Here is a 72,089-nt window from a genome sequence, read left to right as displayed (position 1 = left end):
GGTAAATGAGCCCTTTCTGTGAGGCCAGGGCACAGCCTTTACAAATGCAGGTGTGCCCCACCTCTCGTTCTCTCAGCCCAGGAAGACCATGCAATATGTAGATACATCTCTGTGACACCTCCACCCTCTCTGTGTACAGGCTGTCTGAAAAGTATGCACAAAGCCCGCTGTCACCCTGTCCAGTCATGGATTGGAGTCTAGCTGCAAAACAGCAGAGTCATAAGCACAGAGAAATGCTTTTCTATAATGATAATAAAAAATTCCACCTACACCAGTAAGCAGCATTTCTTACTACCATTACAACCATACCAAACATGCCTAAACTACCCCTCATAAATCAGACAATTACCCTGATTCACAGAGCTTGACATTTCCAAAGCAATCCTATGATCAAGGCAGCACTCACAGCAGGAAGAAACCAAGTAGGATGTTTGCCACTACCAGGACAGGCCACACAACCAGGCACATCTCCTGCTTTCTACATACATATCATCTTGCCCATAGGGCTAGCTAGGACCTACCTTAGGGTGATTTACATGCAGTAAAAGGCGAATTCTGGGTCTGGCAAGTAAATTTAGATGCTAGATCCCTGTGACAGTAAACTTGGCACGAAGGCCCTGCTCTAGGAGGTTTGAAAGGCTACTTCTGAGGGTAGCGCAAGCAGCGCTGCAGGCCTAATAATAGCATTTAATTTATTCGCCCAGGGAATAGGGATACCACTGTACAAGGGACTTACAGGTAAATTAAGGCCCGTATTTATACTTTTTTTAGCACCGCATTTGCGCCGCTTTTTGACGCAAAACGGCGCAAACCTACAAAATACAATGGAATTTTGCAAGTTTGCGCCGTTTTTGCGTCAAAAAACGACGCAAATGCGGCGCAAAAAAAGTATAAATACGGGCCTAAATGTGCCAATTCGGTGTAAGCCAATCATACCAACTTTAGTAGGGAAAGCACCTGCACTTTAGCACTGATCAGCAGTGCTAAAGTGCTCAGAGTCCTAGAACCAACATCAAGAGGTCAGAAAAAATAGGAGGAAGGAGGCAAAAAGTTTGGGGATGACCCTGCAAAAAGGACCAGGTCCAATAAGCCTCAACATTTTTTACACGAATCCTGCAAAGCTCTGAACTAGCATCTTAGATATGGCACATGCATGGTGGCGTAAGGGGGTTCCGCTCGGGGGCACAAGAAAAGTGGCACTGCACTAGGTGCAGCACCACTTTTCTCAAATCAGGCCCCTGGTTTACTCACGCCACAAAAAGATGTTGGAGTGCATAGTTTCTCATTTGAGCCAAATGATTTGGGGGGTTGGGAACTGAGTGCCTCTATCCAGATGGAGTGATAATTGGTCCTATTTCCACATGCAAGTATTTCGGTGTTTGACAAGTTTATCTTAAGATGGGTGATTTGCATCTAGTGCTTAATAGCTCTACAATGAGAGCTGTAGCTCACAAGTCATGTGTCTCATGTGTCTCATGTAAGATTCAAGGAGGCAATGAGGTCTAGGGGAAGATTTAGCTATACATCAAAGAACATTGGGACAATAGCGAAACCTTCTAAGACACCGGCACTTGAGGACAGGTGTAAGAAAATGTGTTGCTAGATGAGGGGGATAAAACCATACTCAAGCAGGCAGAAACCACTTTCCTTGTCAGGGTGAAGTGACAAACTCTAAATTAATCTCTGCTCAACCCCCTCCAAGCTTGGCACACATCAGTAGGATTAATTTAGAGGCAATGTATAAAGAACATGCACACCACGTCAAACAGTAACACAGTGAAAAACCCATCACAAAACTATCCCACACCAGTTTAGAAAAAGAGCCATTTTAAATAAATGAAACAAGATCAAAGTGACAAAAATCCAATAAGTTGAACTGGAGATATGCAGGTTTAAGGTTTTCAATAAAAATAGGGCCAAAAAGATCAACAAGCCAAATGTGGATATCTGGTCGTGCCAGACCGGACAAGGTCACAAGTTCAGGCTGACAGTTATGGAGCATTGGCCAGCTGCAGGGGCCCAGATAGGCCTGCTGAGCAAAAGTACCTTAGGACCTGGTTCAGAGCATTGTGAGGTCCTGCAGCGAGGATGCAACACACAGCCGTGGCGATAGATCGGTTCCATGGAGCTGTGGAGCTGTGATGAGAGGTCATCGTCGAGGATTCCATTGATGAGGGCTTGTGATGAGAAGTCTGGCATCTGGGATGCCTTGCACAGTCGAGGCAATGCATCAGTTCTGAAGAGCTGTGAGGTTTTGATGCAAGAACCTGCAAAGCTGATGAGTCTGCCATCGATGAGGGATTTGAATTGCGAGGGCCTGCGTTGAGTAAGCTTTGAACAGATTGAGGTTCCAATGGAGGCTGCAGTATCAATGTGGAATCCTTGCGTCAGGAGAACCCTCTCATCAGAGGTGATGCACCGGTTCTGCTTGAAATTGCGCTGCACAGCAGAGATGAGTTGGTTCTGCTGGAGCCACAGATGGGGTGGCAGAGCACCTTCAGGCCCACTTCTATGGGTCCAGGACTGGGGTAGCACCACTTCGCAGGGTAGGACCTACAGATAACAGAGTCCAGGTGTTGAGTTCAAGGTTGTTGGAACCTTCTATCCCTGAGGCTCTAGTTAAGAGGGTTGCCAGCTAGCCCCTGGAGTCACTTTGGGGTCTTGGATTCAACAGATGCAGGTCCAGTCCTTCTCACCCAGGCAAGAAGACAGTGGCAGCAACTCAGCACAGCAGGGCAGCAGTCCTACAGAGCAGCAGTCCAGCAGAGTGGTAGTCCTTCCAGCAGCACATCCGTCCTTCTTCCTGGCAGAGTATTCATGGGTCCAGAAATGTACTGAAGAGGTGGTGTCTGAGGTCCAATATTTATACTTCATATCCTTCCTCTGGAAGGTGGGAGAAGCTTCTTGAAATTCTCTTTGAAGTCCATAGGCATCCTTCCCTGGCTCCATAATAACTACAGGAGGCATTCAGCCCTTTGTGTGGAGGGAGTGCCCACCTATTCAAGTGTAAGTAGGGTTGTGTCCATCTCTGCCCTCCCATCCTGCCAGTGATGGCCCATACAGGCACAGCTAAGTTCTCTATTGTGTGTGGCTGCCGAGGTGTAATACACACATCTCATTTGTCAGCTACACCCAGCTATATGACCCAAAGACAGTCTACAGTTACTAAATGGGTAAGGCAGGAAAATGTCAACTTTCTAAAAGTGGCACTTTCAAAATTGTAATTTAAAATCTGACTTCACCATAAGAGGGATTTTTCATTACAATTACAAAGACAATACACATTAATTGGTCACCTGCTCTCATTTGAAAATTGTTGTAATAAGGTAACTCCCATATTATCCTAATGGGGAGGTAGGTCTTGCAGTAGTGAAAAATGAATTCAAGAGTTTCACTACCAGGACATGTAAAACTAAAAAGCACATGTTCCAATACACTGCATCCTGCCCTCTGGCCAGTCCAGGCTCTACTCTTGGGGTTCCTTAAATGTATTAAAAAGGAAGGTTTGAGCCTTGTAAAAGGTTTATTTTGCCAGGTTGAAATGGCAATTTAAACCTGCACAGACAGGCTGCAGTGGCAGGCTTGAGACATGTTTAAAGGGCTATTTAAGTGGGAGGGAAATCAGTGCTACAGGCCAACTAGTAGAATTTCACTTAAAGGCCCGGGCTATGACTACTACTTTACTAGGGACTTACATTTTACTTAAATATGGCAACTGCGGATAACCCAATGTTTCCCTGTTTTAAGGAGTGAGTGCATGAGCTGGTTAGAAGTGGTAAAGTGTGCAAAGGCCTAAGGTCAGCAAGGTATTCGGCTGTCAAACCTTTCTACTGGCATGACGTTAATCAATGCACCACTATCTATGATGATCGTTCACATTCAACTTGATCTTGGGACAGTGTCCAAATAAATTTTGTCGCTCTGTTTGGTGAGGTTTCTTTGAAGTGTGATCTTCCTAACAGGTAGCCAAACCCACATTTGCATGCCACCTTTTAGTAGATGTTGGAAATTGCCCTTTCTGCAGGGTCATCCCCAGACTTTTTTTGTTCCTCCTCTTTTTCAGACCGTGTTTTTGTTGGCTTTAGGACTCTGGGAACTTTACCACTGCTATCCAGTGCTAAGGTGCATGTGCTCTGTGTCTAAGACATGGTAACATTGGCTTTTCCATGATTGGCATATTTGATTCATTGATAAGTCTCCCGTAAAGTGCATTAGGTGTGCCCAGGGCCTATAAATCAAATGCTGCCAGTGGACCTGCAGCACTGATTGTGCCACCCACTACCATAGCCTTTTGAACATGTCTCAGGCCTGCCACTGCAGAGCCCATGTGAGCAGTTTAAACTGCCATTTCGACCTGGCAAGTGTACCCATTTGCTAGGCTTAAGCCTTCCTTTTTATTATATGTAAGTCACCACTAAGGTAGGACCTGGTTAGCCCCAAGGGTAGGGCGCAATGTATTTAATAAATCGAACATGAAGTGTTAAGTTTAATATGTCTAGGTAGTGAAAAACTTCTAAATTTGTTTTTCACTATTGCAAAGACTATCTCTCCCATAGGCTAACATTGGGGTTACGTTGGAACATCTTCTAAGTGTAATTTCGAATTAGGAAAATATAGAAAAATGGAGTTTGGTGTCTCTAGACTCACAATTTGAAAACACATCTTTTTATAAAGTTGCTTTTTAAATTGCAGTTCTGAAAATTCCACTTTTAAAAAGATGGCATTTTCTTACTTTAACCATTCTGTGCATTAGCCCGTCTCTTGATAAACATCAGGATCTGGTTTCAGATGATAGCTACATTTGTGCATTCTCTCTCTCCAGACAGCCACAAACAGGAATGGCTGGATGTGACAGGAAGTACATCTGCATACTGACAGTCGTCCTGGGCAGGGAGAGGCAGTTTACACTTACATTGGGATAGGCTGTGTCCAACCCTCACACAAAGGCCTGGTTAGCTGCTACTGGTAGTCTGGCGCCAGAGCTGGGTTAAAAGGGAACCTTGTGGCCTTCAGAGAATTATTTTGAGGTGTTTGTCTTTTTGGTCTTGTTTGACTCAGATAATTATTGGCTATTTTTTAAACTAGCGTGAAGCCTTTTTGTGGTGTTTTCACTGTATTACTGGGTGTGTGCTCAGATACTTTAAACATTGCTTCATTAGTTTAGCCTGACTGCTCTGTACCAAGCTACCAGAGGGTGAGCACAGGTAAACTTTTAGTGTGTTTATTTCTTACTCTCACTAGGATTGTGGTCTCTACTTGAACAGAGTGCAAACCACCGCCAACTATTGGCCCAATTTCTAACAGTAGGCATTATCAGTGCATATTAATCTTCTTTGGTGGCACTCAATAGTGGCGTTGACCAACATTATGCACAGTGAGCTTAACACAATTGATTTTGCCTGGTTTATACTTGTAGCAGCTGATGTTGCTTTTTGGCTTTAGGGGCGTGGTGCGAGTGTTTCTGAACAATCGCATAGCTATTTTCTCTTGCGGTTGTAACGCACTTGAGTTTTCTTTGGCTCATCACACTGATAGGAAATGGTTCTCTTTTCCACAACCTTTGCAAACTTTTCCTCCAGCTGAACATTTACCTTCACGGGAAAACGAAAACCCACATCAGAAGCATATTTTTGTTTTCTTCGATGACGTTCACATATGTGCATCTTCTTTATTCTTGTGCCTGCTCTTCACAGTAAATGCTGATTTATGGAGTGCCGTTCCTGCTTCCGGGTCACTAGCATGTCGATCAGCTCATTCTTCTGCTCTCGCAGTCATCAGCATTTTCTCTAAACTGTATGTTTCTCTTAGCATGTGCCTCCTAAACCAATCTGAAATCCAGCCATCAATGATTCTGAGGCACATGGCTTATTTGTCAGTGAAGTTGCAGAACTTGCTAACTTTAATGAGGACATCAAGTCTTTCAGTAAAGTCATCCATTGTTTCATCAAGCTGTCATTGTGCTTGGTTTAAGATATACCTTTCATAGTCCACATTCAGCATTGGATTGGACTTGGCCTCTAACACTTCTTTTACCTTTTGGTACAATTTTGCATCAGTGTGAGATTTTCTTTAGCACTTTTTCACTCCATCACCTGCACAGTTTTTTAATTTTTAACTATCTTCTTGTCATCTTCTTCCTCTGGTGCATCTATAAAGTCATTAACCCCTTCGCTGCCAGGCCTTTTCCCCCTCCTGTGCCAGGCCTTTTTTTTGGCTATTTGGGGCAGTTCGCGCTTAGGCCCTCATAACTTTTTGACCACATAAGCTAGCCAACCCAAATTTGCGTCCTTTTTTTCCAACATCCTAGGGATTCTAGAGGTACCCAGACTTTGTGGGTTCCCCTGAAGGAGGCCAAGAAATTAGCCAAAATACAGTGAACATTTCGTTTTGTTTTTTTAAATGGGAAAAAGTGGCTGCAGAAGAAGGCTTGTGGTTTTTTCCCTGAAAATGGCATCAACAAAGGGTTTGCGGTGCTAAAATCACCAGCTTCCCACCTTTCAGGAACAGGCAGACTTGAATCAGAAAACCCAACTTTTCAACACAAATTTGGCATTTTACTGGGACATACCCCATTTTTACAATTTTTTGTGCTTTCAGCCTCCTTCCAGTCAGTGACAGAAATGGGCATGAAACCAATGCTGGATCCCAGAAACCTAAACATTTCTGAAAAGTAGACAAAATTCTGAATTCAGGAAGGGGTAATTTGTGTAGATCCTACAAGGGTTTACTACAGATAATAACAACTGAAAAAGCAAAATATTGAAATTGAGGTGAAAAAAACATAAATTTTTCTCTACGTTTTACTCTGTAACTTTTTCATGCAATGTCAGATTTTCGAAAGCAATATATCGTTATGTCTGCTGTACTCCTCTGGTAGCGGGCATATATAGGGCTTGTAGGTTCATCAAGAACCCTAGGTACCCAGAGCCAATAAATAAGCTGCACCCTGCAGTGCGTTTTCATTCTATACCGGGTATACAGAAATTCATTTGCTGAAATATAAAGAGTAAAAAATAGCTATCAAGAAAACCTTTGTATTTCCAAAATGGGCACAAGATAAGGTGTTGAGGAGCAGTGGTTATTTGCACATCTCTGAATTCCGGGGTGACCATACTAGCATGTGAATTACAAGGCATTTCTCAAATAGATGTCTTTTTTACACACTCTCTTATAATTGGAAGGAAAAAATGTAGAGAAAGACAAGAGGCAATAACACTTGTTTGGCTAATCTATGTTCCCCCAAGTCTCCCGATAAAAATGATACCTCACTAGTGTGGGTAGGCCTAGCGCCCGCGACAGGAAACGCCCCAAAACGCAATGTGGACACATCACATTTTTTTAAAGAAAACAGAGGTGTTTTTTGCAAAGTGCCTACCTGTAGATTTTGGCCTCTAGCTCAGCCGGCACCTAGGGAAACCTACCAAACCTGTGCATTTTTGAAAACTAGACACCTATGGGAATCCAAGATGGGGTGACTTGTGGGGCTCTGACCAGGTTCTGTTACCCAGAATCCTTTGCAAACCTCAAAATGTGGCTAAAGAAACACGTTTTCCTCACATTTTGGTGACAGAAAGTTCTGGAATCAGAGAGGAGCCACAAATTTCCTTCCACCCAGCGTTCCCCCAAGTTTCCCGATAAAAATGATAACTCACTTGTGTGGGTAGGACTAGCGGCCGCGACAGGGAATGCCCCAAAACGCAACGTGGACACATCACATTTTTTTAAAGAAAACAGAGGTGTTTTTTGCAAAGTGCCTACCTGTAGATTTTGGCCTCTAGCTCAGCCGCCACCTAGGGAAACCTACCAAACCTGTGCATTTTTGGAAACTAGAGACCTAGGGGAATCCAAGATGGGGTGACTTGTGGGGCTCTGACCAGGTTCTGTTACCCAGAATCCTTTACAAACCTCAACATTTGGTTAAAAAACACGTTTTCCTCACATTTTGGTGACAGAAAGTTCTGGAATCAGAGGGGAGCCACTAATTTCCTTCCACCCAGCGTTCCCCCAAGTCTCCCGATAAAGATGATACCTCACTTGTGTGGGTAGGCCTAGCGCTCGCGACAGGAAATGCCCCAAAACGCAACGTGGACACATCACATTTTTTTAAAGAAAACTGAGGTGTTTTTTTAAAATGCCTACCTGTAGATATTGGCCTCTAGCTCAGCCGCCACCTAGGGAAACCTACCAAAACTGTGCATTTTTGAAAACTAGAGACCTAGGGGAATCCAAGATGGGGTGACTTGTGGGGCTCTGACCAGGTTCTGTTACCCAGTAGCCTTTGCAAACCTAAAAATTTGGCTAAAAAAACACATTTTCCTCACATTTTGGTGACAGAAAGTTCTGGAATCAGAGGGGAGCCACTAATTTACTTCCACCCAGCATTCCCCCATGTCTCCCGATAAAGATGATACCTCACTTGTGTGGGTAGGCCTAGCGCTCGCGACAGGAAATGCCCCAAAACGCAACGTGGACACATCACATTTTTTTTACGAAAACTGAGGTGTTTTTTGCAAAGTGCCTACCTGTCGATATTGGCCTCTAGCTCAGCCGCCACCTAGGGAAACCTACCAAAACTGTGCATTTTTGAAAACTAGAGACGTAGGGGAATCCAAGATGGGGTGACTTTTGGGGCTCTGACCAGGTTCTGTTACCCAGAATCCTTTGCAAACCTCAAACTTTGGCTAAAAAAACACATTTTCCTCACATTTTGGTGACAGAAAGTTCCAGAATCAGAGAGGAGCCACAAATTTCCTTCCACCCAGCGTTCCCCCAAGTCTCCCGATAAAGATGGTACCTCACTTGTGTGGGTAGGCCTAGCGCCTGCGACAGGAAATGCCCCAAAACGCAACGTGGACCCATCACATTTTTTTTAAGAAAACTGAGGTGTTTTTTGCAAAGTGCCTACCTGTAGATTTTGGCCTCTAGCTCAGCCGTCACCTAGGGAAACCTGCAAAACCTGTCTATTTTTTAAAACTAGAGACCTTGGGGAATCCAAGATGGGGTGACTTGTGGGGCTCTGACCAGGTTCTGTTATCCAGAATCCTTTGCAAACCTCAAAATTTGGCTAAAAAATCACGTTTTCCTCACATTTTGGTGACAGAAAGTTCTGGAATCAGAGGGGAGCCACTAATTTCCTTCCACCCAGCGTTCCCCCAAGTCTCCCGATAAAGATGATACCTCACTTGTGTGGGTAGGCCTAGCGCTCGCGACAGGAAATGCCCCAAAACGCAACGTGGACACATCACATTTTTTTAAAGAAAACTGAGGTGTTTTTTTAAAATGCCTACCTGTAGATATTGGCCTCTAGCTCAGCCGCCACCTAGGGAAACCTACCAAAACTGTGCATTTTTGAAAACTAGAGACCTAGGGGAATCCAAGATGGGGTGACTTGTGGGGCTCTGACCAGGTTCTGTTACCCAGTAGCCTTTGCAAACCTAAAAATTTGGCTAAAAAAACACATTTTCCTCACATTTTGGTGACAGAAAGTTCTGGAATCAGAGGGGAGCCACTAATTTCCTTCCACCCAGCGTTCCCCCATGTCTCCCGATAAAGATGATACCTCACTTGTGTGGGTAGGCCTAGCGCTCGCGACAGGAAATGCCCCAAAACGCAACGTGGACACATCACATTTTTTTTATGAAAACTGAGGTGTTTTTTGCAAAGTGCCTACCTGTCGATATTGGCCTCTAGCTCAGCCCCCACCTAGGGAAACCTACCAAAACTGTGCATTTTTGAAAACTAGAGACGTAGGGGAATCCAAGATGGGGTGACTTTTGGGGCTCTGACCAGGTTCTGTTACCCAGAATCCTTTGCAAACCTCAAACTTTGGCTAAAAAAACACGTTTTCCTCACATTTTGGTGACAGAAAGTTCCAGAATCAGAGAGGAGCCACAAATTTCCTTCCACCCAGCGTTCCCCCAAGTCTCCCGATAAAAGTGATACCTCACTTGTGTGGGTAGGCCTAGCGCCCGCAACAGGAAATGCCCCAAAACGCAACGTGGACACATCAAATTTTTTGAAAGAAAACAGAGGTGTTTTTTGCACAGTGCCTACCTGTAGATTTTGGCCTCTAGCTCAGCCGCCACCTAGGGAAACCTACCAAAACTGTGCATTTTTGAAAACTAGAGACCTAGGGGAATCCAAGATGGGGTGACTTGTGGGGCTCTGACCAGGTTCTGTTACCCAGTAGCCTTTGCAAACCTAAAAATTTGGCTAAAAAAACAAATTTTCCTCACATTTTGGTGACAGAAAGTTCTGGAATCAGAGGGGAGCCACTAATTTCCTTCCACCCAGCATTCCCCCATGTCTCCCGATAAAGATGATACCTCACTTGTGTGGGTAGGCCTAGCGCTCGCGACAGGAAATGCCCCAAAACGCAACGTGGACACATCACATTTTTTTTACGAAAACTGAGGTGTTTTTTGCAAAGTGCCTACCTGTCGATATTGGCCTCTAGCTCAGCCGCCACCTAGGGAAACCTACCAAAACTGTGCATTTTTGAAAACTAGAGACGTAGGGGAATCCAAGATGGGGTGACTTTTGGGGCTCTGACCAGGTTCTGTTACCCAGAATCCTTTGCAAACCTCAAACTTTGGCTAAAAAAACACGTTTTCCTCACATTTTGGTGACAGAAAGTTCCAGAATCAGAGAGGAGCCACAAATTTCCTTCCACCCAGCGTTCCCCCAAGTCTCCCGATAAAGATGGTACCTCACTTGTGTGGGTAGGCCTAGCGCCTGCGACAGGAAATGCCCCAAAACGCAACGTGGACCCATCACATTTTTTTAAAGAAAACTGAGGTGTTTTTTGCAAAGTGCCTACCTGTAGATTTTGGCCTCTAGCTCAGCCGTCATCTAGGGAAACCTGCAAAGCCTGTCTATTTTTTAAAACTAGAGACCTTGGGGAATCCAAGATGGGGTGACTTGTGGGGCTCTGACCAGGTTCTGTTATCCAGAATCCTTTGCAAACCTCAAAATTTGGCTAAAAAATCACGTTTTCCTCACATTTTGGTGACAGAAAGTTCTGGAATCAGAGGGGAGCCACTAATTTCCTTCCACCCAGCGTTCCCCCAAGTCTCCCGATAAAGATGATACCTCACTTGTGTGGGTAGGCCTAGCGCTCGCGACAGGAAATGCCCCAAAACGCAACGTGGACACATCACATTTTTTTAAAGAAAACTGAGGTGTTTTTTTAAAATGCCTACCTGTAGATATTGGCCTCTAGCTCAGCCGCCACCTAGGGAAACCTACCAAAACTGTGCATTTTTGAAAACTAGAGACCTAGGGGAATCCAAGATGGGGTATCTTGTGGGGCTCTGACCAGGTTCTGTTACCCAGTAGCCTTTGCAAACCTAAAAATTTGGCTAAAAAAACACATTTTCCTCACATTTTGGTGACAGAAAGTTCTGGAATCAGAGGGGAGCCACTAATTTCCTTCCACCCAGCGTTCCCCCATGTCTCCCGATAAAGATGATACCTCACTTGTGTGGGTAGGCCTAGCGCTCGCGACAGGAAATGCCCCAAAACGCAACGTGGACACATCACATTTTTTTTATGAAAACTGAGGTGTTTTTTGCAAAGTGCCTACCTGTCGATATTGGCCTCTAGCTCAGCCGCCACCTAGGGAAACCTACCAAAACTGTGCATTTTTTAAAACTAGAGACGTAGGGGAATCCAAGATGGGGTGACTTTTGGGGCTCTGACCAGGTTCTGTTACCCAGAATCCTTTGCAAACCTCAAACTTTGGCTAAAAAAACACGTTTTCCTCACATTTTGGTGACAGAAAGTTCCAGAATCAGAGAGGAGGCACAAATTTCCTTCCACCCAGCGTTCCCCCAAGTCTCCCGATAAAGATGGTACCTCACTTGTGTGGGTAGGCCTAGCGCCTGCGACAGGAAATGCCCCAAAACGCAACGTGGACCCATCACATTTTTTTAAAGAAAACTGAGGTGTTTTTTGCATAGTGCCTACCTGTAGATTTTGGCCTCTAGCTCAGCCGTCACCTAGGGAAACCTGCAAAACCTGTCTATTTTTTAAAACTAGAGACCTTGGGGAATCCAAGATGGGGTGACTTGTGGGGCTCTGACCAGGTTCTGTTATCTAGAATCCTTTGCAAACCTCAAAATTTGGCTAAAAAATCACGTTTTCCTCACATTTTGGTGACAGAAAGTTCTGGAATCAGAGGGGAGCCACTAATTTCCTTCCACCCAGCGTTCCCCCAAGTCTCCCGATAAAGATGATACCTCACTTGTGTGGGTAGGCCTAGCGCTCGCGACAGGAAATGCCCCAAAACGCAACGTGGACACATCACATTTTTTTAAAGAAAACTGATGTGTTTTTTTAAAATGCCTACCTGTAGATATTGGCCTCTAGCTCAGCCGCCACCTAGGGAAACCTACCAAAACTGTGCATTTTTGAAAACTAGAGACCTAGGGGAATCCAAGATGGGGTGACTTGTGGGGCTCTGACCAGGTTCTGTTACCCAGTAGCCTTTGCAAACCTAAAAATTTGGCTAAAAAAACACATTTTCCTCACATTTTGGTGACAGAAAGTTCTGGAATCAGAGGGGAGCCACTAATTTCCTTCCACCCAGCGTTCCCCCATGTCTCCCGATAAAGATGATACCTCACTTGTGTGGGTAGGCCTAGCGCTCGCGACAGGAAATGCCCCAAAACGCAACGTGGACACATCACATTTTTTTTATGAAAACTGAGGTGTTTTTTGCAAAGTGCCTACCTGTCGATATTGGCCTCTAGCTCAGCCGCCACCTAGGGAAACCTACCAAAACTGTGCATTTTTGAAAACTAGAGACGTAGGGGAATCCAAGATGGGGTGACTTTTGGGACTCTGACCAGGTTCTGTTACCCAGAATCCTTTGCAAACCTCAAACTTTGGCTAAAAAAACACGTTTTCCTCACATTTTGGTGACAGAAAGTTCCAGAATCAGAGAGGAGCCACAAATTTCCTTCCACCCAGCGTTCCCCCAAGTCTCCCGATAAAAGTGACACCTCACTTGTGTGGGTAGGCCTAGCGCCCGCAACAGGAAATGCCCCAAAACGCAACGTGGACACATCAAATTTTTTGAAAGAAAACAGAGGTGTTTTTTGCACAGTGCCTACCTGTAGATTTTGGCCTCTAGCTCAGCCGGCACCTAGGGAAACCTACCAAACCTGTGCATTTTTTAAAACTAGAGACGTAGGGGAATCCAAGATGGGGTGACTTGTGGGGCTCTGACCAGGTTCTGTTACCCAGAATCCTTTGCAAACCTCAAACTTTGGCTAAAAAAACACGTTTTCCTCACATTTTGGTGACAGAAAGTTCCAGAATCAGAGAGGAGCCACAAATTTCCTTCCACCCAGCGTTCCCCCAAGTCTCCCGAGAAAGATGATACCTCACTTGTGTGGGGAGGCCTAGCGCTCGTGACAGGAAATGCCCCAAAACGCAACGTGGACACATCACATTTTTTTAAAGAAAACTGAGGTGTTTTTTTAAAATGCCTACCTGTAGATATTGGCCTCTAGCTCAGCCGCCACCTAGGGAAACCTACCAAAACTGTGCATTTTTGAAAACTAGAGACCTAGGGGAATCCATGATAGGGTGACTTGTGGGGCTCTGACCAGGTTCTGTTACCCAGTAGCCTTTGCAAACGTAAAAATTTGGCTAAAAAAACACATTTTCCTCACATTTTGGTGACAGAAAGTTCTGGAATCAGAGGGGAGCCACTAATTTCCTTCCACCCAGCGTTCCCCCATGTCTCCCGATAAAGATGATACCTCACTTGTGTGGGTAGGCCTAGCGCTCGCGACAGGAAATGCCCCAAAACGCAACGTGGACACATCACATTTTTTTTACGAAAACTGAGGTGTTTTTTGCAAAGTGCCTACCTGTCGATATTGGCCTCTGGCTCAGCCGCCACCTAGGGAAACCTACCAAAACTGTGCATTTTTGAAAACTAGAGACGTAGGGGAATCCAAGATGGGGTGACTTGTGGGGCTCTGACCAGGTTCTGTTACCCAGAATCCTTTGCAAACCTCAAACTTTGGCTAAAAAAACACGTTTTCCTCACATTTTGGTGACAGAAAGTTCCAGAATCAGAGAGGAGCCACAAATTTCCTTCCACCCAGCGTTCCCCCAAGTCTCCCGATAAAGATGGTACCTCACTTGTGTGGGTAGGCCTAGCGCCTGCGACAGGAAATGCCCCAAAACGTAACGTGGACCCATCACATTTTTTTAAAGAAAACTGAGGTGTTTTTTGCAAAGTGCCTACCTGTAGATTTTGGCCTCTAGCTCAGCCGTCACCTAGGGAAACCTGCAAAACCTGTCTATTTTTTAAAACTAGAGACCTTGGGGAATCCAAGATGGGGTGACTTGTGGGGCTCTGACCAGGTTCTGTTATCCAGAATCCTTTGCAAACCTCAAAATTTGGCTAAAAAATCACGTTTTCCTCACATTTAGGTGACAGAAAGTTCTGGAATCAGAGAGGAGCCACAAATTTCCTTCCACCCAGCGTTCCCCCAAGTCTCCCGATAAAAGTGATACCTCACTTGTGTGGGTAGGCCTAGCGCCCGCAACAGGAAATGCCCCAAAACGCAACGTGGACACATCAAATTTTTTGAAAGAAAACAGAGGTGTTTTTTGCACAGTGCCTACCTGTAGATTTTGGCCTCTAGCTCAGCCGGCACCTAGGGAAACCTACCAAACCTGTGCATTTTTGAAAACTAGAGACGTAGGGGAATCCAAGATGGGGTGACTTGTGGGGCTCTGACCAGGTTCTGTTACCCAGAATCCTTTGCAAACCTCAAACTTTGGCTAAAAAAACACGTTTTCCTCACATTTTGGTGACAGAAAGTTCCAGAATCAGAGAGGAGCCTCAAATTTCCTTCTACCCAGCGTTCCCCCAAGTCTCCCGAGAAAGATGATACCTCACTTGTGTGGGGAGGCCTAGCGCTCGTGACAGGAAATGCCCCAAAACGCAACGTGGACACATCACATTTTTTGAAAGAAAACTGTGGTGTTTTTTGCAAAGTGCCTACCTGTAGATTTTGGCCTCTAGCTCAGCCGGCACCTAGGGAAACCTGCAAAACCTGTGCATTTTTTAAAACTAGAGACGTAGGGGAATCCAAGATTGGGAGACTTGTGGGGCTCTGACCAGGTTCTGTTACCCAGAATCCTCTGCAAACCTAAAAATTTGGCTAAAAAAACACGTTTTCCTCCCATTTTGGTGACAGAAAGTTCTGGAATCAGAGAGGAGCCACAAATTTCCTTCCACCCAGCGTTCCCCCAAGTCTCCCGATAAAAATGATACCTCACTTGTGTGGGTAGGCCTAGCGCCCGCGACAGGAAATGCCCCAAAACGCAACGTGGACACATCACATTTTTTTAAAGAAAACAGAGGTGTTTTTTGCAAAGTGCCTACCTGTAGATTTTGGCCTCTAGCTCAGCCGGCACCTAGGGAAACCTGCAAAACCTGTGCATTTTTTTAAACTAGAAACTTAGGGGAATCCAAGATGGGGTGACTTGTGGGGCTCTGACCAGGTTCTGTTACCCAGAATCCTTTGCAAACCTCATAATTTGGCTAAAAAAACACGTTTTCCTCACATTTTGGTGACAGAAAGTTCTGGAATCAGTGGGGAGCAACAAATTCCTTCCACCCAGCGTTCCCCCAAGTCTACCGGTAAAAATTATACCTCACTTGTGTGGGTAGGCCTAGTGCACGCGACAGGAAATGCCCCAAAAACACAAAGTGGACACATCACATTTTCTCAAAGAAAACAGAGGTGTTTATTGCAAAGTGCCTACCTGTGGATTTTGGCCTCTAGCTCAGCCGCCACCTAGGGAAACCTACCAAACCTGTGCATTTTTGAAAACTAGAGACCTAGGGGAATCCAAGATGGGGTGACTTGTGGGGCTCGGACCAGGTTCTGTTACCCAGAATCCTTTGCAGACCTCAAAATTTGGCTAAATAACACATTTTCCTCACATTTTGGTGACAGAAAGTTCCGGAATCAGAGAGGAGCCACAAATTTCCTTCCACTCACCGTTCCCCCAAGTCTCCCGATAAAAATGATACCTCACTTGTGTGGGTAGGCCTAGCGCCCGCGACAGGAAATGCCCCAAAACGCAACCTGGACACATCACATTTTTTGAAAGAAAACAGAGGTGTTTTTTGCACAGTGCCTACCTGTAGTTTTTGGCCTCTAGCTCAGCCGGCACCTATGGAAACCTACCAAACCTGTGCATTTTTGAAAACTAGAGACCTAGGGGAATCCAAGATGGGGTGACTTGTGGGGCTCTGACAAGGTTCTGTTACCCAGAATCCTTTGCAAACCTCATAATTTGGCTACAAAAACACGTTTTCCTCACATTTTGGTGACAGAAAGTTCTGGAATCAGAGAGGAGCCACAAATTTCCTTCCACCCCGCGTTCCCCCAAGTCTCCCGATAAAAATTATACCTCACTTGTGTGGGTGGGCCAGGTGCCTGCAACAGAATAAGGCCAAAAACTTGTAGAGATAGAGGTTATAGCACAGCGAGTTGATAAGGACATATTCTTCTTTTATACATCTTTAGGCTGACTCTGCTTTCGGGACCCACACAAGTGAGGTGTCATTTTACTTGGGAGACTGAGGGGAACGCTGGGGGGTAGGAATTTTGTGCTGGAGGGGTGATCGTACAAACAAAAGTCAGGAAAATATGCTTTTTTAAGCAAATTTTGCGGTTTGCAGAGGCTTCTGGGTAAGAAAATGTTGGGGGATCCACGCAAGCCACATCTCCCTGCACTCCTTGGGGTGTCTAGTTTAAAAAATATCTGGGTTTGGTAGGTTTCCCTAGATGAAGGCCGCACCCAGGACCAAAAACATAGGTGGCCCCTCCCCCCCAAACACAGGTAGTCTTGTAATATATCATTTTGATGTGTCCACATACGTCTGTGATGTGCCAAACACTAAAATTGTGAAAAGAAACACACTTAGGTTATGTGAAAAAGATCCCTCACCCACCAACCAAGTTGGTGGCATGCTTCATCATCGGGGTCCCACCTGAGACACCTAGCGTGTCTCAAGTGTGCTGCGACGCCTGATTACAGCGGAGAAGGTTTTGTCATTTGTACCACACATACTGGTTGGATTTGGCACGAGGGTGAGTGATGGTTCAGTAGATCAAATTTTATTAACAAGAGATTTCACAAAAGTGAAATGTACTGGTAATAACTGAAAGGCCCAAAAACTGAACCAATGACTCACAGCTCGTGAGCTGTAAAGCCACGACAAGGCACCAACCGCTTTACAGTCCATTCACACACCTTTCATACATGACATGCACAAGACCATTCACGCTGCAAGCCACGGGCCCAGCACATTACAAGACTCGCATCAACAGACAGTGCCAGTCAAGGACCCATCATTTTCATACGCCCACATGCCTGATACAGCAATCACACCAGCTGATGAGTGTGTGGACTGGTGTTTGGCTGGCACCGCCAGCCAAGCGCCACCCCACCCACACAGCCAGCCAAGCCCCACCCCAAGCACACCGCCAGCCAATCGCCACCTCACCCACACCGCCAGCCAAGCCCCACCCCAAGCACACCGCCAGCCAAGCGCCACCCCACCCACACTGGCAGCCAAGCGCCACCCCACGCACACCGCCAGCCAAGCGCCACCCCACGCACACTGCCAGCCAAGCGCCACCCCACCCATACAGCCCGCCAAGTGCCACCCCAAGCACACCGCCAGCCAAGTGCCACCCCACGCACACCGCCATCACTTTTTTGTTTGTTTATAAACAACAAAGAAACCACTAACTAATTATAAAATAAGTACAAAACTACAAACACAAAAGCTCTAACTAAATACATGACAGTGATGCCAACCGTGAAACTCAACATATGAAAATATAAAACAGACAGTTTACGCTCACGGTATTTCCCAAAGGTTTTTCCTTGTGTGGTAACTTCTAAAACAGCTGGGCACACACAGCCCAGGCTTTGAAGGGCATTCGGGGCCGTACATCCGGCTCTCCCTCCGGATTAATCCCCGGGCACATACTCTACATTTCTTTGTGGGCAAGTCATTTTTGGGAGTGGGAGGAATGTGATCTGGAAAGTGCCGATCTTTCAATCTAGCCACATCCTCCACCACTTCTACTCTAGGAACTCTTGCCTGTTCCACCACAATAAGGCTTTCTATCACCGACTCCTGAAATTTAACATATGTCATCCTTGACTCAGGTGAACAATCCTTGAATACAATAAAAGCATTAAAAGTTGCCAAATGAAATAAATGTAGGGCCAACTTTTTATACCATAAGTCATAAGACTTATGAAGAGCAGTGTAAGGTTCCAACCTCTTATATACTCTATCAACACCACTCATGTGCCTATTGTAGTCCAAAATGCACGCAGGTTTGCGCACTTCCGAAACCTGACCCCAAACAGTCACAGGGGAAGTACTCTCATCATGGATGGTAGACAGCATGTACACATCCCTCCTGTCTGAAAATTTCAGAGCTAGCAGCTCATTATTCCGCAAGGCACTGCACTGTCCCCTCTCAAGGTTTTTACAGACAAGCTCCCTTGGATAGCCTTTCCGGTTAGAATGGATTGTGCCACAAGCAACAGTGTCCACTCTAAACAACTCCTTGAACAACTGTACTCCAGTGTAGAAATTATCTACGTACAAATGGTGACCTTTGTTAAACAGCCGTCTACCAAGTTCCCACAATTTGTTTCGCTAACTCCAAAAGTGGCTGGACAACCAGGAGGGTCAATACTGGAATCCCTACCAGTGTAGACCCGGAAATTATACACATATCCTGTTCTGCTTTCTGACAGCATATACAATTTAATCCCATACCGTGCCCTCTTACTAGGAATGTACTGCTTAAAAACTAAACGCCCCTTGAAAAGGACCAAAGACTCGTCCACACTTATCTCTTTGCCTGGAACATAGACCTCTGAAAACCGATCTACAAAATGATCAGGGACAGGCCTAATCTTAAAAAGACGGTCACAATCAGGGTGATCTCGTGGCAAGGCTAAAGCATTGTCTACAAAATGCAGCATACGAAGAAGAAGCAAATACTGATTACGTGTCATAGTTGCAGGAAATATAGCCGTTGCCATCAAGGGACTAGTAGACCAATAAGAAGCCAGTGATGGCTTCCTGATCAACCCCATCAAAAAAGTCAAACCTAAAAACTTTTTCATCTCTTCCAGATATGTGGGAACCCACTGAGTAGCTCTAGACTGAGGCTTAAGTCTGGCAGCGTTGTCCCTCAAATATTGCTCTGCATACAAATTAGTCTGCTCCACAATCTCTTCCAAAAATACATCGTCCATAAACAAGTGAAAGAAGTGGACAGGCAAAAAGTTTTCCGTATTGACTCTACACCCTGGGAGACCAGTAAATGCAGGTAACTGTGGCTGCTCCATGTTTGGGACAATCCAGGTGTCAGGTCTTCTAATGGGAAACCCTTCAGCCCCAGGCTGCTGCACTCTTGGCACATCAATGTCCTCCTTGACAACAGGCCCTTCATCTGCACTGAGAGTAGCTTCCTCATCAGAAGAATATTCTCGGACAGAAAACTCACTTCCAGAATCTCCCACTTCTTCCTCGGCCTCAGATGCAGAGTCAGTCTCGTAATCATGGTCTGAAGACGACTCAAAGAGCATGCCAACAACCTGCTGAGCGGTCACTCTGTGGCTAGCCATGATCCTCACTAACAACAAATGGATTGCCAACAACAACTAGCACTAAAATAAGTAATAAACAAACTGTAGCTTTATCACAAAGAGTTATGTACTAAAAAACTATACCACTCACTTGTCTGAAAAAGCTACTCACCAAATAACTACTCTGCACAGACACAGCAATCACCAATGATATCCCACTAAAAAGAAAAAAGAAAAAAGCAAATTAGACATATGACAACACAAATATCATTGTGCTCAAATCTAAGGACAATTTCACACACAATACTGCATTTAGTACACCACCTACAAACATGTCATTCATGCATGTCAACAATACTCCTTTGGGGTAAATTGCTTTCACTTACCTAAAACATGCAACTATGCAACCCGCAGGAAAACTACTGCCAAAACCGCAAGGATCCACAGCAAAGGAAGCAAAAGCGTTGAACTAGAAGAAAAAGAAGAAATAAATTGTTATAATCACAAATACAAATACTTCGCCAGTTGACAAACACCCCACCACCAAGAACTTAGAAATTGTCCCTGGTACCTAAGTGGATTCTGCCTCCCTTGGGGGCAGATGGGCTTAAATTTTTTTGGCTGATCTGCCCCCAAGGGGGGCAGAAATGGGCAACAGCTCTGTGTCCCCTTTAGGGGGCGACTCTTCCCAAAGGGGGCACCCCCAGCACAAAACAAAAAAAGGGGAACAAAAAAAATAAATCCCTGGCGTATTGGTGGTTTCTGCCCTCCTTGGGGGCAGATGGGCCTACAAAAATAGGCCCATCTGCCACCAAAGGGGGCAGAGATGGCCAATACGAACTTTCCCCACTTTGGGGGGGCGACCCTTGCCCAAGGGGTGCCCCCAAACACACACCACACACACACACACCACACAATCCCTGGCGCCTAGTGTGCTTCAACTCCCCCCGGGGCCCAGATCGTCCAAAAACATGGCTGATCTGCCCTCGGGGGGCCGAAACAGAAAAAAAAATAATAATAAAGAAATCCCTAGTGTCTAGTGGATTTCGCCCCCCCACCCCCGGGGGCAGATCGGCCGAAAAATCGTCAATCTGCCCCCGGGGGGCGAAATACTAAATAAAATAGACCCCCGGGGGGGCGACTCTTGCCCAAGGGGTCGCCCCCAAAATAAACAATAAAAGCAAAATCCCTGGTGTCTAGTGGATTTCGCCCACCCCCCCCCCCCCCCCGGGGGCAGATCGGCCGAAAAATCGTCGATCTGCCCCCCGGGGGGGGGGGGGGGGACAAAATACTAAATAAAATAGCCCCCCAGGGGGGGCGACCCTTGCCCAAGGGGTCGCCCCCAAAATAAACATACCCCAAAAAATCCCTGGTGTCTAGTGGAGATTCCTGCTCCACAAGCAGGAATCCAGTGAAAACAGGCACAGGGGAAAGGAAAAACCCTTTCCTTTCCCCCCGTGTCTGTTTACCCCCCCAAAACCCCAAAAAAGGGAAGGACTTACCAATAGAAGTCCTCTTCCCTCAACACGCTGGAAGCAAATGGCTTCCAGCGCGTCTCGGCAACACTTGATGACGTCGGCGCGCTGTGCGTGCGCTGACGTCATCAGATTGCCGGGGGGGGATCGGGGGTGGAAGGGGAAGGGCTTCCCCTTCCATCCCCGCCTTGGGGGGGTTGGGGGGTTGCACATGGGGGGAGCGCTAGCGCTCCCCCCAGTTCCCGTGCCTTGGACGAGGTCACCTTGTCCAAGGCACATTGTAACCGCTGCCTTGGACGAGGTCACCTCGTCCAAGGCATGCGAGTGGTTAAAGGTGGCAATGACAACTCCTGCAAACAGAGGTCACTACTAGAATATGCAGCGCCATATACTTCAGTGGCCCTTGAATGTGATTTTTCTGTTTTTCAGTCATTGCTGACGTGATGGTTATTTCTTTCATCGCCTGGTTAATAGTTCTGTATTAAGTACATGGCGCAGGGTCTGTCAACCACTTCGTCAGCCATTATGGCAGGTATTTTGAAATTGCTCCTCTGCAGGGCCTTCAATCTCTTCTGCAGCTGGGTATGGGCTGGAGCCGGGCTTTTACTCAACATGTGCGAGTCACAGAACACTGTATTTCGATTCCGGGCACACATGGCACTCATGAGCATTTTGCCTTATCTTTACAAATCTCAGGGTGAACAACCTTGTCTTCTCGGGCACTTCTCACCTACTCATCATGAGTTGTAGGATCTTTCACAGCCTGGGAGCATGCAGATGAATTACACCATGGGAGCTGTGTTCAAACATTACTTTATTCTTCAGAATACACTCACTAGCTGTTCATTACGTCATATTTTCTGTTAACCACACCCAAACATTCTGTACTTCCTGTTTACAGTCCACCCAGAACCATGAGGATTCTAGTGCGCATAACATAAATATTCTACAATGTCTTCCTGCAGCTGATGTGAGCTGACCATTTCATTATTTTTCTCTCAGCACTCAATAGGATTGTATTGTTTTCTTCACTCTCTTCCCTGTCCCCAGCTTTACCTTTTCCTTATTTATTATTATTTTAATTGTCTACTAATGGGCAATTCAAGTTAGCATCATTTCCTCCTGGGCTGTGGATTTATCCTGCTGCCCCTGATCTCCAATTTGGAACAATAAATTAAGAATAAATCATTTAAAAATAATAATTCCAAGATGGGCTCTGTGCATGCATATTCAAGGAGGGCCGCCATTCTGGAATGATTTTCCTTGTGCCACCATTCACGCTAGCTCTCGCACATGGATAATGTGTCTTATAGTATAAGAAATCTATTCCAAGTTGGCCACGGTGCATGCATGTTCACACATAGGAGGCCTTAAACCATTGCCAAAGCCTGTACATGTCATGGGTGAGACCCGTTGGCTTTGCTAATGAGCCTTTTCTGTTTTTCCGTTTTTACACATGGTTTCCTTAATTTTTCTACATTTTAGTCTAGCCTATATCCTTTTTTTATGATATTGAATATCAAATCAGGATTATAAAAAAAAAACCTCATGAGATGGAGACATATTTTTAGAATTTCAAAAATAGTTGTTATGGATTCATGCTGTCTGCTTGTAGTATACGTTTAGGAGACCTGAACCTCGTCAATGACAGAAACATAAAGGTGTTCTATGTGAGTGCTAACGCAAATGTCTTAAATATAAATTATTAATGAATGTCTATGTATTTTATAATTACGGATTTGTAGAAAATAATATAACGTGGAAATTGTTTATTGATTTTTTTATTGATTTTTGGGTAATGATTATTGTGTATTATGGTGCAACTCTGGCAGGATTATTCTAAGCGAGTCAAAAGGTTCATCGACCTATACGCGTCTCTCCTCGTAAGTTTACTTACAAAGGACCGACGCGCTAACATGAGGAATACTTCAATAAAACCTTTTAAAAACTACTGCACTGGGTATTACAGCAAGTATGGTTTTATGTTCAACTGTAGGCGACAGTAAAGGTAAGGTCCAAGTAATAGCATCTTTAGTGCAGGGTGTACAAATCTCAGTGAGTGGTGGTGTACTCAGTAGTGAGAAGTACATACCAACTTGGCAGGAACCAGCAGCGAGGTGGAAACTGAAAATATAAAGCTACGCTTACCTATACGTACATACCTTGACAATATATCAGTAGTCAATTTTCTGCACTGAATATTGCCTCCGGGTTATAGCTTGTCACTCTATATTGTGAGATACAACCTAACATACCATCAATGCATGGCTCCAATCTGCCATGGAAACCCTGACATCAGGCGTTGAGGCGCCCAATGATAGTCGTATTAATGACAGACTGTGCTTTGCTATACCTATGCCAACATAACAGAAGTCTGTAAGGCACAGCCCTCATCCAACTCCTCTCAGCACAAACATCTCTCTGAAGAGAAACCGCATCACCTTTCTTCTGTCATGAAGACATGCACCGCTCTTTGATTTTCTTCCCAGGCGGACCGACAGAACATTTCCATCTCTGCACCCCTTGTTTACCATCTTAACGAGGACGCCCCACGTCCTACAAAATGCTAATCCTGAGTCAATAAAATATGGATGGCACAAACCGGCACGGAGCTCCCAGGAAGCATTTGACACATTTGCATAGAAAGTGCTGTTTGACATTTCTGAGAACCTGGCTTATTTTCTGTACGAAAGAGGCCTTGCGCAGAATTAATTGTTGCACAATCTTGACAAGGCCAGTAATACCAGAAGAAGTAATAGATTTATTTTGCCATGTGAGTGTTCTAAAAAACAGTCACGTGATGGGGCACGCTAAATATGCATACCCAAGGGACATATGAAGCTTTTCAGACACTGGCAACTCGCACCAGGACGGTCTGCTGCATTATGGAGCCCGCTCCATCTCATCAAGAAATTGGATGTTGAAAAGAAGGCTCCGGTAAATTTTGCGCCTGCTACACCGATTATAAACTTTGCCTTACATCCTTTCAATTTGGATACAATGATTACAATTAGTCGACTGGTCGATACATTGAGAATAAAGCAAAAACTGAGTATATGGTTGTTGGGACATTAAAGTCATTGGTGTGATAGACGTGTACCCCTACCCTGAGTTCCCGCTCTACAGTGTTCTGGTTCCCTAATGCTATTTTATGTCATAGGTGAATACAGATCATCTGGGTTTCAATGATATAGGCCTCTCTCACGGATTGTGGTCTTGTTGGATAAGGAGGGGCACCCAAAGTGCTAGCCTCATAGTTGTGGAAGGCTGCTGCTTCCACCAGGCATTTAAAAGCATGAGCGCGGTGATGGTGCTAACGCGTCCGTCTATGTTAATTTATACACATCAGGACTCGTTTTAGGCCGATGAATCTTTGGACCGAGTGGTGGGACACCGTAAGACGAGGTAACTGATCAATATATCAATCAATATGTCAATAACATTGTCAACAGTTAACACCAAAATATATCTTACTTTAGGCATTAATAAACATTCGGCGCAACCATGACCTTTCAGTCACGAATAACCACACCTTAATGGAGTTTTGTGAATTTTATTCCCTATTGATTACAATCTAATAGCAAATGCATCAATCTCAAAACCAAGAAGCAAATAAGCATAATCACAAGATGACAACCATAATAAGCTTTCAATAATGCAAAGATCAGAAGCATAGACAATCAGATGAATATAAGCAAATCGTAATACATCGAACCTTCTAAAGATACTAGTTCAGCATAGCACCACGTCAGTCACGTCAGTTTGTCAGTCAGAATGAATACCTCCTCTAACCTCTAATTAGCATTAGCATGTTGGACTTCATGCAAAACAATTTAGAACATCAATTTGGAAACATCTAACTAAGGTCTCTAATCAAAAACACACAGCAGTTGGTACCTAGAAAGAAAAGGCAAATAAGTGAATTTCATTACCCTCCTTGAGATAGGTCAGCATACAGGATCAGTCTTCGTCTTCAGGACATCAGTTAGATCACCGTCAGTCTATCTAAGTTAAAGGCAAGGGTCACTCTCCTCATAAGGAGGAAAGTGTAATGGGGCAGTCTATGGGCAAGGATGGTTTTGTCTAGGTCTCAAATCACCGAATAGAGTGACAGAGTTTCGGGATGCAATCGATATCATTCCCTACCTAATGCTCTTTGTCTCTTGTGTCATGGGTTTTTATCCCTTTTTCGTAATACATTCCCCAAAATTCTATTGGTAAGTCAATACACCCCACCATTGGTAACCTATCAAATTATACATTAAGTAATGCATTTGTCATTTCATGATATTTTCCTCAATTCTAATTGGTCTTCATAATTGACGTTTTTCGTAGGTGGCACATCCGGGGTTACTTCACCGCCTTGGCACACGTCGGGTCAAAAGTTCTCTTCTTCTCGCTTTACCGTCCTTGGAAGTTTCTATTATTGTTTTGAAGCACATATCTTTTTATACTAAAAGCTACTAGCATGCGGATGAGAGATTCTAGCATTGTAACGAATTAAGAAAAGAAAAGAACAATCGCTGGGTCATGGTCTTTTGCAAGTCAGCACACTGGAGAGATAGAAAAATACGCTTTAATATGAGAGTAACACAGCTATTTCTCGACTCACACTAACTTAAGATATTCGGTTCTAATGAATGCAGTCTTATACGTTTTAATGTGCTCAGTTAGGCATACTATGAACGATTATTTCTTAGTCGACATTAGTTTACACATATGAAAATTCTCCACGTTAATGAATACGTTTCAATGAATATTTTATTTAATGCAGCATTGTTGAACATAAGCATTTCACGTCTGTAATATGTAATATTTGAACTACGCTCTCTCAGTCCCTCCTCTGATGACGCTCGTCATCACACAATCTTTTGATCTTAATTTTTCACCTTGCGCATAATAAGCATTTCAACATCCTGCCCTTTATGTGAGCTTTCCCATATTTCATTGAACATTTTCTCTCTTTCACTTTCTTCATTTCTTTTGGTTCTTTTAGTCCAATTTCTTTTCACTTTATCATTAATTTTGCATATCCCCCATAATCCCAATAGACAAATCAAAACAATTAATAGACCCATCATAATTTTTGCAAGTACCCCATTCCAAATGTTGGTAAACCAGCTTCCCACTCGGGCAATTCCTTTCCCAAATTTCTCCCAAACACCAGGTTCTTTTAGATCCTTCAAATCTGTACTATCTCTAGTAAGGTTAGTAAGCATGCTTCTAATTTTCTTACTATTATCAGGTATAAATGAACAACAATGACGTTCATTAAGCATTTTGCACACACCTCCACTCTTTGCTAAAAGAATGTCTAAAGCAAGCCGGTTTTGAAGAGTCATAGCTCTTTCTGCAGCAAGTTCAGTATCCATCAGAAGTATAGCTCCTGTAAAATTTGTCAGCATGTTATCCACAATAGTAGACAACTTTTGAATTTTCATAGAATTTAGGATAACCCCTACTGAAGGGATTATAGCTCCAAATATGTCACCAATGACAGCCGCCACTGATTCTCGTTTTTGTCTAGTATGTTGTAATTCAGGCGTTTTAGGTATTTGTTTTAAGTCATCAATCTGGTATATCTTTGGGAATACTATTCCCAAATAACATGTCCCATACCATCTCTTAGGAAGACGGTAATATGCATTTAACCCACAGATGTAATAGATTCCAGGAATCGCTGGGTCTTGTCCATTTAACATAAAGGTCCATTTGCTCTGAAACAGAAACACATGCCTACATTCACTCGTTCCCACAAACAAATTGTCTTGATCAGATTTTGGTCTATATATACAAAGTCTACCTACGTGTAATGCATCTATAGCTAATTTGCCTTGTGTTTTAATTGCAGTATAAGCATAATCATTTGCATAAGTACGTTTTTCTAAGCCTTTTTCTAATCTTTCTTTCAGTGCTTTGCGTCTATCATCTGTGTGATCTAAAAAGCTTTTCTCTACAGGAGATAGTAAGCAAGTCAAATTATTGCGATGTGCATAAGCAGTTCCAAATGTAAGTGTTGGCTCAAAGAATCCTCTTACTATTTTAATATCATGCTCTTTAGCTAACTTATTTAAGAACTCAATAACAGGCACAAAAGAAAACACAACATCCAAATTTGAATAAAAGTATTGCACATGCTCTTGATCATAAAATCTTGTTAATAGCAAGCTGCAGCTAATTCCATAAGTAAGAGGGAGGCTGTGATAAGTAACTCCCTCCTGCACAGATGAAGGAATTTTAGTACATACATAACAATCTTTCGCATCCATAGTTTCCACATACTCATTTAGTAAGCGATAGAAGACATTAGTAGAAAGTTCCCCTTTTGCATTAGTTCCCTCATGCAGATGTCTTGCGTTTTGCTCAAATTTCTCCCATGGTGATAGTTTATTAGCAGTAGTAGTAGTCTCAGGTTTTGAAGTTGCATTAATAGTTTCACTCTCTCTCCATGGCATTCCTACAATCACTCCCACAATCATTATTGTGCATACAACACCTATCATAAGTCCTAACCAACCACACACTTTACTTCCTTTGCTACTATAAGCCATGTTTGTATAGAATCAGAATAGCAGATCAACAATCAACTCTTGAGAAGCAACTCTTTCTGCGTATTTTACAGCGTCTTCACTCACTCCAGGACCCTTTTAGTCAATTCAGGTTAGCAGCTTGTCGTGATCAGGTTTCTTGAAGTCAAATCCAGGTTTAGTGTCACTTTCCGGTAGTTTCTAAAGACTCTTTCTCTTTTTCAGCTTTCACAATTTCAATTTTATCTCAGTTCTCTTGTTGTATATTGTTCAGGTACCGTAGTATTGACCTGGTACTTCTCGATCAAAGCAGAATGCTAAGAATTCTTGTTGCCATTCAGAGGTTGTAGCATATGCCCATTCAGGACCTGTATATCTTCTATTTGCTATTCTCTTTCTTTTTAATTTTCGTTCACCTTGTTGTTCTCCTTCACTCAGATCATCTGCCTGAGAAGTATCACTTTCCTCTATTATTGGCTCGTTTGCTATTTCTCTTATTCTAAGATGTGATTTGTCTGGCCAACTATCATCTCTGTGTGTCTTGTTTCGATGTTTTCCTTCAGGACGTCGGACAGCACCCTCCTCTTGTGATATGGTGTTTTCTCTTGACGGACTTGCAACTGGTTCAGAAGACTCGGATTCGTTTCGAGTTGAATTTACCACTTCTCCTTCTCCGTCGTCTTCCGGTTCTATACTGTATTCAGGCTCTGAATTGTATTTGTCTACTTCTGGGAGAACCTCTCCTTGCCTTTGTTCTCCTGCTGCCTCAACTGAGATAGGCACTCCGTCACCTCTCTTGAACTCACTGTCAGCTTGAGGGACAAGGCTGTTCTCAGTGGGCTCTCCTGTAGTCTCAGATCTTTCTTGACTGATCTCCGACTCTGAGACTTCTCCTCCTGAAGTTGCTGTACCGGAATTTTCAAGTTCCTCTTCAACAGGACACGTTACCCTTTTTGTATGGCTGGCATGTATCCAGTTGGGAACCCCAGCACACTTCACAGCAGTAGTGGTTGTCAATATTACTTGATATGGCCCCTTCCAACGCGGCTCAAGACACGATTTCCTCACGTGCTTCTTGACAACCACCCAATCTCCAGCTTGCAGAGAGTGTCCTGGTTCGCCGATTGGTGGTAACGTGTTAGCTTCCACCTGGTGAGAGAAAGAGCGAATCACGTCAGCCAAACTTTTGCAGTAATCCAACACCATATCATCTGTAATATTCACTAGTACATTTGCAGGTACCGCCGGTAACCTCATTGCTCTGCCCATGAGGATTTCATGGGGGGACAGTCCAGTTTTCTTATCTGGCGTGTTTCTCATAGACATCAGTACTAGAGGTAATGCATCTGGCCACTTCATGTTTGTTGCTGCACACATTTTTGCTATTCTTGATTTTAAGGTACCATTCATCTGTTCAACTAGTCCTGATGCTTCAGGGCGATAGCTACAATGCAGTTTTTGTTTAATGCTGAGTGCTGCACACAGAAGTTTAATCACCTCATTGTCGAAGTGTCTTCCCCTATCTGATTCTATAGAAACCGGAAACCCGAACCTTGGTATTAACTCTCTGAGTAGTAGTTTTGCACCTGTAAGACTGTCATTCCTACGTGTAGGATATGCCTCAATCCAATGACTGAAAACACACACAATCACCAACACGTACTTCAATCCTCCTCAAACAGGCATTTCAATGAAATCCATTTGCATTTTGTTAAATGGACCTCCAGCTCTCCCAATGTGGCTCAAAGTTACCACTGTTCCTTTTCCAGCGTTCATCTGTTGACAGATGACGCACCTGTGACAAGTAATTTCTGCGGCATGTCTGAATTTTGGATTGAACCAATCAATTTTAAAGGATCTGATCATGTCATCTCTTCCTAAATGTGCCTGCCCATGGTATAATCGGGCAAATTGTGACAGAAGACTATTTGGCAGAACCAATTTTCCTTCCTCTGCAACCCACATATCGTCTGCTCTTTGTACACACTGCATTTTCTGCCAGGAACGTTTTTCTTCTTTACTAGCACGGCTTTGTAATGTCTTTAACTCATCTAAGGTATCAACCACTCGTAATGCTAGGCTTAAGGTCATGTCGTTCTCAGGTTGTGGTAACAATTCCCACTGTTCTTTAAATGATATACAGTTTAATGCACAAAATCTTGCAACTTGGTCTGCATAACCGTTCCCCATTGACACAAAGTCTTGTGATCTGGTGTGGGCACTGCACTTCACCACGGCAATTTCAAGAGGCAACTGAATCGCATGTAACAAATCTCTTATTTGTTCTCCATTTTTCACTGGTGAACCAGAGGATGTCATTAAACCCCTCTGTGACCAGAGTTGACCAAAATCATGTACAATTCCAAATCCATATCTGCTGTCAGTATAGATTGTGACTTTCAAATATACAGCGGCGTGGCAGGCTTTTGTGAGAGCTATTAATTCTGCCACCTGTGCAGAAAACACTTTCTCGAGCCAGGAGGCCTCGACTATGCCAGATATGGTACATACTGCATAGCCAGCTCTCAATGTCCCTGTTGAATCTCTTAAACAGGACCCATCAACGAACATAATGCAATCGTTTTCTTTTATCTGGGTATCTTGTATATCTGGGCGAGGTTTGGTACAGAGCTCAGTCACCTCAAGACAATCATGCTCAAATTCTTCCCCATCTTTGATTTCTGTATTCTCATGGGGAAGTAGAGTTGCCAGGTTTAGCACAGTACATCTTTTTAATGTAACATTTGGTGACCCCAGGATAATCGTCTCATATTTGGTAAGTCGTGCATTTGTCATGTGTTGCGTCTTAGTTCGTGTCAACAGAATTTCGACAGAATGTGGAACCAATACTGTCAAAGGGTATCCCATGACTATGCCCTCACATTGTGAAAGGCTTTGACCAACTGCTGCGACTGCTCGCAAACAACCCAGTAAGGCTGCTGCGACAGGGTCCAAAGTAGCTGAAAAATATGCTACAGGGCGATTTGCATCTCCGTGGACCTGTGTTAAAACAGACAAAGAACAAGCATCACGTTCATGACAGAACAACAGAAAAGGTTTCTCATAATCAGGCATTCCTAATGCTGGAGCTCTGCACATGCACTCCTTCAGCTCTAAAAATGACTCAAGCTCTTCTTTTGTCAAAGTGATTGTGTATGGTTCATCCTTGACCTCTTTTCCTGTCAATTTTATTAAGGGCTTTGAAATGATCGAGAAATTGGGTATCCACTGACGGCAGTAACCCACCATTCCCAGAAACATCCTGACATCTCTCTTTGTTGTTGGGGGATTCATTTGTAAAACAGCTGTTATTCTCTCTTTTGATATTCTTCGGGACCCTTTCTCAATCAGATGCCCTAAATATTTCACTTCTTTTTGACAGTATTGCAACTTTTTAGGTGACACCTTGTGTCCATTCTTTCCCAAATGATTCAACAATGCAATGGTATCATATTTACAGCTGTCTCTGGTTTTAGATGCAATCAACAAATCATCAATGTACTGCACAAGAGTCGAATTGAAAGGCAGCACAAGAGGTTACAAATCCTTCTTCAATATCTGATTGAAGATGGATGGTGACTCAGAAAACCCCTGAGGAATTCTGCACCAACTGTACACCTTATCCAGGAATTTGAAACTGAACAAAAATTGGCTGTCTTCGTGAAGAGGTATTGAGAAAAATGCTTGTGATAGGTCTACTACAGTAAACCATTCAGCATCACAGGGAACCTGGAACATTATTACCGCTGGGTTAGGTACCACAGGGCAGCATTTTATCACAATTTCGTTTATTTTTCTCAAGTCCTGCACAATTCGAACCTTTCCACAGGGCTTCCTCAAACCCATAATAGCAGAGTTACACGGACTGCTCAGAACTTCTTTCAAAACTCCCTGTCTGAGAAAATCTGCAATTATCTGTGTCACTTCAATAAGGACATCCTGAGTCATGTGGTATTGCGGCACTTGTGGGAACACTGCATTTGGCTTTATCTGCACCTTGACTGGACCTACTCCCTTGATTAATCCACCCTCTTTTCCGGTCAAATCCCACACCTTCTCTGTTACAGATCCTTGTAGATCAGCAGGTAGATCGATCAAGGTAAACACTGGGAATAGAGTAATTAGAGGGTAATCTTCATTCGTCTCTCCTCCTTCTTCTATGAGTTGACCCTCATCTCCCTCATCATCACTGTTTGTCTGTACCTCTATTCCACCATTGGAACAGGTAATCGAACATTTGGTTTTGCATAATAAGTCTCTCCCTAGTAAGGACACTGGGCTTGAGTCGCACACAACAAATCTATGCAGGCCCTGGAAATTTCCAATTTCAACCTGCACTGGGTCAGTAATCGGATTAGTCAGGTACTGGTTAGCCACACCGAACACTCGTATGGTGCGCCCCAAAAGAGGTCATCTCGGTACTTGTGCACTGCGAACTGTAGAGCGTGTAGCTCCTGTGTCGACTAAAAATGAAACCTTATAGCCCATTACTTTTCCCTCTACATATGGGCATCTCTGATCTACCTCTAAAGATGCTGCAAGCCTGCACTCTTCACTGTCTGAGCTGTCATCTGACCAATCTCCATTCATGTCACTTTAACCTCTTAATGGGAATTGTTGTACAGTGTTGTTTTGGTTTGTTACCTGGCCTGTGACCTGCTGAGGAATCGTCACCTGTTGCTGTCCCATCGGAGCTAGGGGTGACTGCATTTTGCTGTCTAGGCACCATAGGGATCTGCTGTTGCATTGGTTTTACTGACACTGTTTGAAAACGCAGCATTTGCATTTGCTGCATGGGTTGCACCCCTGGCATTTGCACCAAATTATTTTGATAATTCTGGTTCTGGTGTCTCATTCTTGGACCTCGTGAATTTTGTAGTGTACCGGCATTAATACTCTGCTGAACTGTACCATCCTGCATCATATTCGGACAATCCCGTTTCCAATGCCCCACGCCCCCGCACGCATGACATGGTGACATCTTCTTTATTGCCTGACCGTCATTTTGAATAACAACATTATTCATATCAGAATTACGGTTCACAAAACCTCGACCTCTGCCTCTCGGCTGTGCCTGGAACACACCATTCATTTGCGGTTGTTGCTGTATCATTTGCTGAACACCATTTCCCTGTATTCCAGCCTGTGCAGCTCTTATCGGCATCACCATCACTTTCTCCTTCAACTTTTTCTGCTTCAACTCAATTTCGTCACTACAGTATTTTGCATACTGTAATACTTCATCAATCGGTTTAGCTTGCCAACAAATCAAATGATTTTTAATAATCTGGCTGACCTCCGGTCTCAACCCTTCGACGAATCTAAACACAAGATGGTTCATGTCCTTCGGTTCGATTGTCTCAGTACCACTGTAATGTTTGAATGCCTTCAACAATCTTTCATAATATGCATGTATTGACTCTTTAACCTCTTGAGAGGTCCGGTCGATTTTCTGCCAATCGGTCACCTTCGGCGACACCTTTTGTTTCAAAAACTCAATTACTTTATGATAATATTTCATCACCTCTTCAGAAGGTGCTCCAGTCACCCTATCCCTTGCCGGTTCCCTCGTGGGCCTATCTACCCCTCTCTTGCACTCGAGCCACAAGTCTGGCGGAACAATAATCTCAAACAAAGTATTCAAGTTTTCCCAGAGACATTTCGCAAGCTTCACAAATCTATCTGTCTGTTGATACCACTCGATCAGTTTTTCTCTTAACCTAGGATAATCATTCGTAAAGGACAAAATGTCTCCCCTAGACCAAGGCACATGCACCAAGACACCACCAGCTATTTCTCTCATAGGTAGGATTTTCACCGTGTCTAAATTAGGTGTGACTGTTGTTTCATTAGACCCTGGGGTATCTCTTTTCCCTTATCTCTTTTCTTTGCCCACCGGCCTTCCCATTTCTCTAGTGCTCCCCAAATTTGTGCACTTTGCAGCAACTCTTTCAAGTGTGTCTTCATGCCTGCAGATCTCATGTGTTCAAAATCTTTAGTGTCAAAATCTAATCTGTAGCTCCTTTTCAGATGTTTCGTGTTTCCAATATCGATATTGTACTTTGCCTACCTCTTTGGTAATCTTAGGGCATAAGTACCTCAATTCTGCCTCAGTGTATGATTCCAACCTATTCACTCCCATTGTTCCTTCCACCAACTCAGCAGCTTCTGCTCCTAGTCGTACTAGATTCAGATATTCATCTTGTTTTTCCTTTTCAGGTTCAGCTGTGGTCACTGTAGTCTTTTGTGAAGTGCAAGTTTTCTCTAACCACTCATTTAGCTGTTGTACTGTAAAACCTTGCAGTGAAATGTTCCCTGCATGTATCATTGGAGTGTATTAGGTATTCGTACTCATAGTTTGGGGAGTCAAGACTCCCAACCCTGCTTGCTGCATTGCTTCAAGAGGTGCCCCTATTGTACTAAGGTCCATTAAGGGTCTCGGTTGCTCGCATACCTGTCCTCCCTGGGCCATTATTTGTGGAGTTCTAATAGGCCCTCCTCTTATCGCTTCATGAGTCATAACTCCCTGTTCGCATGTCCCTGTTTTCTCCTGTGCATATAACGGTACTGGGGGACCAACAGTAATAGGTAGCGATATAGCGGCAGGTGTCTGACCTGGTCCCAAGCTTCTTGGAGCTGCAACACCATAGGTCTGCTCTAATGTCCCTGGTACAGGTTCTTTCAAAGGACCCACTACGGGGTTATACCCAGGTATCAGCTGTGGCGGTTGTGACACTAGCTTTGGAGTTGACTCAATCTGTATTAACCTAGGCTTTGTATATATCGGGTCCGGCGGCACCACCAAGTTCGTAGTAGTCTCAAGCACTGGGACATCGGGGCAAATTCTTTTTATCTGCGGTGGAGGCTGCAACTGTATCGGCGAGTCTGGTGCAGTGGGTACACTGACACCATTCTGTATCAAGGCTGTATCGCTAGTCTGTGCCATATCAGTACCTCCCTTCTCCTTCGTCTGGTACCCAGGATCCAAGCTAGTACTTGGAGCACTGTCGTTCACCGCATACGGTGGCGGACGATCATGTAACAATCTATCCATAAACGCCTCATCATCTGAATCATCCTCTTCTTCCCAGGACCTTTTGTTCTCTTTGAATTTGCCTGAATCTTTGTCGGTTTTGCAAGAAGCTTTCTTTCCCTGTGTCTCTTCTCCCTGTGTTATTGCCAGAAACAGCTTTAACCCATCCACTATTCCTCGTCTCCACATTTTGTTCTCATTATCCCATCTAGCCTCTGCATAGGATTTTTCTGCTCTTGTCAATCTTCTGTGAAACCTTTCTTGCCTATGTTTAAGAGCCATCAGGTCCCAAATCGCCAAAGCCTCATATTGTGCCGGTCTCGGAGGTGGTTTCTGTGTACTTAAGATCCACCTCAAATTTTTTAACACCTTTGGATTGAATGTCCCATGTTCTGGAAACACTAGACACCCCTCTTTCTCTGTTAATTTGCGCCATTGTTTTATCCATAAACAAGGTGCAACACCCTTTTCCTCCATAACTGTATAAGCTGGTGTACCCTCCGGTGGTGTAGGTTCCCCATCGGTTGCCACAATATATACGTCTCCTTTCAAAGCGCTTTTGAATGCCTTAACAAAATTCATTTTTGCAATTCTTTATTTTGTATTTAATCAGAAAACGGCTTAGTTCCCAGGACACTCTTCACCTACCCTTTTCTCAACCTATTGCCTCTCACGGACGGCAGCCAATCCGTGCGCGACCCCTCTCGGCATCTGACCTATCTCAGCGCGGCACCACTGACGTCACACTCACACATACTGCAGCTGACAAAGTCTTGCGGCTTGTCCACACCTCACTAACTCTTTACAACTCACACAAACTAATGCGAATTATTGCAAGCACTTAAAATGACAACACAAATCTGCCGGTTTACTACACGAAGGGTAACACATTCGCTTCAGAACTTTACAGAGATTTCACTTGAAGCCTCGGCCGCTACTCTCTCCTTCTCAGTTCCCACATACGCAAGCAGAATTCGACCTGCAAATCCTACTCTCGACTTGTCAATGACTCCTTCTAGTGCACTTTCGAACTTGTCAAATCTCCATCGAAGGTTTCACACATGCATCATAACTCGAAACTTGACTTGTCAACCACGCCCGATTGACCTACTAAACCGCACAGATTACAACATAAACCATATTTACCATCATACTCCGGAGTCTTAGACCTCAATAGGTCCGTATACAACAACCAACCACGTGGATAATTTTGAGCAATAAGCGCTGCATTCACATGAAGTACGCCGACTTCCCTACTCTCATACTGTGGAGTACGCCCACTCCTTCTAAACAACACTTAATTTGCCCTAGACACACGCAAATATTCACAACCACCTGCAGGATGCATAAGATTTAATAAGCGCAAAGACCCTAACCATACATACTATGGCGCCAAGAACATTCCCAACTCATTTAGGCAGGCTCCGAGATCCCGGGAAAGCCATGGCGAACCTAGCAACTCATCATCTCTCCAAATTGCATTATCACAGAAAAAACAATTAAAGAATGAAACTCCGTCCTAGGGCCCCCAAGGGCCTAACCGTACTCTGCTACCAGAACTGCTAACGCGTCCGTCTATGTTAATTTATACACATCAGGACTCGTTTTAGGCCGATGAATCTTTGGACCCAGTGGTGGGACACCATAAGACGAGGTAACTGATCAATATATCAATCAATATGTCAATAACATTGTCAACAGTTAACACCAAAATATATCTTACTTTAGGCATTGATAAACATTCGGCGCAACCATGACCTTTCAGTCACGAATAACCACACCTTAATGGAGTTTTGTGAATTTTATTCCCTATTGATTACAATCTAATAGCAAATGCATCAATCTCAAAACCAAGAAGCAAATAAGCATAATCACAAGATGACAACCATAATAAGCTTTCAATAATGCAAAGATCAGAAGCATAGACAATCAGATGAATATAAGCGAATCGTAATACATCGAACCTTCTAAAGATACTAGTTCAGCATAGCACCACGTCAGTCACGTCAGTTTGTCAGTCGGAATGAATACCTCCTCTAACCTCTAATTAGCATTAGCATGTTGGACTTCATGCAAAACAATTTAGAACATCAATTTGGAAACATCTAACTAAGGTCTCTAATCAAAAACACACAGCAGTTGGTACCTAGAAAGAAAAGGCAAATAAGTGAATTTCATTACCCTCCTTGAGATAGGTCAGCATACAGGATCAGTCTTCGTCTTCAGGACATCAGTTAGATCACCGTCAGTCTATCTAAGTTAAAGGCAAGGGTCGCTCTCCTCATAAGGAGGAAAGTGTAATGGGGCAGTCTATGGGCAAGGATGGTTTTGTCTAGGTCTCAAATCACCGAATAGAGTGATAGAGTTTCGGGATGCAATCGATATCATTCCCTACCTAATGCTCTTTGTCTCTTGTGTCATGGGTTTTTATCCCTTTTTCGTAATACATTCCCCCAAAATTCTATTGGTCAGTCAATACACCCCACCATTGGTAACCTATCAAATTATACATTAAGTAATGCATTTGTCATTTCATGATATTTTCCTCAATTCTAATTGGTCTTCATAATTGATGTTTTTCGTAGGTGGCACATCCGGGGTTACTTCACCGCCTTGGCACACGTCAGGTCAAAAGTTCTCTTCTTCTCGCTTTACCGTCCTTGGAAGTTTCTATTATTGTTTCGAAGCACATATCTTTTTATACTAAAATCTACTAGCATGCGGATGAGAGATTCTAGCATTGTAACGAATTAAGAAAAGAAAAGAACAATCGCTGGGTCATGGTCTTTTGCAAGTCAGCACACTGGAGAGATAGAAAAATACGCTTTAATATGAGAGTTACACAGCTATTTCTCGACTCACGCTAACTTAAGATATACGGTTCTAATGAATGCAGTCTTATACGTTTTAATGTGCTCAGTTAGGCATACTATGAACGATTATTTCTTACAGTCGACATTAGTTTACACATATGAAAATTCTCCACGTTAATGAATACGTTTCAATGAATATTTTATTTAATGCAGCATTGTTGAACATAAGCATTTCACGTTTGTAATATGTAATATTTAAACTACGCTCTCTCAATGGCATCATACTGCATAGCAATCAGTAGAAGTGAGGAGAACCTTTTAATCCTGTGTCACTGGAGTGAGGGCTGTGGGCTCACTCACCTTTTGAAAAGTTCCACTGCTGTGTACTTAACTCACTCTTGGCCCTCATCAGGTAAGATGTGAAGTGCTGTGCAGCACAGGCATAGTGATTCTACAGTGGCTGTATGTGTGCCTGTGTGAAATTAAATACATGGCAGATACAGTACAAGGAGTCTGCAGTACTGTATAGTGCATGTGTGATCAGTAAATGCACTGGGTGTATGTATATTGATAGGAATACATTACATAGTGAGTGAGTGTGCTTGTACTATATGTATTTTAAAATAACCCACCCTGGTTAAAGACAGAAAAGCATTAGTGCTGAACAGAAAAAGTGGCTATGAATGTACAATGAGTGTGCCTGCAACAGTACATTGTGTGGAGAACGCTGAGTTCCAATTTGGGAAGCCCACACTGGCCTAGTAAAGATATGAGAAGGAGAGAAATCCCCCCAGACAGATTTGTGTATTTGCTTAATTCCTGTGAGCTAGGTAAGGACACAATGGAGAGAAAAGGAAGAGACCCCACCCCTTTTACATTTTCAAAGATTGCTCTTTAAGTGATAAAAAGGACATGGTTGGTGAGGGGTTGCCAAAGGGCCTGGCCTGCGATCAAATCCTGCCCACGACAACTTGTGAGCACCCTACACCTCTGTGTAGCATGACGTTGGGCACAAGGCTTCACCTGCAGCTAGGCCCTGTGCTCAATCCCTTACAAGCATCCTACCTCCCGCAGCAACAGGTATCCTTTTGGCATGCACAACATGCAGTTGATCTTGTAGGTCCTGGCCACACTGAGGCAGACTTATTAACTTTGTCAAAGAGTCATAACACAAAAATATAAAAAGTGGGTCTATTGGCTTCATAAAGGGGTGAATACATCAATACATATAAAGCAGATCTATTATCTTTGTCCAAACGTCACCAATATTTTAAATCAAATGCATGCTTCAGTAATTAACACAATGCAATTTTTAACAACAGCGAATATTTAAAAAGTGTCTAATAAAGTTCTAATTGCAAAGCTGACATGTCAATGACACTTCCTTTTCACATATTATTTTGTGATTGCATTCTGTGGGCAGAAAAATGTTAAAACAAAGACTCAGAGAAAAGTTTTTTTTTTTTTCAATAATAAAACCAAATCAATGTTTTTGAGTCTTTCTTCTAACATTTTTAAGCCCACAAAACTCAATCATAAAAACAACTACAAGAGGGCCTAGCATTCTAGATGAAGAGCGTAGAGCTCCAGATAGGAGTGTTTTTGAAGAATAAGGTAAGTTCTACTGGGGTCATGGATTTAATGGCTCAAGAGACTTACTGTTTTTTAATGTTGCTAGGTGCTGCAGCACTCCCTGCAGCCTCCACAACATTAGAAAAAGGCTTGGTGGTGCCACTGTCCCTTCCAGGGACATTAGCAGGCTGCACTAAAATACCTTTAATGAGCTCTTGCAGTCCACAATGGGCAGCTCCTTCAAGGAGCAGTAAATAATAAATAATAAATAAGTGTCTCTTGACACACATGTATTCTTCACTTTTTTAATGTTTTTTGCCAATGAAGTAAAATGTACTCCATTCACGTAAAACTTCCTTTGATAGCCAGGCGGAGTAGGAGCCGTTGGATGTAAGCCATCTGGAAGTGAGGGACAAGCTCCTACTGTAGGAGTTTTAAAAAAACTAAGTTGAAAAAGTTTTTCAGACAACTGTCATGTTTAATGGAGCCATCTGTAAAACATTTCCTACATAGAAATGCATAGAGATGTTCATGTGGCCAGGAGACATTTCTAAATTTGGTGGGAGAAGTGAAGGCACAGTGGCTAATACAAACTCACCTGCCACTCTACTTGCCTTTACTCCATCCACTAAACCCTTCATCAGGTCCTCTGTCTAAGGTGACACATTGGGTGAAAAATAATGGGTTGGAATGTTACCCTGAGCTATTGGCATTGGTTAGACTGTTTGCAAGCCCTCGTCTCATCAACTTTTAGCTGCCAATGTTTGTGAATTCCAAAAATTAGGAAATTAGCCTCCATTCACGGAGTACTTCTGTGGGTGCACATGAACTACTTTTTTGGCAAACCGGTTACAATATATAATTAAGGAGGTTGAGGGACATCAGAGGAGCAACAGAGCAGCAGACCGACAGAGCGAGGGACAGATCTTCGGAAGGAGCAGAAGCATGGACACGTTGATCTCTTCTCTCAGAGGACCCTCCGCCCATTCACCGATCATCATCAGCCATCCCTGAGGGTTAAAAGCGAGGTGGGCAAGGTAAGGTGAGGGAAGGCAGCCAAGAGAGCTAAGAGTGGGGTTATAGAGCCAAGAGTGCTGGAGCTCGCAGGTACATGTGGGTGGCAGGAAATGGCAGTTGTGGTCTCAGGTGGCCCAGGGCAGACCAAGTTGATCAAGTGGGCAGACAAGGTAAGGGGCTCCGTTCCCAGAAAAGGTATAACAGCTGCACCTAAAGAGAGTGAGAATATCTCCCGCACCGCACCACTTATCATGCTGCCCTGCCCCACCCTGCCTCGCCCTGCCATGTCTGGCTCCATCGCTCCATTTCACTGCCCTGCCACCCCTTACTCCAGAACCTTACTGTCACTGCTTCAACCACTGCTGTCTCCAGTTATTGCCCTGGTCCTGGCACTCAGGTGAACCTAATTCAGTCATCCGAGATCACGTCGGGTCTTTGCTAAAAGGACCAGCATGGGGGTGGGGAGTGGTGTGTGGAAATCGGCTGGCCTAGGGACCAGTGAAGCCTGTGCCCTTACAAGCCCCTACAACACCCTGGGAGGCCTTTGCAACTCCTCTAAGTATTTCAGGGAAACCGTGAGTTCCAGCAAAAAATAAAAGAACTGAACTTCTACAGCTGGAGAAGTGATCAAAGATGATACAGGATATAAAACACAGCAGAGTGTATCTACGATAGCAACTGAAGCAAATAAGACAATAATCAGCCAAAACCCACTAAAGTGTATAGACTTTGTGGCCTGGTAATACTACACCTTAATAACAGCACTCCCTCCTTCAAAGGACAAAAGGAGTGTAGAGCAGGAAATCGGAGATCTAGACCAACTATGCGATCTGGCAGAGTTTGAACACTGAATTCAATCTCACTAAGGATACTAACATTCTTCAAACCTTTGCCTCCTCTGGGAAAGAAAAATAAGTGATCAATTGATGAACTCAGTCTTAAAGACCCTGGGAAGTTTGTCCCGCATTTCCTCAACGCGCCTGGCAAGCTCAAGTGAATTGGGGTCAAGTTGCTCAAGGGCTCAAGAAGACAAGGACTTCATGGTCGAACAAGAACTAGGTCAGACAGGACTCTCAGAACTTAGTGTTGGCCAGAACACTGCTGCCAACATCTCCACTTTGCCTGCAGACATATTGGCAGTGCCCAATCAAGAGCTCTCAGGAAAACCATCTGCCTCATTTGCCCAAAAGTCGATTCCTTCAGTTCATGTACGTAAAATGTGGAAGAAGTGCAATGTCCAGACAGCCTGCTATGGCCAAGCTTAAATAAAATCACTAACAGGAATATGCTCTCTCTGAGCTTTTAATCAGACAAAAGCCAGGCATGACAAGCAATAGTACTGCAGATTACCCATAAAAACACGAAGCTTCCCTCCCAAGGAAATGCATATTTAGATCTGCTTAATTCACCATCAGCTGAGGGAGATAATTCAAAATCCGCTCAACGTGGCAAACCCTTTAAATTACGATGCAGGCAACAGTCATAGCATTGAACTATACCATTCAGATAAAATGGTTGTTGAACTTAACCTGCCTAATGCACTGGCTGACTTTGTAGCAGGGATAGATGACAAGCTAAGGCTACTTAACTCAGGTATTGTTTGAGGCCAAGCCATGAATTGCACAGCGCAAGTAAGCTCTTGTTCATGTTCACCCATATAGGATATGTGACCCACGGGAAACGTCTGAAACAATGACTCCGGAACAACGATTACATTGTTAATGCAAGCGGAACCACGCTTGTGTTAACAATTACTCCCTTTTTCTCAGCCTTAACCACATATGTGCTGAACAACGCACATGCACGGTTAAGGCAGAGAAAAAAGGAGAGTGCATCGGGAGAGGGCACGGTCAGGTAAGTGGGGCTGTGGCAGGGTTGGGGTTAGTTTTCAGGGGTGGGGGTGGATTATGGGGTTGGGGCATGGACGGGGGTTTGTTTTTTTAGGGACGGGGTGGGGGATTGAGGTAGTTCTGGTTTTTAGGGGCAGGGATTGGTGGAGTTCTGTTTTTAGGGGCACAGTGGGGGATCAGGTAGTTCTGTTTTTAGGGGTGGGGGTGGCGGTGTAGTTTGGTTTTTGGGGGTGTGGGATCGGGGTTGTTTTGCTTTTAGGGGTGGGGCAGAGGGGTTGTGGTTTTTAGGGCAGGTGGGGGAAGTCCGGGAAGGGTTTACGGCTCAGGGTGGGTGGGAGGCATCCTGGGTAGGTTTGTTTTAGAGGTGGGGGCCAGGGCAGTTTTATTATTAGTGGTGGGGTACTTCTGAGCCTTAGGGCAGGTGGGGAGTTGCATGCTAGAGCCATACATGCCGTTCCTACACATGCCTTTACAAGGCATGCTTTTACAACAAAAAATCATTGTTAAGGCATGCGTGGTAAAGGCATTCGTGATAGCAACGCGGTCGTTGTTCCGACTGCGTTGTTCAGGCATGCGTGGTTCCAGCATTCGTTGTTCCATCATACATTCGTTAACCACTCTTCCTAGCATAATAAATGGCTTCCTCAAAAAAGTAAAGTTGGACAGGCCCAACACAACAGAAAGAAATTCCGACTTAAGTAAGAACCAAGAATCGTTGCAGCATCCTACTGCAACCCAGAAACATGCGAATGACGGAGGAAACAGCTGGAAAATAATAAGTGTCATAGCAGAAATTCATGAGATGTAGAACCTGGAGGAATCCCATGTTATCATTGCTAGATTCCTGATAAAACCACAAGACTAACAATTGGTAGTAGGACAACAAGGAGGCAAAATTCCTCCCAAATAAGATCATGGGACTTGGTGAAACCCGTCAGAGGTAGTAACCACATTAGTGACTATTGAAACCCAAACCAAATGGGCCAACAACAACCTGCCTATAATGTCTAAGGGGTCATAGCTAAATGAGGACCAAATATCAATCTATACGCCTGCAGTCATGAAAAACAGGAGACCTAAAGCAAGACTCCAAGAAGGTTACTACAGGCAGCAAGGAAAAGGTATTAAGATAGGTTTTAAATCCTACGTTACAAGCCACCAAGGTTTCTTGGCCCCAGATAAAAAGGAAAGTTAAACAGTACTCATGAGTCAAATAATGACCATGAGTTTATCCCCACTGGTTTCTAGAATATAAAAAGGGGTAACTAGGATATACTAAACCGCATCAATATCCCAAGGCTGTTGGCAGCCACCACAGAGTTTATAACACTGTGAGGACTGCAACAAATTGAGTCTACTCTTGTCACCTTTTCTACGCAGAGCCAAGGCAAATTGGTATATATACACAAAGCAACTTTAGGAACTGGGGTATAAAGGTAAGTTGGTTTTCTGGAAATCCATATCCCACGTCGGTAGCAAAACAAGAGTCTTTTTGATGGAAAGACCCAAGTTGGCCTCTATTCTGAGAAGGGCCTTAGGGCTATACTGATTAACATTCCTTGCCACCTCAGGTAAGAGTACTCTGGACCTGGTCTGGACACAAAAAGTGGTGACCGGGCATTGAGCTGGACAATCAATATGTCAAACTTTTGGGTGGAACTGGCTCTTAGCCGGACTATCTACAAATTCCAGCAGCGACTGATTTAAATTGAACAATGTCCAGCCGCAGTAGCTAATGGAAATAAAGATATGTTCATGGAATCTTGGGAGCCTAGATAGAAAAATTAATGATGAAGACCTCACAACGTACTTGCAGCAATTCCACATTATGGTCCTCTAAGAAATCTGGTTGCAGACCCCGGTACCTCTAATCGAGTACATTCAATGCACTTGCCCGGCAATTAAAGTAACTCAGTTTGGCTGCCCAAGAGCGGGCCTCTCTATTGACATCAGTTCCAATCTGAAGGTACAAGTCTCCCACCTTGCAGATACAGAGCCCGGGTTCCTTGCAGTGCTCCTGAAAGGATGGAAGGCTGAAGGGAATAACTCCTTAATCATCATTAACATATATTTAAATTCTCGCCCAAAATCAAATAGAGGAGCGGTTCATAAGCTATGCTAATTTGTAATGGATGTGAAACTTGTTCATTATGATGCAGATATGATATTAACATGTGATATTCTATCACAACCCATTCAATCACAACCCATTCAAGCCCAAGAAGTAGAGGTGGATCAATACGAGGTGGGCTTTGAAGGGATCATTCCAAAGCAGTCTTTTCCATGAATAAACGCCTCCATCCCATTAGGAAAAAACCTTTTTTGATTTGTGTACCTCAGTAGGCCCCCGGGTCCTCAAATGGCAGGTTTTCCAGTGACAACCCACCAGCAATGACCAGAATAATGGAGGATTGTGTCTTATACCTAGATCACACTCTGCCGAATGTCACCCTGTTCAGCCATATTGAACAGTATTGTATCAGCCAACGACTGGACAGTGATTATTTTCCACAGGTTATTACTCTGGTAGCAAATACCTCAGTCCTAACTGTGTCAAAAGTCCTCCTGTCCAATGAACATCCTGTGACCCTAAAGAGGCTATAATGGTACAAGGAAGTTGCTCCAGAAATTCTCAACAGCCGTGCAAACTTTGTTAAATAACCCAGGCCTAGAGGCCCCCAAAGGCCGTTGACAGGACCTAACAAGGCATAGCATAACGAAATATCCCAGAAAACTTCAAAATAATGGCCCATACGAAACAGTGGTTCCCTTATGACGTAAGACGTGGTGAGAATATTGTGAGCAGGCTTCTGTGGCAACAGCGCAAACTCATAACATCAAGATCTAAAAGTGGCAGTCAGCCACCAGAGGAGTAAACTGAAAAATAAACTATGGGGCCATAAAAAAGCAACTTCCAATCATTATTAGGCCAAGCTCATTCATTCCAGTAAAAGTATAGATTCAATGAACTTAAGTTGGATGGTTAATACAAAACAGCATTGGCCGCACAAAGCTAATAATGTAAATATCATTGAGCAGGCGTGGGTGAGATACTTAACAACACATTTTTCGACACCAGGGACTTTTCCATGCCTGACAGAATGTAGCATAAACAGCGCAACTCATAAAACTCCATTCATGGACAGCTGGGGCAAAGGTATCAATGTTCCATGCACAGCCGTCCAAAGTGAAAGCACACCTGTAGCAATAAGTGGTAAGGACCCCAGCACCCAGAAACGGACTGTGCACAACACTAACTTGAATGTCTATAATCAATACACCATTTGCTCAACCAACTATACCCATTCCGATGTTCAGAAAATTGTCACAAATTTATGGTCCAGGTGTGTGCCACGGCCCAAATAGGCTACCTTAGACTCTGTTCAGAGAGGTCCCTAAGTTGTGGGCTCACAATAGTGTGTAGGTTAATCCTACAAATAGAAGACCTCCCGGAGACCAGGAGGGGCTCAATAATGCATCCAATGTACAAAGGTGGGGATCCTACAAAACCTTCTAATTACTGGCTGGTTGCACTAATTGGCACTGATGCCAAATATTTTTCAGGCCTACTGTTAAAGAGATCTGGAGTTGGGCTAACGAATGAAAGATCATCCTCATGAACCACACCAAATTCCATCAAAATCAGGGCTCTCTATTGAACCTGATAGCTATCTCTACGCTCCTGGATAGCACCATACAGATGCACTCAAACCTGTATGTCGGCTTAGTGGATTTCATGGTAACATTTGATCAGATCCCAAGGAAGAACCTTGGTTACAGATATAAGTGGGTGATGGTAGCTCCCTTCCCAGAAAAATGTGAACTATTGAAGGCTTATATCAAGAATGCATTTTGGCACCCCTGCTTTTTAATCTGTTTATCTCTGACTTTACTCGGATGCTGGGTAAATTATTTTGCACTCACCAATGCTCTGGAATACATCCTTATGTAATCTTCTCTATGTTGGTGACCTATTAATGTTGAGCCTAACAAGAGTGGGGCTGCAAAGACTGTAAAATGCCTGGTAAATGCCCTTTCAGAAAACATGAAGTTCAGCAGTTTGAAGGTGAACCTAGAAATACCAAAATCATCATTTTTGGGAAAGGATTGAACAAGCCAGGGTTGTGGCAGGTGGAAGGCACTAACATTGAGGAAGTATCAGAATATAAATACCTAGGGAGCTGGATAGACTCAAAAGGGACCTTTCAGAAAGAAAGGCAGTCCATTAAAAACAAGGCCCATTCCCACCTGGCTGCTTTCTTGAACTCAGCAAAAAGGTTGTAGGGCCCCAGAATAGAACAGCTCATTTAGGTCATGCAGGTGAAGCTATTTCCCGCCCTATCATGTGGAAGCAAAGTCCTACTGTGAAATGAATCTAAGGTGGTAGATGCATTGATAATTAGACTTAACAAAAGTGTCTTCTGATTACTGAAATCAGCCTTGTCAGTTCAGGTCCTTTCGTGTTTGGACTTCTTAATCAACTTATGGCCAGGAAAGCTGCATTTATCAAGCTGTGTCATAAGATCATATCAGCAAATCTCAACACACTGGATTGTGAGATATTGAACAAGCTAAAGAGTATTGGGGCAGGGTGTCTCACATGAAATACATATGGAAACCTATATGGATGACCAGACATTCAGGTGGTATAGCCATTGACCATCAGATATAAAAAGTTTTTTTTTAAAGTGGTAAGCATCAATGCCCAGCTTCTAGGCCGACTCCCCGACAAAGAATCACTGGTTCAGCGGTCACACACCTGGATGTCATGTTACAACATCCCAGGAAAGCAATCTTTCTTGGGTGCGAGCTACTCAAGGTACAAAAAGTAGACTTTTGGCCTTTTGTCAGGGGGGGGGGACCTTGCCAACACTGGACCTGATTCTGAAGTGGCAAACTCGACCGCTTGAGGTGAAATGTAGACTCTGTGAAAACGATCAGGAATCAATCTTACATGTAATATGACTGTATTCTGTGCTACCAGAAACCTGCAGACAACGCCTCAACGCCTTCCTTCTGAGTTCAACACCTTAAAAGTTCAATCATGCAGGCAGGCCATTATAGCAACTCTGAATCCGTTAAATATTGCACTGAACATTTGATTAGTTAAATTCAAGTCCATATCCATGTTCATCATCAGGTGCCTTCAGAATAAAGGTTGATGAGGGTGAGGTCATGTTTGACATCCTATCAGCTGTACCTTTACCTTTCAAAGCAGACTCAAGATGAGCTCTTTTCATGCTGTGTTTACACTCTGTGATGTTAATTGTTTATATTACGTGTGTCCCCTTTCCCGCGCCGACCTTATATGATGTGTAGCTTTTATCAGCCAAAATATATAGCAATTTAAACTGCTATGAGGTACACAATTGCCATTTATAATTGGAAACTGTCTTGTAATGTTGGCAATTGTGCCTTCTTGCACAGACATATCGGCATTGTCCAGACTACCCCATGTTTTAGCAAATTTGAGTTTTTGCATGACATCTTTTAGATTTTTGTATTAGGCTGCATTTTGATTCTGCGTTGTTTCTATTGTATGTTTGCTTGTCTTGCAAATGTTTTTATTAATCATGCAATAAATAAATATTACATACATATAAATTGGCTCCTGATCTAAAAAATGAACGCGTTAAAATCTCTTAGTGAAATCAAGGTGACGAGAATAACCAGCACAGACAGGAGACCCGACACAGGACCTCCAAACTCAACTATCAAGCCAAGAATTCATTAATTTTGGGGTGTCACAACCCACAACCTCTCGCCCTCCCAAAGCTACGGGCCTGAGGAAGAGGAATGAAAATCAGAAAAGAAAAGACTCCAAGAGAGGAAATTTGAGAAAAAGCATTCAGTAGAAGATGTAGGAGACGGAATGGCAAATTTTAGGGGAAAGAATATTTGGTAGATGCTTTAGCTTTCACCTTCAGTGTATGTCACTTTAGCAGTACCAGCAGCAAATGTGACACAATTGCTTGAGGGGTGCTACAGAAACATATATGTCCCCCTGGGTGGCAAAATACCTTCCACTGGCCCTTGGTGGTGGAAAGGGAAGTAGAAGTAGAACACAGGATGAAGTAAGGAAGGAGGTTTGCATTGATGCTGCTTTGCTGTATCTCCCTTGTGAGAGAGTGAAGTTTGCACTGCTGATGCTCCACTGTCCATGTTCTATGAAAAGGAGGTGTTTCCCCTAGTGTTACCCCAGCAATACCTCTTCGAAGGTAGAGAGAGGTTTACTCTGTAGATGTTCCATTTGTACTTATTCTATGTAAAGGGAATTTTGCACTCTTGCTACCTGTGTTTACCTGTTTTGTTTGTCACACAACTTTGTGCTGCTGCTCCTGCTGTAGCCACCTCACCTCTATTGTTTTATTAGGGAATAGTGCAATGCTGCTGCTCATGTTTTAGTTGTGTTGTGTGATAGTAAAACTTGGTTGCTGAAAATGGCCCTTTCTGCAGAATCACCACCAAACCTTTTGCCTTCTTCCGCCTGTTTTTCTGACTCATGTTTGCTGACTTTTAGGATTCTGGGCACTTTACCACTGCTGACTAGTGCTCAAGTGCAGGTGATCTTACTCTGAACAAGGTAACATTGGCTTAACCATAATTGGCATATTTAATTTACCTATAGGTCCCTAGTAAAGTGAACTATATGTGCCCAGGGCCTGTAAATTACATGCTATTAGTGGGCCTGCAATACTGATTGTGCCACCCACTACAGTAGCTCTTCAGACATGTCTCAGGCTTGCCAATGCAGAGACTGTGTGTGCAGCTTTAAACCACCATTTTGACCGGGCAAGTGTAGCCACTTGCCAGGCCCAAACCTTCCTTAAATTTTATTACATGTAAGTCACCCCTAAGACAGGCCCTAGTTAGCCTCAAGGGCAGTGTGCAGTGTATTTACAAAGTTGGACATGTACTTTTAAGTTTAACATGTCCAGATAAAGAAAAAATCTTACTTTTTTTTCACTATTGCAAGGACTATCTCTCTCATAGGATAACAGGAATTGTCTTAAAACACCTTTTCAGTGTAATTCCCAAATGGGAAAAGATAGAAATATGGAGTTTGGTCTCCCTGTACTCACAATTTAATATCACAACTTATGGGGAAATCAGATTTTAAAATGTAAGTCTGAAAATGCCACTTTTAGAAAGTTGGCATTTCCTTTAACCATTTTGTTTCTCTGCCTTTCTCCAACCACAGGTCTGGGGAAGCTGATAGCTGGGCTTTGTGCATTCCATCTAGAGTCTAGACAGTCACACAATGAGAGCCTAGGTGTGACTTGATGGGCCTTCCTGGTCCAGTAACTGGCTTGAGGGGGTGACAGGGATTAGTACTTCCTCACTTACACCTGAATAGGACTGTGCCTCTCCCTACACAAAGGGCTGCATAACCCATGTAGAGTGTCTAGAGCCAGGTAGGGTAGGGCAGGGACGTTGTGAACTCCAAAGGAAGGCCTGGACGTTTCTCCCACCTTCCAAAACCAAGGCCAGAAAGTATAAATACTTGATCCCAAACCCCACCAAATCATCTCTCTAAAGGAACTAAGGACACTCTGCCAGGAAGAAGGACTGCTGTGCTGCCAGGAGGAACTGTCACTCTGCTGCTGTGTGCTGTGCTGTTGGAGGGACTGCCACTTTGCTGTTTGCTCTGAGGTGTTGGCCTGTTGCCTGCTGCTTCTGTCCTGCAGTGAGAGGGATTGGACTTGCTCCCTACATCCTTGAACCCAAGAGACTCTAGGGGCTTGCTGGCTTGCTCCCTGTTCTTCTGCAGTCTCGGGAATATCAAAAATAGCTTTCACCTCTCCAGGGTGCTGCTGCACTCTGCCATCTGTGAGTCCTACCCTTTCCTGAGGTGCCCCCCTGCAGCACTGGGCCTCAGAAGTGGGTTCTGCAGCTACAAACTTCAAAAAGCAACACATTGCTCTGAGTGCAGCAGAAATATTGATGCATCGTGTCCTCGCCGGCATCGTATTGCTCCAACAAAGGTATTGTTCAGTGGACCCTATATCGGTTTTGCAGCTGCCATCCAAACTCCCTTGCGGTCAGCTTGGCTTTTGGATTTGCACAGGTCCCTCTTGACCTCAACTGACCTTTTGACCTCTCTAGACTTCTAAGCACTGTTCTTACATTTAATCCTTAAAAATTAATATCTCGACTTATTGGATTTTTGTTGTTTTGGTCTTGTTTTACTCGGATAAATAATCTCTATTTTTTCAAACTGGTGTGGAGTCTTTTGTGGTGTTTTTTACTGTGTTACTGTAATTATGTGTTGCAGAAATACTTTACATATTGCCTTTTAAGTTAAGCCTGACTGCTCCCTGCCAGGTTACCAGGGGATGAGCACAGGTAAATTTAGGGTGTGTATCTGACTTCCCTTTACTAGTAGTGGTCCATACTTGGACAGGGTGCAAACCTCTGCCAAATGGGGACCCAGTTTCTAACATTGGTATACACCTTTACATTATAAATAAGCCAGTTAGTTGTTAAATGTTAACTCTTGTTTAAATGCATGATGTGAGTGAAAAAGTGAGTCCTCAAGACATATGTAAGCAGAACTTAATTTATGCTTTGCATGTGAAACCAGAACAAGTTTTGCAATGGACAACACTAGTTTGTAAAGTTTTAAAAGATATCTGCGAGTAGCTCTGAGTCATATGTAATTACTTTAGCCAATAATACCATTTTAGCCAACATCGCTTTACATGTTCCCGTTTATAAGCCCATAATGTGAGCATTGCAACCACAACTACTACCCCCACATTGCAAATGTTCGCTGAAACGCTAAGTATGACTCTTGGCATCCATTTTGCAGGCTTGTGAAAAGCAAAAGAATATTTGTTTGTGATTTCGGCCTTTCCCTTGTAAGGATACCAATAGTTAAACAGTGTTGTTGGGTAGAGACAGCATTTCAAGTGCAGATGCGATTGGGCAAACCTTAACACTCCTCCAGCACACAGGAGCACGATGAAAATAATCTTTTGCTTAGAACAATAACAGTTTACTTGGCATCTGGATACTAGACCAATGCACCACCAAACCCTCTATCCGTTCTGTGATTGGAAAGTACCAGAAGCAGCAGTTGGAGTGTTTTGGACAGACACGAGAAAATATCAAAATCACTGTGCTTGCATCCCTCTTCCTGGCCTAACCCGCGGTGCCTTCAACACCTCTGTGAAGTATCCTTCCTTGTAAACAGATGCTAAACTTGATGCAGGTGCTGCCCCTTGAAGGCCGCCAGTGAAGTTCTAGATGAAGGAGAGAACGGGACTGCAGAAAATGAAGCGCTTAATACCAGTATTCTACCTTATCATGTGAAAAAAAAACCTAGTGCATTGTTCCAGAGACATTATGCTCCTTATGTTTACATTTTCACGGGCCCAGTAAGTTCTTGCATAGGTAAAGGTATGATTTTCTTAGTGAATGTTTGCTTGATCAAATGACTCTGCTTTGATTGGTTAGCAGAAAGGTTATTTGCTCTGGGACATCTTGCACGTGCAACTCCAAAGGACCACAATCCTGTACGACACTGAGTGACCCTTCGGGGCCAGGCACGGGGCTCAGAGCAGTTCCAACCTCCTCGCCGTTCCCACTTTAGTAACGTGCAAACGGATCCTTTGCAAATAAATGAAGCAACAGTTAAAATTACATTTTGATGATTGTGAGCTCCCTTTCTCACAGCAATTCCTGTTTTAGACCATTTATTGCAAAATTGCGCCCTCTTATGACCATTTGCGGTGGCGTTGGCAGGCAGGCTAATGTATCTGTATCGCCAGGCACAGAAATATGCTCATCTTCATCTGCCACCTCTAGTGATCCACTTCCAAACGCCTTCCATTTTCTGCATGACTAAAACAAACATACAAATGACTACCAGCCTGGAGCCCTGTGCTAATAAGTTTGGAAGACTCTACGGATTTTTTCACAGCAGGTTCAGGCTCTGCCTGCTGAAAGTGGCTGCACTGCATACCCCGAATCATTAATCTGCTAATATTTATAATTAGAGCCACGGGGAATAGCCTCACTTGAGTTGAGAGCTTAATTAATCAAGGACTCAAACCCAATTTGGTGAGAGATTTTGCCACTTGAGGTTATAAATCTCCCCTTGGCGATCAGTAATATGAGGCGGCCAGGTAGACGATGAATCACAGGCCTGCAGAGATCCTCACTTGGGAAGGTGATGCTGAATAAGCGGAGTACATCAAGTATTGCAGGCACGAGGCCGGACTGCAGGCAGGGCTGAGCGGCACCGCAGCTCTCCACCGCCGGCTGCAGACAGGAGGGAGTTTAAAGCTGGGAGGAAATTCTGCGGTGGCTAAAGCCCTACTGCTGTTCACAGGCCACACCACCGCACCATCTTCGCCTGGGGAGCCGGGCAATGCCCACAATGCACCCATCCAACCGTTTCACGTATGATGTGCCCGGTCACCCAGCGTACAGTCGGGAACAGGAAAAAGGCCTAAAATGAAAGAAATTGATACAACGATGTTCTCTGAGGTTATACCAACTTCAGGTTGTGGTGAAGCTCGGTATTGAAGCAACGCAGATTATAGCGCATCAAACTGTGTGAGGGTGATATAGGAACATGCAGGGCGTTTAGTCCAGTTTGTATGTAAAATCTCAACAATACCTGGTATCTGGATAAAGGGGAGAGGTGCACATGCTGGGTGTGTCGCACAAGGGCTGCCGGTGGGTCCATTTCTTGCGTAGTCCCAACCAGTGCTTAATTTGTGCTTGTTGTTTCCGGTGCTGAGCACGGGCACTTATTTTTGAGGGCGGGGCTTATTCTTCTGTCTCAAGCATTTGCTGCGAGCAAAAGACACATATGGGAAAGACGGATGAGGGGAAAAACTAAAAAGCTTCACAAAGGGGGAAAGTAGAAAGCTGCAAGAGTGAGCTAATAGGGCAGGGAGTGGCTTTATATGGATTGAAGAGGCCCGAGATGGCTACAGGATTATGCCACCTCAGTATTCTGTGTTCACACATTTAATTGCAGCAGCGGCATGTTTAAGAGGAGGGCTTTGGGCACCGGCACCTTTTAATTTACAAATTAAGCACTGGTTCCAACCGAAGGCACTGGTTCCAACCGAAAGGAAAACTATTCCGGGTCAGGTCACTATTAGCCATTTCTGATGGTATTTCACATGTTTCTAAACCCGATTCTTTCCATGCCTCCGTTCACGGTTCTAGTTTTCTGGAAGTCAATTTTCATATCATCACTAGGGCAGTGCCATCAAATCATTGTTGGACATTGGAGAAATCGATCATAAGCATTGTACTAGGCTTGCCAGTGCAGTGGTGTAACGAAACCGACCCCACCTTGCAAAAAACATGAAGCCCCCGCCCCCCTCCGGACTCACTAAGGCCAGGTGCTGTGCTGAGGGGTGTGGGGGCCTTTGTTACGCCACTGTGCCAGTGTCAGCAGCTGGAGGGAGTAAACAGTATCAGAATAAAGATGGAACTTGTCATCTATTGCCAAACTCTCCGGTGTCTAGAAAGCGGATCATCCACATATTACATTGAGTATTGTGCTGTATAAGTCCAGACCAGCGTTTAGGAAGGAGTGCCCTGAAGAAGCATGGCTGGGTAGGGAGGCAAAAGTTACATAACTTTAGTAATACTAGGTGTAAAAGAAAAGAAAAAAAAATTAGACGTGCAGTTTGGCTACTGTGCAATTGTGTTGCAAACAAAGGTACTGCTCATAAGGCATTGTTGCGGACCATGTCCTAAGCTCAGTACTCACTGGGCACAGTTGCAGGCCATGCTGACGAAAGTGGGGGTAGAGTGGATGGCAACAGGTATAGCCTGAGGCTAGTCCCCCTGCCCACCTGGCTCAGCCATGTCCAGCGCTTACTTCAGACAGGCACAGTTGGGCGTGTCTGTAGAGTATAAGCTGTGAATCCTCTGGTGCTACGGTACCATAGCTAACCATGAATCGTGAAGATCAATGTATTATACTTTTTGAATTATTTCGGCTCAGTAAAATGTCATGCTTGTGAATAGTTTATTTTCCATAAGTCACAGAAAGTACATTATTCCTGTGAAATATGGATTTCATCCGACGAGGGTGCTAAAAAATCACATCATACAGCTATACGATGTAGTAGTTTCCTCTGAATGCATCTTTCTATTTTAAAATGTGTAATGTGTAACACATAGGAGATAACACATAATGAGGTTCTGATAGTTACATTATCACAAGAACCCAACTTCTTCATTACCGAACTAGGGTGTGACTTCTAAACTTGACCGCTATAGTTCATATCACCTCCAGTGTTTAATGTGAAAAGAATGAGTGCCGATGCTCAAAGCTCTGCTCCCTCGGTGCTATTAAACTCGGGGTGCCGAATACCAAGACAGGGTAGGTTTGAATTCTCCTCAGGCTTGTTTAGTCTGCTACCGGACACTGCTGACCTTCATCTCGCCCTTTCCGGTCCCTGCTTGATCTCTTTGTGAGTGCTTTGATATGAGTGCCAGTCCCCCAAAATGAGTGCCAGTAGACCCAACTGTCACAAATTAAGCACTGTTTAATCCCATCCTTTCCTCAACTGCTGAAAGTGCAATGGGACATTCAACTGCGAGGAATTGTATTCCTCTGTCACTCAGGGCTATCTGCGATCATGTACCAGCTCTGACTGACAGCAGGTCTCGCTTTTGGGACCTTATAAGTATTTAGCCATCTAGTAGTAGATTATCCTAGGTGCTGCAACATCTACTGTTCTTTAACGTGGAAGCTTTGACACTAATAGTAACATTATAGCATTGCATTGAGAAGTATTTATTTAATGTGTTATTTTTGAACAACTGTCAGTCTGAACTCACATATCTGGACGTGCTTTTGTATGTGATAATGCGTCCATTACTTACTGGTAATGGCATTACTCCTAGTCCTACTCCCTCACCTTCCTTAACAACCAATGAGGCTCCTTTGCCTCACCCAGACCCCTCCCCTCTCTTCTTAAAAGAGCCCCCTGCCCCCCAATCAGGCTTAGCTCAATGAATATCTGTGATATATGGGAGGCACAGAGGCCCCTCAGTACGTTTTGCAGGGGGGGCTCATCATTATACCTTATGTCACTGCTGGTAAAGTAATGGGGACCTTTTTTGCTGCTGTGAATACAATTAAAAAAATCACAGCTTTGCTAATTGCAAAGCTAATAAAGTAGAAAAAGTATGAAAATTGCTCTGCTCCACAACATTGTAAACCCCTATATTGAAGGATAATACACAGTTGCCCATTATTTATAAACGTACATATATCATAGATTTACAGTAGTGGAATGGTGCTCTCTAAGGCTCAGTTAGACTTTCCATGGAGCATTTAAAATCCAATCTTGGGTAAACCTTTGAAACTATTAAGTAAAAATCACTGGCTTTCAAATAACCCCCTGGGAAGCACATGCACTTACACAAGGAAGATTTATTGAATATTCATGAATGGATTCATAGTTAAGTTGATTTTTCAAATGCGTAAAGTTCACATTTTCTCAAATTTATCAAAACTTACTCAAACTTTACAGAACTTGACCTATGCATATAAAGACCTTAGCCCACATCCACATTAATAATTAGTAAACACTAGTTTCTCCATTGCGGAAAAAACCCTTACTCACGTTCAAGATTTATCTGTATTAATATCCATGGCTATTTAAAGCTTATACTATGGGTAGTACTTCACAAAGCTGTTACCAATGCTAGTTCTGCAAGTTTGTTTACTGTCCAGTCAAAAACAAGCTAGAACAATTGAAACTGAGACTGATAGAATGTAGGACCGATCTAAAGAAAGATGTGTATTTACATAAATGGTATACAGACTGATGTTTGAGCTTTTAGTCCACGTGCCAGAATATCATGCATGTAATATGATTGTTGCACAATATTGCTACTCAAAATGTCGTTGGCAAGTAAATGGGGCCACTTTACTTTGGAGAAATCCAGACATATCAGTCTCTTAAACCTAAAAGCAGCTGTTACTCCTGTTCTATTGTTGCACGCATGTTTGTGTTAGTTATACCATCTCAAGTCATCAAAAACAAAATAAGTAATTACACAATACATAGGAAACATCAATAGCTAAAATGATATGTGGGTTGTTCAAGAGAAATTTGATAATGAGTAGCACCATCTGAGGCCATTCTCAAGCCCAACACACATCCAATGCACATCTCACACCACCAACTTTACAAGAATGCATGTTAATCACATTCAAGCATACCTACCCACCAACTAACACAATAGCAGTCATACACGAATTTGTGACCCAAAACAGCAATGTCTACACATGCACATTCCGAGAAAACATGAACAATCATTAAAGAATTGAATAAAAGGGTATCTTATGTTTCGAATCATCTGACAGTGGCATAAACAACGAAAGCATGCACAACGTGTGCACTCATACGTAAAATTAAAATGCTCATAAATGCTTAGAATAGAAATCAAATATATTGAAGTTGTTTTGTCAGGCACAAATGAGGCGTAACAATGGGAGTATTATGTCATGGTGTGGCTCTTCAAATGTATATACTCTCCATTTAAGAGAGGTGTTAGGTTTGATTATTGTTATGTGATCAGAAAAGATAGTTGTTGTTGTTCAACTACTGGGAAACACGCCAGCACTTTCTCATCACCGTAGCCGGCCCTAAGTTAAACGTTTAAGTTTATGGAGTAAAAGTGGGTACCACATGTGAAAGAAGTGGAACCAACCCTAATTTTCCTTAATCGATAGGTGGCATGAAAGTGTTTTATTTAATATGATCTTAGGGTAAGAGAAACATGTTTACTTGCCTTAATCATTTCCATTTTTATTATTGTCATGTGCACCTCTAGCGTATGTTATTCAAGGCATAGATCACATCACTTTTCAGTCACTGTCATGGATTTAAGCACCAGTTTTTTTGTGAATATCCTCTACCCATGTTCCAAGCTTAAGACATTCTTAAGTTAAGTTTCATTGCCCTGCCTATTTTCATGAACTGCAGTTTGAGGTGTAACTCAAGACGATACACAAATGCTAGAAATGGGTTTTTTGGTTAGAGGTCAGGTTACCCTCTGTCCAAGCCAGGACCCTCACTCTAGTCACGGTAAGTCACACACAATCCAAATTATCCTGTGCCCACCCTCTGGTAGCTTGGCACTGAGCAGTCAGGTTTAACTTAGAAAGCAATGTGTAAAGTAGTTGTGCGATAAATCATACAATAAAACCACATAGCACCACAAAAATACACCACAAAGTGTTTAGAAAAATATATAATATTTATCTGATAAGATGCAGGTCAAAACGATTAAAATGCAATAAGTATATGTTGAGATATCACTGTAAAAGTGATATAAAGTGTCTTAAGTCTTTTAGGAGCAAAGTCTCTTTCAAGCACAAAGTACCTGGTTTGAGTGAAAAATCTCTGCAAAGAACTGCAGAGGAGGAGATGTGTGGAAACAAAGGAGTGTGTGTCAATTTCTTGGACCGCACACGGCGATGCATTGTTTAGTTTTCATGCAGGGACGGCTGTATGTCGATTTCTGGCGCTTGTTCGTGGATCCTCTTCAAGTTGCAGGGTTTTCGGATGCTCCGGGGATGATGCATGGATTTCCTGCGCTGGTAGGATGAAGCCACAGGAGCTGCATCGATTCGATGTGTGTTGCGTCAAATTGTCTACCGCACGGCAAGCACTGCGTTGATTCCTCTCTGGAAGTCAGGCTACATCGAATTTCCGGTGGCTACACTGGTGCTGTGTCGATCTTCTCGATGCGATGTCTGGCTGCGTCGTTCTGATTCAGCATGCAGTGAAATTTTCACATCGGTGCAGGCTGTGCGTCGTTTCTGGCAGGCTGTGCGTCGAATTTTGCCGCACAAGGAGTCCTTCTTGTAGAGATGAAGTCTTTTTGGTCCTGAGACTTCAGGGAACAGGAGGCAAGCTCTATCCAAGTCCTTGGAGAGCACTTCTTCACCACAGCCAGAGAGCAGCAAGGCAGCAGTGCAACAGCAAGGCAGCAGTCCTTCACACAAAGCAGACAGGTGAGTCATTTGAGCAGCCTGTCAGTTCTTCAAGCAAGGATGCAGGTTCTGGTTCAAGTTTTTTCTCCAGGAAGTGTCTGAGTTGGTAGGGGCAGAGGCCCTGTTTAAATACCCAAATGTGCCTTTGAAGTGGGGGAGACTTCAAAGAGTGGCTTAGAAGTGCACAAGGCCCCCTTTCAGTTCAATCCTGTCTGCCAGGGTCCCAGTAGCGAGTGTGGCAGTCCTTTGTGTGAGAGCAGGCTACTGTCCTTTGACATGCAAGTGTCAGGCCCTCCCCCCTCCCAGTCCAGGAAGACCCATTCAAAATGCAGATGAATGCAAGTGAGGCTGAGTATCCTGTGTTTGGGGTGTGTTTGAGTGAATGCACAAGGAGCTGTCAACTAAACCCAGCCAGACATGGATTGTAAGGCACAGAAAGATTTAAGTGCAGAGAAATGCTCACTTTCTAAAAGTGGCATTTCTAAAATAGTAATATTAAATCCAACTTCACCAGTCAGCAGGATTTTGTATCACCATTCTGGCCATACTGAATATGACCTTCCTACTCCTTTCAGATCAGCAGCTACCACACAAACAATGTATGAGGGCAGCCTCAATGTTAGCCTATGAAGGGAGCAGGCCTCACAGCAGTGTAAAAACGAATTTAGGAGTTTTACAATACCAGGACATGTAACTACCCAGGTACATGTCCTGACTTTTGCCTACAGAGCACCCTGCCCTATGGGTTACCAAAGGCATACCTAAGGGATGTCTTATATGTAGAAACAGGGGAGTTTTAGGCTTGGCAAGTACTTTTAAATGCCAAGTCGAATTGGCAGTGAAACTGCACACACAGGCCTTGCAATGGAAGTCCTGAGACAAGATTAAGGGGCTACTTAAGTGGGTGGCACAATCAGTGCTACAGGCCCACTAGTAGCATTTAATCTACAGGCCCTGGGCACATACAGTGCACTCTTCTAGGGACTTATAAGTAAATTAAATAGTCCAATTGGGCATGATCCAATATTACCATGTTTAAAGGGAGACAGCATATGCACTTTAACACTGGTTAGCAGTGGTAAAGTGCGCAGAGTCTTAAAACCAGCAAAAACAGTATCTAGAAAGTGAAGGGAGGCAGGCAAAAAGGTAGGGGTGACTACCCTAAGGCTGTCAGGTCTAACAACAAACGTAATTTAGATTCTTGTGTACTGTAAATAAGCCCAATTGTATTTTTTGTTTGACTTTTGGGAATACAGAACTAATAACAAGTGTGTTATACAATATTGTTAGGAAGTTGTTCTTTGTGTCATTGTAGGTTTGATTTATGCTGTTTGAGTTACATTTGTGTTTTAGCTGGTGATTGGTTTACACTTTGGATTATTCAGAGTTTCTGTTCATTTTAGGGATAGTGGGAATTGGTGGGTTGTGTTTTTTAATAGCAATATTTGTGGAGTTTTAGTATATTTTTGCGATCCAGGAGCCCTAATATGGAGAGCGCCCTGGGGCCGCAACGGACATCTGCACCTGCTATACGTGACCCCCAGGGCACTCTGGCAGTACAGAAGGGTCCAAAGACACCTAAGTGGAGGTTAGTGGCCTATTGCTAAGTGTAGGTACCTACCTGCCCTTACCAACAACCCATTTTTCAACAATAGGCAACTCCTTTCAAGAATTAGGGATTTTACAGTTTGGAGATCCTATGAGAGATCTTACAGTTTGGAGATCCTATAAACTTCATGAATCAATATCCAAGGAGTGTGCCCTCATTATGTGCCCAACACCTCAAGCACAGAAAAACTTCAGAGTTCTGTGAGTTTTAGAGGCTCTTGCCCATCATAATGTGGGGATCTGCTCAGAGGTCTTAAAACTCACTTCCAGTGTAATCACTTTACCCTGTGTTTGTATGTCTAGGGCCAGAATATTAAGTCACCCCCTCAAGTATATTTGCTTCCTGCAAAGTTTGTTTGACTGGAGGGGGACTAGTAAATTTGCCCCACCAATATATGCATTTTCCAATTGTAAGATGGAATGGAGTTAAAATAGAAAATCACAACCCCAAAATATTTTCACTTTCCTTAAGTAAGCAGAATAGTAAATCAAAATCCACTTTAATTTGTTCACTTTACCCTACTTACTTGAGTAAAAATAGCAAATGCCCCCACCCATTGCATTTTTTAATGTTCGAATATTAATGTATATTTTACTATTTTAATTAACATTGTTTTTGTTGTATTTTAGTTCTTAGATTATAATGCATATTTTCATGTTATTTAAGAAAATGCTAAAAAAAGGTTAAAAGTTAAAATGACATTTAATAAATCAATATTGAAAACATTTACAGATTTACATTAAATTAAAAATATGGTCAAGAATACACATTGCATAAAGTAAAATGTATTAGTAGTTATATATATGTTTATATTGTAGGATTTTTAAAATTAATTATTCGATTTAAATATAGTTTTTATTATTATATATTTTTATCACAAATATTTTTATTGTATTTATTGAATTTTAGAAGCAAGAAGTATACAGTACAAAAAAGGCAAAAACAAACTACCAAATACAGTGATGTTTCCAGTGCTACAAAGGTGGTTAGGAGCATCATAATATGGAATGAAAAGAGCAAGGACATGCAAGCAATAATTAGACAGATGAAAAAGGGATATGAGTTGATGAGAGCGATATATGAGGCACATTCAATACAGAGTCTGGGCTCGGAGAGGAGACACCAGATGCCACCCAGGCTGCCAGGTAGAGTCTGAAAGAGCTCCAAATGTCCTTAGGGATAGACCTGACAGGCCTTAGTGCCCAGTAGTCCTCAAGGCGTTCTTGGTAATAGGCAGCACCAGATAGCTAATCAGTGAGTGTTGGGCTGCTTCAACAACCCCAATGAACCACAGTTCTTCCCTTGGCATGGAGTAACATCATTGCCGTCAGATGGCAGACACCTGCTGAGACATGCTTGACAAACCCCAGCAGGGTAACCAGTGAAGTACGAGGTACAGAGCCTGCTATTATAGAATCAATACAATCTAGTATGATTGACCACTAGGTGCCAATTGCAGGGTAGGGCCAAGTGTAGAAAGTCAGCATCAGCAGTCCTGCAACACCCACAGTTCACATCAGGCATCAGACCCATCTGCCGCCAAGCCACAGGGTATGATACATGCAGTGTAGGAAGTTTACATGGATGAGCCTCAATCTGTAATTTGGTGACAGAAACCTAGTTAAGGAGCAGCAGTACCTCCAAGTGTTCCCCATTAGGTCCTCTCCCAGACCTGCCTCCACTTTATTAAAGCCTTTGCCTGGAGCACAGGGGCATTGTCTTGCGTAGCATAAATGCAAATGGGTGATAAGCCTCCTGGGGGAGGGAATAGTGAGAACAAGTTGTAGAGCATGTAGAGTAGCAGGCTCAGGGGAAAGGTGCTGTGCTGGGCCCTCCAGGTGCAATGCAAATGGAAATATAATAAAATGTCAAGCAGTGAACACGCAATGCGAATCTGCAAATCTTGTAGCTGCAGAAATTCACCAGTGGGATAAAGATCGCCCAATCCTCTCAAGCCGCAGCCTACGCAGCTGACACTAAGTGGATTTCTCCACCGCTGGAGGCAATCCCGGGTTGTCAGCGAGGGGGATGTTATCGGAAAAAAGGCAATCTAGCCCAGTGACACAGGTTCTGTCAGGCTCAGACATGGCATTAAATGGTATTTACATTCCCTTGTGGGCATCCAAGAGAGGTACAACACATTGTGTGCAGAGGGCACCCCTCTACTACGTCTGCCTCTAATGAAGTGTGCAGAAGATGTTGCATGGGGTGATAGAGCGTTCCGTACTAGTAATTTACCGGTACTTTGGAAGCTCTTTAGGCCGATGAATCTTTTGGCTAAGTGGGACCCTCTCCACCCTTAATCAGTCAATTTACTCGAATCAATAATCAATAACGAACATAAGCAATGCCCTGATCAAGATAACATTTAACAATTAATCCAGAATACATTTTTCGGCGAACCCTGACCTTTCAGTCAGGAATAACCACACCAATTTATTCAAAGTTAGTGAATTTATTTCCCTATATTAACAAAGCTAGCACAATATAGATGTGTCTCAACACCAAATGATAAACATATATGAACATTAATAGCTGTCCATAAAGGCGAAACAGGTGCAATCTATGCAGCATTTGAATAACAAGGCATTTGATGATAGCAATGCAAATCACTAAAACTATAATCTGTAATGGGCTAATTGCATACATTTAGTCAGCATAACAAGGTCTCAAATTGCATCGTGCGACAAAGGAATCCTCATCTAACCTCAAATTAGCATCGGCATGTGGGACTTCATGCAAAACAATTTAGCAACATTAATTTAGAAAACTCCTAACTAGGGCTCTTATCAAAATCAGCAGTTGGTTACCTAAAAGAAACACAATGCAACTGTACAATTTCCTTTCATATTTACCAATTACAATCAGCATTCAAGGAAGTCTTCGTCTCGCAGGTACCGTTTCTCGATCAGCATGGGACGGGGCAAAGGGGCAGGGGTGGACGGGGCAGTTGCCTCACGGCAGCAAGGTAAAACTACTACTTCATGCAAAAGGGATCAAAGTTAAAGTCTCTAGGGTAAGAATCATTTAAGTCTCTTTCTCTCGATTAGAGAAAGCATCAAAGTCTCTCAAAATGGCGTCGCAGCAAGGTGGGCCATAATAGCTGCAATGTCCTGCAAAATGGCGGGTATCGGCTGGTAATGGCTGCAAAAAGCTGTAATGGCTGCAATGGCTGGTAATAGCAATAATGGCTAATTTTCTCTCGTGCACCTGGTTTAAATAGACAACAGTTCAAATCCAGTAGGGTCTTCCATTGGAGGGTTCATAGGTTAGCTTCAAATTGTCCAATCAAAAACAACAGTTCTCAAGCTTTTACTTAAGCATACATTATCCTTGGAGACGAGTACGCAAGTTGCAACATTTTATACCAATTAACTCACTTTCAGAGCTTCCATTGTCCGCACCTGCAGATTGACCTTGGAGTAAAGAGAAAAAATGCCAGGCTGGCACGAAACCTTAAGATAAGCATGTGAACGATCTCAGTGGAAAAGTACAGCTTCAAGCAAAAATACACGTTTAATAGCTCATTGGAAAAATACGAGCATCTAAACCCGTGAGACCAGGCAACTAGGCCGAAACCTGCACTAAAGTAATGCTAAGCTAAAACATTTCAATCAAGCAAATCATAGCACACGTTTACGATTATGTCGGATTAGTGCAATTCTAATACATCACGTTATATAAAGCACGCTTATAAATGTTGGCAAACTACTCTGAGGGCACATTTTGTCCCCGTACAATCTTTATTAGTTCGGTTAAAGTCACACATGATTATTTCACACTACGTTTATGCGCTAATAAATGTAAAACCTTCATTTCAGCTTCATCAATCCCTCCTCTGATGACTACTTGTCATCACACCAAATCATGCCCACAAATTTTATTCCATTAAAATTCTGTCAGTTCTCTTTTCCTTTTAATTCCCCTAGTTTTCGCTTTGTATTCTTCTGCCATTCTTTTCATCATTTTCTCTTCCTTCCTTCTTCTAATTCTTTCCATAATCATTATTATTCCCCTTTTTATTCCCCAGATTCCAAATATGCAAATTAGTACTATTAATATTCCTTGTATTATTTTCAGTAATATTCCATTCCAAATTCCCCCAATCCAATTTCCCACTGAAGCAAGTCCTTTTCCAACCTTCTCCCACACTCCTGGTTCTTTCAGTTCCTTCAAGTCTGCACTTTCTTTTGTTAGATTAGCAAGCATTGTTTTAATCTTCACACTATTGTCTGGAATATACGTACAACAGTGTCGTGCACCAAGCATTTTGCAAACGCCGCCATCCTTTGCTAAAAGAATGTCTAAAGCAAGCCTATTTTGAAGAGTCATAGCTCTTTCCGCTGCAAGTTCAGCATCTATCAGGATTATAGCACCTGAAAACTTTGTCAACATGTTATCCACTATAGTAGACAATTTTCTTATTTTGATGGAATTCAACACAACTCCTAATGAAGGAATCATGGCTCCAAATATATCTCCCACCACAGCAGCTGCGGTCTCTCTTTTCTGGATACAATGGGATCCAGATGTCTTTTGAATCATCGATAGGTCATCCAGTTGATAAACCTTTGGGAACACTATACCCAAATAACATCTTCCCCACCAACCCTTTGGAAGACGATAATAGGCATTATACCCACAAATGTAATATACACCTGGAATGACAGGGTCAAGTCCGTTCATCATGAATGTCCATTTGGCCTTAAAGATAAACGTATGTTTACACTCACTCGCTCCTACGAAAATATTGTCATAATAGGATTCACCTCGATATATACAAAATTTCCCTACATGCCAAGCATCTAAAGCAATTCTCCCTTGTGTCTTTATTGCGGCAAAATCATAATTATCTACTGAAGTCCTCTTACTTAGCTCTTTTTCTAATTTCGCATTCATTTGTGCCCTTCTATCATCTGTGCGATCTAAAAAGCTTATTTCTACTGCAGAGAGCGAGCAGGTAAGGTTTTCCCTATGAGCGTGAGCCGTTTCAAAAGGTTGCATTGGCTCGAAAAATTCCCTCATTATTTTAGCATCCCAATCTTTAGCAATCTGGCTTAGCTGCGCTATTATAGGAACATATGCAAAGGTAACATCATAATTTGAGTAAAAATACTGTATGTTAGTTTGACCATAAAATCTAGACATTACTATACTACATGTAATCCCGTATGTAAGAGGCATGTGGTGATAAGTCACCCCTTCCTTTACTGATGTCGGTATCTGTGTACACACATAACAATCTTTCGCATCCATAGTCTCAACATATTCTGTTAGCAAGCGATAGAAAACATTATACAAAAGCTCCTTCTTATCATGCAAGTGTCTCTCATCTAATTCTAGTCTTTTCAGTGCAGTTAGTTCAGTGACAGTAACAGGAGCAAAAGTAGAAGCATCAATTCTCTCATCCTCATCCTTTCCATGCATTGTAAGCACTATTGCCATTATTATTAGTACACATGCAATTATCAAGCCTATACACGCATATTTACAATATTTCTTTCAACTATTTTGCGTCATGATCTGTATAGAATCAGAGAGCTAGAAGCACCTGTAAAAGAAACTATTTAGCAATTCAGTTACAAAGCTGAGCGAGCGCAATGTTCACACCGTCTCCTCCAGGAGGCCAGTCACTTATCGGTTAGCAGCATTTGTCTCAATTCGGCAATAACTCAGTCTTTTATCAGTTCAGCAAGTGTCTCATCCGGTTTAGCAATGTCTCAACTGGTTGTTTGTATCACGTTATATTGTAGCAAGCAATGTCATTTATCACCCTTTCAATCAACAGAGTCCATAAAACTTTTCTTTTCTATTGGTATCTCTTCTTCTTCGTTCTCGAGGCTAAGAGATACAAATTCGTCAGTCCAATCGTCATGAACTACATATGCCCATTCAGGACCGGAATACCTTCTGTTCGGTATCCTTTTCATTTTCAATTTTGCTTCTCTTTTCGACTCTGCTTCGCTGGTACTTTCCTCTTTGGCCAAGTCTTTTCCTTCAGTTGAGGATGGTACCACGACAGTCACTTCCTTTCTTTTCTCTTTCACTTTTGGCCTTTCTCCGTCGTTCAAACTTTCTTTAGTCCTTTGTTTTATTGGTGATATACTGAGTCTCCTCTTTGCACCGTGTCCATTCGATGGACCTGCAATCTTTTCTGGGGAAACTTGAACTGTTTCGTTCTGTTCTGCCTTGTCCCCTCCTTCTGGGGAATCAATCACGTTCTCCTTTTCTTTTTCTCTATCGTCTGCTTCTGGGAAAGCCCTCCTCTGATCAGGCTCTCCTGCTTTTTCACCTCTTTCGAGCCCTTCGTCACCATTACTTTCTTCACATTCTTTATCACTTTCAGCTGCTTCAGGCTCTTTGTCACCTTCAGCTGCTTCAGGCTCTTTGCTACCCTCAGCTGCTTCAGGTTCTTTGTCACCTTCAGCTGCTTCGTCGCTGTCTGAACTTTCTCCTTGGTCTCCCCCAAGCGAGTTGGTCTCTTCGTCCTCAGAGAATATCTCTCTCTCTTCCGTTTCTGCCTGTTCGCTTTCAGTTTGATTTTGCTCTGTCTCAGCGCTCAGCACTGTTTTATCAGGCACTGGTAGTTTCAGCGCTTCAACTTCCTCATCTGTGGGACACAACACTTTCTTTGTGTGACTGGCGTGAATCCAGTTGGGAACCCCCGCACACTTCACAGCGGTAGTTGTCGTCAGAATCACTTGGAAAGGGCCTTTCCAACGGGGTTCCAGACACGACTTTCTCACGTGCTTCTTTACCACGACCCAGTCCCCTGCTTTCAGTGCGTGTCCTGGACCTTGGATCGGTGGCAAGGTGGTTGCTTCCACCTGGTGAGAGAAAGAGCGAACCACGTCAGCTAGACCCTTGCAGTAGTCTAACACCATATCATCTGTAATATTCAAAAGCGCGTTTGCGGGAACTGCAGGAAGTCTCATAGCCCTGCCCATAAGAATTTCGTGCGGAGACAATCCAGTCTTTCTATCAGGGGTGTTTCTCATTGACATTAGCACCAAGGGCAATGCGTCAGGCCATTTCAAATTTGTCGATGCACATATTTTCGCCATTCTTGATTTCAGTGTACCATTCATTTGCTCCACCAGTCCTGAGGCTTCAGGGCGATAGCTACAATGCAGTTTTTGCTCAATGTTCAGCGCTGCGCAAAGTAACTTTATCACCTCGTTATTGAAGTGGCTTCCCCTATCTGATTCTAAAGAGATCGGGAATCCGAAACGTGGTATTAATTCCCTCAACAATAGTTTTGCAACTGTAAGGCTGTCATTTCTACGTGTGGGGTATGCCTCAATCCAGTGACTAAAAATGCACACAATCACCAACACATACTTCAGACCTCCATGCACAGGCATCTCAATGAAGTCCATCTGCATTCGACTAAACGGGCCGCTGGCCCTGCCAATGTGGCTCGCGTTCACAACTGTTCCCTTCCCTGGGTTCATCTGCTGGCAAGTGACACATCGATGGCAAACTGCTTCTGCAGCTTGACGAAATCTGGGGTTAAACCAATCAGTTTTGAACAATCTTATCATGGCATCTCTCCCTAGGTGAGCTTGCCCATGATAGAACCGCGCAAGCTGTGATAAGAGACTATCTGGCAAAACAAATTTTCCCTCATTTGAAACCCATAACTCGTCTGGTCTCTTTATACATTGTGATTTAATCCAGGAATCTCTTTCATCCTCCCTGACGTTATTCTGTAATGCTTTTAATTCATCTATTGTATCTACGACCTTCAAGGCAAATGCTTCAGCTGGTTCGAGTTCTGGTTCACTTATCGAATTCCATTCATCTCTGAGTAATATACAGTTCAAGGCACAAAATCTTGCGACTTGATCCGCATATGCATTTCCCAGAGAAACATACAGTAGTCTTGTCCTTTCGTATGAGCACTACACTTTACCACTGCAACTTCGGCTGGCATTTGAATGGCGTGTAACAGTTCCCTTATCCTTTCCCCATTTTTCACTGGGGATCCTGAAGAAGTCAGGAAACCTCTCTGTGACCATAGTTGTCCAAAGTCGTGCACAATCCCAAACCCGTACTGACTATCAGTGTAAATGGTGACTTTCATCAATGCAGACAGTTGACATGCTCTTGTAAGGGCTACAAGTTCTGCTACTTGTGCAGAATAGACTCCTTGAAGCCACCCCGCTTCCAAGACACCTGTTACAGTACATACAGCATATCCTGCTTTCAAAATTCCCATCCCATCTCTTAGGCATGAACCATCAACGAAAACAATTTGGTCATTTTCATCAAGCTTAGTATCCTTAATGTCAGGTCGAGGTTTTGTGCAAAATTCAGTCACCTGAAGGCAGTCATGCTCGACGTCTTCAGCGTTCTCAATTTCAGCATTTTCACCGGGAAGCAAGGTTGCTGGATTCAACGTAGTGCACCTTTTCAGCTGCACATTCGGTGAGCCCAGAATTATCGTTTCATACCTTGTGAGTCTTGCTCCAGTCATGTGTTGCGTTCGGGAGCGGGTCAAAAGTATCTCAACTGAGTGAGGGACCATGACTGTTACTGGGTGTCCCATCACTATTCCTTCACTCTGAGTGAGGCTGATACCAACTGCTGCTACGGCGCGCAAACACCCTGGAAGTGCTGCTGCGACCGGATCCAAAGTAGCTGAAAAATACGCTACTGGTCTGTTTATGCCACCATGGGCTTGAGTCAAGACAGACAAAGAACATGCATCACGTTCATGACAAAACAATGTGAAAGGCTTTGTGTAGTCAGGCATACCTAAAGCTGGAGCCCTGCACATGCATTCTTTCAACTCAATGAAAGCATCCATCTCGTCTCCTTTCAGCTCAATTTCATCCAATGCGTCCTTCTGGGTCAATTTCAGTAAAGGCTTTGCTAGAGTCGAGAAGTTGGGAATCCACTGGTGACAATAGCCCACCATTCCCAAAAACTTCCTCACCTCCCTCCTTGTCTTTGGTGGACTCATTTGAAGTACACTTGTTATTCTTTCCTTCATTATTCTCCGTGACCCTTTCTCTATCTGGTGACCCAAGTATTTCACTTTCTTCTGACAGAACTGCAATTTGGAAGGAGACACCTTATGTCCATTCCTTCCCAAATGGTTCAACAGAGCAATGGTATCGGCTGTGCAGCCACTTTCTGTCTTTGATGCAATCAGTAAGTCATCGATGTACTGTACTAGGGTTGACTCGAATGGCAATTCTAGTGCTTCCAAGTCTTTCTTTAGAATCTGATTGAATATTGACGGTGACTCAGAAAACCCTTGAGGAATTCGACACCAACTGGACACTCTGTCTAAGAATTTGAAACAAAAGAGAAATTGGCTGTCCTCATGAAGAGGCACCGAAAAGAATGCTTGTGACAAGTCGATGACTGAGAACCACTCGGCATCGCAAGGGACTTGAAACATTATCACAGCTGGATTTGGTACTACAGGACAGCATTTGACTATGATGTCATTTATTTTCCTCAAGTCCTGCACGAGTCGGACCTTTCCACTCGGCTTTATTAGTCCCATGATTGGTGAATTACATGGACTGCTTAACAGTTCTTTCAGTACTCCCTGTTTTACAAATTCGTCAATGAGTTGGGCAACTTTCATAAGGGTGTCTTGTGCCATGTGGTATTGTGGGGTCTGGGGAAAGGTTGCATTGGGCTTTACAGTCACTTTCACTGGTTCCACTCCTTTCATCAATCCCACCTCTTTCCCTGTCATATCCCACACTTCCTTTCCAACTGTTTCCCGTAATTCAGCTGGAATATCTTCTTCAGTTATCATCGGGAAGAGACAAATCAGAGGATACTCTTCATCGACAGTTTCCATCTCATCCCCCTCTGCACTATCCTCTTCTTCCCCATCACTGCTCGTCTGTATTTTTATTCCCTCGTTCGAACACATAATCGAACAACCCAATTTACACAATAGGTCTCTCCCTAACAGTGCTATCGGGCTTGAGTCACATACCACAAATTGGTGTAACCCTTGATAGTTACCAATGCTGACTGGTACCGGATCTGTAATTGGGTTTGTCAGGTGCCTGTTTGCCACTCCCACCACCTGAACTGTCCTTCCTGAGAGTGGCAAATTTGGTACTTCAATGCTCTTAACAGTTGAACGTGTGGCTCCTGTGTCAACCAAGAATGAGACACGATGACCCATTACTCTTCCCTCCACGTACGGACCCTTTTGATCAACTTCCAAGGATGCTGCAAGCACACAATCTCCTTCCTCCCCTGAACTTTCACTCTCCCATACATTGTTTATTCCACTCTCACTGTGTAATGGGAACTGTTGTACGGTGCCATTTGTATTCATTACCTGACCCGAAACCTGTGGAGGAACCATCACTTGCTGCTGACTCATTGGTGCCAAAGGTATTTGCATTTGCTGATTAGGTACCATGGGAAACTGCTGTTGCATTGGCCGCATTTGCGTCACCTGCATACGGGGCATCTGCATCTGCTGCGGCTGCGTGGGCTGTAACCCCTGCAGCTGATTTATGGTCTGAAAATTTGGGTTTGGACCTCTCATTTTCGGTCCCCTCATTGTCTGAAATGCATTGACATCATTGTTTTGCTGACTGACACCTACACCTTCCTGCACCACCATCGGGCACTCGCGTTTCCAATGACCGACAATTCCGCACACGTGACACGGCATCACCTTCTTCATTGCCTGCACACCATTCACAACAGTGTTCAAATCCGGACCATTATTCACAAAACCTCCTCTGCCTCTGCCTCTCGCCTGTGGCTGAAACGCCATGTTTCCCTGCAACTGCAGCTGCGGTTGCGGTACCTGTTGTTGGAACCCTTGCAACCCTTGCAGACCTTGCAGACCTGTCTGAGCTGCCTTAAGCTGCATCATCATCACCTTCTCTTTCAACCTTTTCTGCTTCACTTCAATTTCGTCGCTACAGTATTTCGCATAATTCAACACTTCATCAATAGGTTTCGACTGCCAACAAATCAAATGCGACTTTATCATCTCACTTGTCTCTGGTCTCAGCCCTTCCACAAATCTAAACACAAAATGAAGCATGTCCTTCGCCTCTATTGTTTCCGTGCCACTGTAGTTCTTGAACGCCTTCAACAACCTCTCATAGTAACTATGAATCGATTCTTTAGCCTCTTGGGCAGTTCGATCGATCTTCTGCCAATCCACATTCTTCGCGGCAACCTTCGTCTTCAAATGCTCAATCACCTTATAGTACAAGCTCATCACCATAGGTGATGGTGCACCCGTATCCCTGTCTCTCTCCGGTTCACTTGTCGGCCAACCTACAGCTCTTTTGCAATCCTCCCACAAATCTGCCGGAACCACAATCTCAAAGAGGGTGTTCAGGTCTTCCCAAAGACATTTTGCAAGCTTCACAAACCTGTCAGTCTGTTGATACCATTCAATCGGTTTCTCTCTCAGTTTGGGAAAATCATCCGTAAAAGACTGAATGTCGCTTCTGTGCCATGGTACATGTATTAATTTTCCCCCTGCTGTCTCCCTCATTGGTAACATGGTTACTGCCTCGCTACTCTGTGGTCTTTTCTCATTGTGCTCTGTAGCACTGTCCCTCCTCTTTTCCTTTCTCTTTACCCACCTGCTTTCCCACTTGTCTAAACACCTCCACACTTGTGCACTCTGCAGCAATTCTCTAAGGTGCGCCTTCATGCCTGCTGACCTCATGTGTTCAAAGTCTGTGGTCCCAAAATCCAATCTGTAGCTCCTGCTCAAGTGTTTTGTCTTGTCTATATCAACCCCGTTTTTGTCAGCTATTTCTTGCAAGCTTCTATGTACCTTGTTCACTTCCTTCGTAATCCTGGGACATAGATACCTCAGCTCTTCTTCCGAGTAGGACTCTAACCTATTCACACCCATAGTCCCTTCCACCAATTCTTGTGCTTCCATGTTCAACCTGACCCTAGTCAGATAATCTTCTTCCTTCCCACTGGCTGAGCTTTGTGTGGAATTCAGACTGTTGAACCACTGTGACAGCTGGTGCGCATTCAACCCCATCAGTGTAGCATTCACATCGACTGCCATTGATGGTTGCGGCAACTTTTCAGTGTTCGATGTTAGAGGTATTATCAGTGGGGGACTCGACCTCACCAGCGTTGACTGAGCACATATGGGACTAAACTCCATCAAGGACCCAGATCCGGTTGGCTGAGCCGCTATCGGAGTTATCCCTGGAGTGTTTTCTATGCACCTCCTTTCTGTCCCACTCTGCAGCATTGATCCCTGACCGCTCATTCCTAAGTTAGGCTGACTATACAAAGGTACCGGTGGACCTACAGTAATGGGTAGTGATATCGCGTCTGGATTCTGTCCATTTCCCATGTTCTGGGACATGTTCATTCCCACACTATGGGTCATCATTGCCGGCATGCCCATCTGACTCCCCGTCATTTGAGCATGTGCTGTTCCCCCCTGCATCTGCTTTTGAGGCATCAAAAACTGGGTTGATTCAGCTTGTGCCAGTGTTGGGTTGTGACCATTCTGTCCTCCCATTGTGGCTGGATCTAGAATCATTCCCGTAC

The sequence above is a fragment of the Pleurodeles waltl genome, chromosome 3_1, assembly GCF_031143425.1.
Source record: "Pleurodeles waltl isolate 20211129_DDA chromosome 3_1, aPleWal1.hap1.20221129, whole genome shotgun sequence".
Lineage (NCBI taxonomy): Eukaryota > Metazoa > Chordata > Amphibia > Caudata > Salamandridae > Pleurodeles > Pleurodeles waltl.
Note: the sequence above shows the minus strand (reverse complement) of the source record.